We start from the raw sequence: 72,089 nt of genomic DNA on the forward strand, positions 1-72,089 counted from the left end.
AAATACAAGAACTTTTCGTGGTTTTGATGGTTTTCAGCAAATTAACATATTTCAGCGAGCTGGAAGTTTTTTCCTTAATAGAGTAAGATTTTATCTTAAAATACAAGAACTTTTCGTGGTTCTTGTCAATTTTTGTTGGTTTTCATCGAATGAACTTATTTCAGTCAGCGAGATCTTTCTTCTTCAAAGAAAAAAGATTTTATCTCCAAATACAAGAACTTTACGTGGTTTTGTTGGTTTTCAGCAAATGAACATATTTCAGCGAGCTGGGAGTTTTTTCTTTAATAGCGTAAGATTTTATCTTAAAATACAAGAACTTTTCGTGGTTCTTGTCAATTTTTGTTGGTTTTCATCTAATGAACTTATTTCAGTCAGCTAGATCTTTCTTCTTCAAAGCAAAAAGATTTTATCTTCAAATACAAGAACTTTTCGTGGTTTTGATGGTTTTCAGCAAATGAACATATTTCAGCGAGCTGGAAGTTTTTTCCTTAATAGAGTAGGATTTTATCTTAAAATACAAGAACTTTTCGTGGTTCTTGTCAATTTTTGTTGGTTTTCATTTAATGAACTTATTTCAGTCAGCTGGATCTTTCTTCTTCAAAGAAAAAAGATTTTATCTTCAAATACAAGAACTTTTCGTGGTTTTGTTGGTTTTCAGCAAATGAACATATTTCAGCGAGCTGGGAGTTTTTTCTTTAATAGCGTAAGATTTTATCTTAAAATACAAGAACTTTTCGTGGTTCTTGTCAATTTTTGTTGGTTTTCATCTAATGAACTTATTTCAGTCAGCTAGATCTTTCTTCTTCAAAGCAAAAAGATTTTATCTTCAAATACAAGAACTTTTCGTGGTTTTGATGGTTTTCAGCAAATGAACATATTTCAGCGAGCTGGAAGTTTTTTCCTGAATAGAGTAAGATTTTATCTTAAAATACAAGAACTTTTCGTGGTTCTTGTCAATTTTTGTTGGTTTTCATCCAATGAACTTATTTCAGTCAGCTAGATCTTTCATCTTCAAAGCAAAAAGATTTTATCTTCAAATACAAGAACTTTTCGTGGTTTTGATGGTTTTCAGCAAATGAACATATTTCAGCGAGCTGGAAGTTTTTTCCTGAATAGAGTAAGATTTTATCTTAAAATACAAGATCCTTTCGTGGTTTTTGTCAATTTTTGTTGGTTTTCATCCAATGAACTTATTTCAGTCAGCTAGATCTTTCTTCTTCAAAGCAAAAAGATTTTATCTTCAAATACAAGAACTTTTCGTGGTTTTGATGGTTTTCAGCAAATGAACATATTTCAGCGAGCTGGAAGTTTTTTCCTGAATAGAGTAAGATTTTATCTTAAAATACAAGAACTTTTCGTGGTTCTTGTCAATTTTTGTTGGTTTTCATCCAATGAACTTATTTCAGTCAGCTAGATCTTTCATCTTCAAAGCAAAAAGATTTTATCTTCAAATACAAGAACTTTTCGTGGTTTTGATGGTTTTCAGCAAATGAACATATTTCAGCGAGCTGGAAGTTTTTTCCTTAATAGAGTAAGATTTTATCTTAAAATACAAGAACTTTTCGTGGTTCTTGTCAATTTTTGTTGGTTTTCATCTAATGAACTTATTTCAGTCAGCGAGATCTTTCTTCTTCAAAGAAAAAAGATTTTATCTCCAAATACAAGAACTTTTCGTGGTTTTGTTGGTTTTCAGCAAATGAACATATTTCAGCGAGCTGGGAGTTTTTTCTTTAATAGCGTAAGATTTTATCTTAAAATACAAGAACTTTTCGTGGTTCTTGTCAATTTTTGTTGGTTTTCATCTAATGAACTTATTTCAGTCAGCTAGATCTTTCTTCTTCAAAGCAAAAAGATTTTATCTTCAAATACAAGAACTTTTCGTGGTTTTGATGGTTTTCAGCAAATGAACATATTTCAGCGAGCTGGAAGTTTTTTCCTGAATAGAGTAAGATTTTATCTTAAAATACAAGAACTTTTCGTGGTTCTTGTCAATTTTTGTTGGTTTTCATCCAATGAACTTATTTCAGTCAGCTAGATCTTTCATCTTCAAAGCAAAAAGATTTTATCTTCAAATACAAGAACTTTTCGTGGTTTTGATGGTTTTCAGCAAATGAACATATTTCAGCGAGCTGGAAGTTTTTTCCTGAATAGAGTAAGATTTTATCTTAAAATACAAGATCCTTTCGTGGTTTTTGTCAATTTTTGTTGGTTTTCATCCAATGAACTTATTTCAGTCAGCTAGATCTTTCTTCTTCAAAGCAAAAAGATTTTATCTTCAAATACAAGAACTTTTCGTGGTTTTGATGGTTTTCAGCAAATGAACATATTTCAGCGAGCTGGAAGTTTTTTCCTGAATAGAGTAAGATTTTATCTTAAAATACAAGAACTTTTCGTGGTTCTTGTCAATTTTTGTTGGTTTTCATCCAATGAACTTATTTCAGTCAGCTAGATCTTTCATCTTCAAAGCAAAAAGATTTTATCTGCAAATACAAGAACTTTTCGTGGTTTTGATGGTTTTCAGCAAATGAACATATTTCAGCGAGCTGGAAGTTTTTTCCTTAATAGAGTAAGATTTTATCTTAAAATACAAGAACTTTTCGTGGTTCTTGTCAATTTTTGTTGGTTTTCATCTAATGAACTTATTTCAGTCAGCGAGATCTTTCTTCTTCAAAGAAAAAAGATTTTATCTCCAAATACAAGAACTTTTCGTGGTTTTGTTGGTTTTCAGCAAATGAACATATTTCAGCGAGCTGGGAGTTTTTTCTTTAATAGCGTAAGATTTTATCTTAAAATACAAGAACTTTTCGTGGTTCTTGTCAATTTTTGTTGGTTTTCATCTAATGAACTTATTTCAGTCAGCTAGATCTTTCTTCTTCAAAGCAAAAAGATTTTATCTTCAAATACAAGAACTTTTCGTGGTTTTGATGGTTTTCAGCAAATGAACATATTTCAGCGAGCTGGAAGTTTTTTCCTGAATACAGTAAGACTTTATCTTAAAATACAAGAACTTTTCGTGGTTCTTGTCAATTTTTGTTGGTTTTCATCCAATGAACTTATTTCAGTCAGCTGGATCTTTCATCTTCAAAGCAAAAAGATTTTATCTTCAAATACAAGAACTTTTCGTGGTTTTGATGGTTTTCAGCAAATGAACATATTTCAGCGAGCTGGAAGTTTTTTCCTGAATAGAGTAAGATTTTATCTTAAAATACAAGATCCTTTCGTGGTTTTTGTCAATTTTTGTTGGTTTTCATCCAATGAACTTATTTCAGTCAGCTAGATCTTTGTTCTTCAAAGCAAAAAGATTTTATCTTCAAATACAAGAACTTTTCGTGGTTTTGATGGTTTTCAGCAAATGAACATATTTCAGCGAGCTGGAAGTTTTTTCCTGAATAGAGTAAGATTTTATCTTAAAATACAAGAACTTTTCGTGGTTCTTGTCAATTTTTGTTGGTTTTCATCCAATGAACTTATTTCAGTCAGCTGGATCTTTCATCTTCAAAGCAAAAAGATTTTATCTTCAAATACAAGAACTTTTCGTGGTTTTGATGGTTTTCAGCAAATGAACATATTTCAGCGAGCTGGAAGTTTTTTCCTTAATAGAGTAAGATTTTATCTTAAAATACAAGAACTTTTCGTGGTTCTTGTCAATTTTTGTTGGTTTTCATCTAATGAACTTATTTCAGTCAGCGAGATCTTTCTTCTTCAAAGAAAAAAGATTTTATCTCCAAATACAAGAACTTTTCGTGGTTTTGTTGGTTTTCAGCAAATGAACATATTTCAGCGAGCTGGGAGTTTTTTCTTTAATAGCGTAAGATTTTATCTTAAAATACAAGAACTTTTCGTGGTTCTTGTCAATTTTTGTTGGTTTTCATCTAATGAACTTATTTCAGTCAGCTAGATCTTTCTTCTTCAAAGCAAAAAGATTTTATCTTCAAATACAAGAACTTTTCGTGGTTTTGATGGTTTTCAGCAAATGAACATATTTCAGCGAGCTGGAAGTTTTTTCCTGAATAGAGTAAGATTTTATCTTAAAATACAAGAACTTTTCGTGGTTCTTGTCAATTTTTGTTGGTTTTCATCCAATGAACTTATTTCAGTCAGCTAGATCTTTCATCTTCAAAGCAAAAAGATTTTAACTTCAAATACAAGAACTTTTCGTGGTTTTGATGGTTTTCAGCAAATGAACATATTTCAGCGAGCTGGAAGTTTTTTCCTGAATAGAGTAAGATTTTATCTTAAAATACAAGATCCTTTCGTGGTTTTTGTCAATTTTTGTTGGTTTTCATCCAATGAACTTATTTCAGTCAGCTAGATCTTTCTTCTTCAAAGCAAAAAGATTTTATCTTCAAATACAAGAACTTTTCGTGGTTTTGATGGTTTTCAGCAAATGAACATATTTCAGCGAGCTGGAAGTTTTTTCCTGAATAGAGTAAGATTTTATCTTAAAATACAAGAACTTTTCGTGGTTCTTGTCAATTTTTGTTGGTTTTCATCCAATGAACTTATTTCAGTCAGCTAGATCTTTCATCTTCAAAGCAAAAAGATTTTATCTTCAAATACAAGAACTTTTCGTGGTTTTGATGGTTTTCAGCAAATGAACATATTTCAGCGAGCTGGAAGTTTTTTCCTGAATACAGTAAGATTTTATCTTAAAATACAAGAACTTTTCGTGGTTCTTGTCAATTTTTGTTGGTTTTCATCCAATGAACTTATTTCAGTCAGCTGGATCTTTCATCTTCAAAGCAAAAAGATTTTATCTTCAAATACAAGAACTTTTCGTGGTTTTGATGGTTTTCAGCAAATGAACATATTTCAGCGAGCTGGAAGTTTTTTCCTGAATAGAGTAAGATTTTATCTTAAAATACAAGATCCTTTCGTGGTTTTTGTCAATTTTTGTTGGTTTTCATCCAATGAACTTATTTCAGTCAGCTAGATCTTTGTTCTTCAAAGCAAAAAGATTTTATCTTCAAATACAAGAACTTTTCGTGGTTTTGATGGTTTTCAGCAAATGAACATATTTCAGCGAGCTGGAAGTTTTTTCCTGAATAGAGTAAGATTTTATCTTAAAATACAAGAACTTTTCGTGGTTCTTGTCAATTTTTGTTGGTTTTCATCCAATGAACTTATTTCAGTCAGCTGGATCTTTCATCTTCAAAGCAAAAAGATTTTATCTTCAAATACAAGAACTTTTCGTGGTTTTGATGGTTTTCAGCAAATGAACATATTTCAGCGAGCTGGAAGTTTTTTCCTTAATAGAGTAAGATTTTATCTTAAAATACAAGAACTTTTCGTGGTTCTTGTCAATTTTTGTTGGTTTTCATCTAATGAACTTATTTCAGTCAGCGAGATCTTTCTTCTTCAAAGAAAAAAGATTTTATCTCCAAATACAAGAACTTTTCGTGGTTTTGTTGGTTTTCAGCAAATGAACATATTTCAGCGAGCTGGGAGTTTTTTCTTTAATAGCGTAAGATTTTATCTTAAAATACAAGAACTTTTCGTGGTTCTTGTCAATTTTTGTTGGTTTTCATCTAATGAACTTATTTCAGTCAGCTAGATCTTTCTTCTTCAAAGCAAAAAGATTTTATCTTCAAATACAAGAACTTTTCGTGGTTTTGATGGTTTTCAGCAAATGAACATATTTCAGCGAGCTGGAAGTTTTTTCCTGAATAGAGTAAGATTTTATCTTAAAATACAAGAACTTTTCGTGGTTCTTGTCAATTTTTGTTGGTTTTCATCCAATGAACTTATTTCAGTCAGCTAGATCTTTCATCTTCAAAGCAAAAAGATTTTAACTTCAAATACAAGAACTTTTCGTGGTTTTGATGGTTTTCAGCAAATGAACATATTTCAGCGAGCTGGAAGTTTTTTCCTGAATAGAGTAAGATTTTATCTTAAAATACAAGATCCTTTCGTGGTTTTTGTCAATTTTTGTTGGTTTTCATCCAATGAACTTATTTCAGTCAGCTAGATCTTTCTTCTTCAAAGCAAAAAGATTTTATCTTCAAATACAAGAACTTTTCGTGGTTTTGATGGTTTTCAGCAAATGAACATATTTCAGCGAGCTGGAAGTTTTTTCCTGAATAGAGTAAGATTTTATCTTAAAATACAAGAACTTTTCGTGGTTCTTGTCAATTTTTGTTGGTTTTCATCCAATGAACTTATTTCAGTCAGCTAGATCTTTCATCTTCAAAGCAAAAAGATTTTATCTTCAAATACAAGAACTTTTCGTGGTTTTGATGGTTTTCAGCAAATGAACATATTTCAGCGAGCTGGAAGTTTTTTCCTTAATAGAGTAAGATTTTATCTTAAAATACAAGAACTTTTCGTGGTTCTTGTCAATTTTTGTTGGTTTTCATCTAATGAACTTATTTCAGTCAGCGAGATCTTTCTTCTTCAAAGAAAAAAGATTTTATCTCCAAATACAAGAACTTTTCGTGGTTTTGTTGGTTTTCAGCAAATGAACATATTTCAGCGAGCTGGGAGTTTTTTCTTTAATAGCGTAAGATTTTATCTTAAAATACAAGAACTTTTCGTGGTTCTTGTCAATTTTTGTTGGTTTTCATCTAATGAACTTATTTCAGTCAGCTAGATCTTTCTTCTTCAAAGCAAAAAGATTTTATCTTCAAATACAAGAACTTTTCGTGGTTTTGATGGTTTTCAGCAAATGAACATATTTCAGCGAGCTGGAAGTTTTTTCCTGAATAGAGTAAGATTTTATCTTAAAATACAAGAACTTTTCGTGGTTCTTGTCAATTTTTGTTGGTTTTCATCCAATGAACTTATTTCAGTCAGCTGGATCTTTCATCTTCAAAGCAAAAAAATTTTATCTTCAAATACAAGAACTTTTCGTGGTTTTGATGGTTTTCAGCAAATGAACATATTTCAGCGAGCTGGAAGTTTTTTCCTGAATAGAGTAAGATTTTATCTTAAAATACAAGATCCTTTCGTGGTTCTTGTCAATTTTTGTTGGTTTTCATCCAATGAACTTATTTCAGTCAGCTGGATCTTTCTTCCTCAAAGCAAAAAGATTTTATCTTCAAATACAAGAACTTTTCGTGGTTTTGATGGTTTTCAGCAAATGAACATATTTCAGCGAGCTGGAAGTTTTTTCCTGAATAGAGTAAGATTTTATCTTAAAATACAAGATCCTTTCGTGGTTTTTGTCAATTTTTGTTGGTTTTCATCCAATGAACTTATTTCAGTCAGCTAGATCTTTCTTCTTCAAAGCAAAAAGATTTTATCTTCAAATACAAGAACTTTTCGTGGTTTTGATGGTTTTCAGCAAATGAACATATTTCAGCGAGCTGGAAGTTTTTTCCTGAATAGAGTAAGATTTTATCTTAAAATACAAGAACTTTTCATGGTTCTTGTCAATTTTTGTTGGTTTTCATCCAAAGAACTTATTTCAGTCAGCTAGATCTTTCATCTTCAAAGCAAAAAGATTTTATCTTCAAATACAAGAACTTTTCGTGGTTTTGATGGTTTTCAGCAAATGAACATATTTCAGCGAGCTGGAAGTTTTTTCCTTAATAGAGTAAGATTTTATCTTAAAATACAAGAACTTTTCGTGGTTCTTGTCAATTTTTGTTGGTTTTCATCTAATGAACTTATTTCAGTCAGCCAGATCTTTCTTCTTCAAAGTAAAAAGATTTTATCTCCAAATACAAGAACTTTTCGTGGTTTTGTTGGTTTTCAGCAAATGAACATATTTCAGCGAGCTGGGAGTTTTTTCTTTAATAGCGTAAGATTTTATCTTAAAATACAAGAACTTTTCGTGGTTCTTGTCAATTTTTGTTGGTTTTCATCTAATGAACTTATTTCAGTCAGCTAGATCTTTCTTCTTCAAAGCAAAAAGATTTTATCTTCAAATACAAGAACTTTTCGTGGTTTTGATGGTTTTCAGCAAATGAACATATTTCAGCGAGCTGGAAGTTTTTTCCTGAATAGAGTAAGATTTTATCTTAAAATACAAGAACTTTTCGTGGTTCTTGTCAATTTTTGTTGGTTTTCATCCAATGAACTTATTTCAGTCAGCTAGATCTTTCTTCTTCCAAGCAAAAAGATTTTATCTTCAAATACAAGAACTTTTCGTGGTTTTGATGGTTTTCAGCAAATGAACATATTTCAGCGAGCTGGAAGTTTTTTCCTGAATAGAGTAAGATTTTATCTTAAAATACAAGAACTTTTCGTGGTTCTTGTCAATTTTTGTTGGTTTTCATCCAATGAACTTATTTCAGTCAGCTAGATCTTTCATCTTCAAAGCAAAAAGATTTTATCTTCAAATACAAGAACTTTTCGTGGTTTTGATGGTTTTCAGCAAATGAACATATTTCAGCGAGCTGGAAGTTTTTTCCTTAATAGAGTAAGATTTTATCTTAAAATACAAGAACTTTTCGTGGTTCTTGTCAATTTTTGTTGGTTTTCATCTAATGGACTTATTTCAGTCAGCGAGATCTTTCTTCTTCAAAGAAAAAAGATTTTATCTCCAAATACAAGAACTTTTCGTGGTTTTGTTGTTTTTCAGCAAATGAACATATTTCAGCGAGCTGGGAGTTTTTTCTTTAATAGCGTAAGATTTTATCTTAAAATACAAGAACTTTTCGTGGTTCTTGTCAATTTTTGTTGGTTTTCATCTAATGAACTTATTTCAGTCAGCTAGATCTTTCTTCTTCAAAGCAAAAAGATTTTATCTTCAAATACAAGAACTTTTCGTGGTTTTGATGGTTTTCAGCAAATGAACAGATTTCAGCGAGCTGGAAGTTTTTTCCTGAATAGAGTAAGATTTTATCTTAAAATACAAGAACTTTTCGTGGTTCTTGTCAATTTTTGTTGGTTTTCATCTAATGAACTTATTTCAGTCAGCTAGATCTTTCTTCTTCAAAGCAAAAAGATTTTATCTTCAAATACAAGAACTTTTCGTGGTTTTGATGGTTTTCAGCAAATGAACATATTTCAGCGAGCTGGAAGTTTTTTCCTGAATAGAGTAAGATTTTATCTTAAAATACAAGAACTTTTCGTGGTTCTTGTCAATTTTTGTTGGTTTTCATCCAATGAACTTATTTCAGTCAGCTGGATCTTTCATCTTCAAAGCAAAAAGATTTTATCTTCAAATACAAGAACTTTTCGTGGTTTTGATGGTTTTCAGCAAATGAACATATTTCAGCGAGCTGGAAGTTTTTTCCTGAATAGAGTAAGATTTTATCTTAAAATACAAGATCCTTTCGTGGTTCTTGTCAATTTTTGTTGGTTTTCATCCAATGAACTTATTTCAGTCAGCTAGATCTTTCTTCCTCAAAGCAAAAAGATTTTATCTTCAAATACAAGAACTTTTCGTGGTTTTGATGGTTTTCAGCAAATGAACATATTTCAGCGAGCTGGAAGTTTTTTCCTGAATAGAGTAAGATTTTATCTTAAAATACAAGATTCTTTCGTGGTTTTTGTCAATTTTTGTTGGTTTTCATCCAATGAACTTATTTCAGTCAGCTAGATCTTTCTTCTTCAAAGCAAAAAGATTTTATCTTCAAATACAAGAACTTTTCGTGGTTTTGATGGTTTTCAGCAAATGAACATATTTCAGCGAGCTGGAAGTTTTTTCCTGAATAGAGTAAGATTTTATCTTAAAATACAAGATCCTTTCGTGGTTCTTGTCAATTTTTGTTGGTTTTCATCCAATGAACTTATTTCAGTCAGCTAGATCTTTCTTCCTCAAAGCAAAAAGATTTTATCTTCAAATACAAGAACTTTTCGTGGTTTTGATGGTTTTCAGCAAATGAACATATTTCAGCGAGCTGGAAGTTTTTTCCTGAATAGAGTAAGATTTTATCTTAAAATACAAGATCCTTTCGTGGTTTTTGTCAATTTTTGTTGGTTTTCATCCAATGAACTTATTTCAGTCAGCTAGATCTTTCATCTTCAAAGCAAAAAGATTTTATCTTCAAATACAAGAACTTTTCGTGGTTTTGATGGTTTTCAGCAAATGAACATATTTCAGCGAGCTGGAAGTTTTTTCCTGAATAGAGTAAGATTTTATCTTAAAATACAAGAACTTTTCGTGGTTCTTGTCAATTTTTGTTGGTTTTCATCTAATGAACTTATTTCAGTCAGCCAGATCTTTCTTCTTCAAAGTAAAAAGATTTTATCTCCAAATACAAGAACTTTTCGTGGTTTTGTTGGTTTTCAGCAAATGAACATATTTCAGCGAGCTGGAAGTTTTTTCCTGAATAGAGTAAGATTTTATCTTAAAATACAAGAACTTTTCGTGGTTCTTGTCAATTTTTGTTGGTTTTCATCCAATGAACTTATTTCAGTCAGCTGGATCTTTCATCTTCAAAGCAAAAAGATTTTATCTTCAAATACAAGAACTTTTCGTGGTTTTGATGGTTTTCAGCAAATGAACATATTTCAGCGAGCTGGAAGTTTTTTCCTGAATAGAGTAAGATTTTATCTTAAAATACAAGATCCTTTCGTGGTTCTTGTCAATTTTTGTTGGTTTTCATCCAATGAACTTATTTCAGTCAGCTGGATCTTTCTTCCTCAAAGCAAAAAGATTTTATCTTCAAATACAAGAACTTTTCGTGGTTTTGATGGTTTTCAGCAAATGAACATATTTCAGCGAGCTGGAAGTTTTTTCCTGAATAGAGTAAGATTTTATCTTAAAATACAAGATCCTTTCGTGGTTTTTGTCAATTTTTGTTGGTTTTCATCCAATGAACTTATTTCAGTCAGCTAGATCTTTCTTCTTCAAAGCAAAAAGATTTTATCTTCAAATACAAGAACTTTTCGTGGTTTTGATGGTTTTCAGCAAATGAACATATTTCAGCGAGCTGGAAGTTTTTTCCTGAATAGAGTAAGATTTTATCTTAAAATACAAGAACTTTTCATGGTTCTTGTCAATTTTTGTTGGTTTTCATCCAAAGAACTTATTTCAGTCAGCTAGATCTTTCATCTTCAAAGCAAAAAGATTTTATCTTCAAATACAAGAACTTTTCGTGGTTTTGATGGTTTTCAGCAAATGAACATATTTCAGCGAGCTGGAAGTTTTTTCCTTAATAGAGTAAGATTTTATCTTAAAATACAAGAACTTTTCGTGGTTCTTGTCAATTTTTGTTGGTTTTCATCTAATGAACTTATTTCAGTCAGCCAGATCTTTCTTCTTCAAAGTAAAAAGATTTTATCTCCAAATACAAGAACTTTTCGTGGTTTTGTTGGTTTTCAGCAAATGAACATATTTCAGCGAGCTGGGAGTTTTTTCTTTAATAGCGTAAGATTTTATCTTAAAATACAAGAACTTTTCGTGGTTCTTGTCAATTTTTGTTGGTTTTCATCTAATGAACTTATTTCAGTCAGCTAGATCTTTCTTCTTCAAAGCAAAAAGATTTTATCTTCAAATACAAGAACTTTTCGTGGTTTTGATGGTTTTCAGCAAATGAACATATTTCAGCGAGCTGGAAGTTTTTTCCTGAATAGAGTAAGATTTTATCTTAAAATACAAGAACTTTTCGTGGTTCTTGTCAATTTTTGTTGGTTTTCATCCAATGAACTTATTTCAGTCAGCTAGATCTTTCTTCTTCCAAGCAAAAAGATTTTATCTTCAAATACAAGAACTTTTCGTGGTTTTGATGGTTTTCAGCAAATGAACATATTTCAGCGAGCTGGAAGTTTTTTCCTGAATAGAGTAAGATTTTATCTTAAAATACAAGAACTTTTCGTGGTTCTTGTCAATTTTTGTTGGTTTTCATCCAATGAACTTATTTCAGTCAGCTAGATCTTTCATCTTCAAAGCAAAAAGATTTTATCTTCAAATACAAGAACTTTTCGTGGTTTTGATGGTTTTCAGCAAATGAACATATTTCAGCGAGCTGGAAGTTTTTTCCTTAATAGAGTAAGATTTTATCTTAAAATACAAGAACTTTTCGTGGTTCTTGTCAATTTTTGTTGGTTTTCATCTAATGAACTTATTTCAGTCAGCGAGATCTTTCTTCTTCAAAGAAAAAAGATTTTATCTCCAAATACAAGAACTTTTCGTGGTTTTGTTGTTTTTCAGCAAATGAACATATTTCAGCGAGCTGGGAGTTTTTTCTTTAATAGCGTAAGATTTTATCTTAAAATACAAGAACTTTTCGTGGTTCTTGTCAATTTTTGTTGGTTTTCATCTAATGAACTTATTTCAGTCAGCTAGATCTTTCTTCTTCAAAGCAAAAAGATTTTATCTTCAAATACAAGAACTTTTCGTGGTTTTGATCGTTTTCAGCAAATGAACAGATTTCAGCGAGCTGGAAGTTTTTTCCTGAATAGAGTAAGATTTTATCTTAAAATACAAGAACTTTTCGTGGTTCTTGTCAATTTTTGTTGGTTTTCATCTAATGAACTTATTTCAGTCAGCTAGATCTTTCTTCTTCAAAGCAAAAAGATTTTATCTTCAAATACAAGAACTTTTCGTGGTTTTGATGGTTTTCAGCAAATGAACATATTTCAGCGAGCTGGAAGTTTTTTCCTGAATAGAGTAAGATTTTATCTTAAAATACAAGAACTTTTCGTGGTTCTTGTCAATTTTTGTTGGTTTTCATCCAATGAACTTATTTCAGTCAGCTGGATCTTTCATCTTCAAAGCAAAAAGATTTTATCTTCAAATACAAGAACTTTTCGTGGTTTTGATGGTTTTCAGCAAATGAACATATTTCAGCGAGCTGGAAGTTTTTTCCTGAATAGAGTAAGATTTTATCTTAAAATACAAGATCCTTTCGTGGTTCTTGTCAATTTTTGTTGGTTTTCATCCAATGAACTTATTTCAGTCAGCTAGATCTTTCTTCCTCAAAGCAAAAAGATTTTATCTTCAAATACAAGAACTTTTCGTGGTTTTGATGGTTTTCAGCAAATGAACATATTTCAGCGAGCTGGAAGTTTTTTCCTGAATAGAGTAAGATTTTATCTTAAAATACAAGATCCTTTCGTGGTTCTTGTCAATTTTTGTTGGTTTTCATCCAATGAACTTATTTCAGTCAGCTAGATCTTTCTTCCTCAAAGCAAAAAGATTTTATCTTCAAATACAAGAACTTTTCGTGGTTTTGATGGTTTTCAGCAAATGAACATATTTCAGCGAGCTGGAAGTTTTTTCCTGAATAGAGTAAGATTTTATCTTAAAATACAAGATCCTTTCGTGGTTTTTGTCAATTTTTGTTGGTTTTCATCCAATGAACTTATTTCAGTCAGCTCGATCTTTCTTCTTCAAAGCAAAAAGATTTTATCTTCAAATACAAGAACTTTTCGTGGTTTTGATGGTTTTCAGCAAATGAACATATTTCAGCGAGCTGGAAGTTTTTTCCTGAATAGAGTAAGATTTTATCTTAAAATACAAGAACTTTTCATGGTTCTTGTCAATTTTTGTTGGTTTTCATCCAAAGAACTTATTTCAGTCAGCGAGATCTTTCATCTTCAAAGCAAAAAGATTTTATCTTCAAATACAAGAACTTTTCGTGGTTTTGATGGTTTTCAGCAAATGAACATATTTCAGCGAGCTGGAAGTTTTTTCCTTAATAGAGTAAGATTTTATCTTAAAATACAAGAACTTTTCGTGGTTCTTGTCAATTTTTGTTGGTTTTCATCTAATGAACTTATTTCAGTCAGCCAGATCTTTCATCTTCAAAGTAAAAAGATTTTATCTCCAAATACAAGAACTTTTCGTGGTTTTGTTGGTTTTCAGCAAATGAACATATTTCAGCGAGCTGGGAGTTTTTTCTTTAATAGCGTAAGATTTTATCTTAAAATACAAGAACTTTTCGTGGTTCTTGTCAATTTTTGTTGGTTTTCATCTAATGAACTTATTTCAGTCAGCTAGATCTTTCTTCTTCAAAGCAAAAAGATTTTATCTTCAAATACAAGAACTTTTCGTGGTTTTGATGGTTTTCAGCAAATGAACATATTTCAGCGAGCTGGAAGTTTTTTCCTGAATAGAGTAAGATTTTATCTTAAAATACAAGAACTTTTCGTGGTTCTTGTCAATTTTTGTTGGTTTTCATCCAATGAACTTATTTCAGTCAGCTAGATCTTTCTTCTTCAAAGCAAAAAGATTTTATCTTCAAATACAAGAACTTTTCGTGGTTTTGATGGTTTTCAGCAAATGAACATATTTCAGCGAGCTGGAAGTTTTTTCCTGAATAGAGTAAGATTTTATCTTAAAATACAAGAACTTTTCGTGGTTCTTGTCAATTTTTGTTGGTTTTCATCCAATGAACTTATTTCAGTCAGCCAGATCTTTCATCTTCAAAGCAAAAAGATTTTATCTTCAAATACAAGAACTTTTCGTGGTTTTGATGGTTTTCAGCAAATGAACATATTTCAGCGAGCTGGAAGTTTTTTCCTTAATAGAGTAAGATTTTATCTTAAAATACAAGAACTTTTCGTGGTTCTTGTCAATTTTTGTTGGTTTTCATCTAATGAACTTATTTCAGTCAGCGAGATCTTTCTTCTTCAAAGAAAAAAGATTTTATCTCCAAATACAAGAACTTTTCGTGGTTTTGTTGTTTTTCAGCAAATGAACATATTTCAGCGAGCTGGGAGTTTTTTCTTTAATAGCGTAAGATTTTATCTTAAAATACAAGAACTTTTCGTGGTTCTTGTCAATTTTTGTTGGTTTTCATCTAATGAACTTATTTCAGTCAGCTAGATCTTTCTTCTTCAAAGCAAAAAGATTTTATCTTCAAATACAAGAACTTTTCGTGGTTTTGATGGTTTTCAGCAAATGAACATATTTCAGCGAGCTGGAAGTTTTTTCCTGAATAGAGTAAGATTTTATCTTAAAATACAAGAACTTTTCGTGGTTCTTGTCAATTTTTGTTGGTTTTCATCCAATGAACTTATTTCAGTCAGCTGGATCTTTCATCTTCAAAGCAAAAAGATTTTATCTTCAAATACAAGAACTTTTCGTGGTTTTGATGGTTTTCAGCAAATGAACATATTTCAGCGAGCTGGAAGTTTTTTCCTGAATAGAGTAAGATTTTATCTTAAAATACAAGATCCTTTCGTGGTTCTTGTCAATTTTTGTTGGTTTTCATCCAATGAACTTATTTCAGTCAGCTAGATCTTTCTTCCTCAAAGCAAAAAGATTTTATCTTCAAATACAAGAACTTTTCGTGGTTTTGATGGTTTTCAGCAAATGAACATATTTCAGCGAGCTGGAAGTTTTTTCCTGAATAGAGTAAGATTTTATCTTAAAATACAAGATCCTTTCGTGGTTTTTGTCAATTTTTGTTGGTTTTCATCCAATGAACTTATTTCAGTCAGCTAGATCTTTCTTCCTCAAAGCAAAAAGATTTTATCTTCAAATACAAGAACTTTTCGTGGTTTTGATGGTTTTCAGCAAATGAACATATTTCAGCGAGCTGGAAGTTTTTTCCTGAATAGAGTAAGATTTTATCTTAAAATACAAGAACTTTTCATGGTTCTTGTCAATTTTTGTTGGTTTTCATCCAATGAACTTATTTCAGTCAGCTAGATCTTTCATCTTCAAAGCAAAAAGATTTTATCTTCAAATACAAGAACTTTTCGTGGTTTTGATGGTTTTCAGCAAATGAACATATTTCAGCGAGCTGGAAGTTTTTTCCTTAATAGAGTAAGATTTTATCTTAAAATACAAGAACTTTTCGTGGTTCTTGTCAATTTTTGTTGGTTTTCATCCAATGAACTTATTTCAGTCAGCCAGATCTTTCTTCTTCAAAGAAAAAAGATTTTATCTCCAAATACAAGAACTTTTCGTGGTTTTGTTGGTTTTCAGCAAATGAACATATTTCAGCGAGCTGGGAGTTTTTTCTTTAATAGCGTAAGATTTTATCTTCAAATACAAGAACTTTTCGTGGTTCTTGTCAATTTTTGTTGGTTTTCATCTAATGAACTTATTTCAGTCAGCTAGATCTTTCTTCTTCAAAGCAAAAAGATTTTATCTTCAAATACAAGAACTTTTCGTGGTTTTGATGGTTTTCAGCAAATGAACATATTTCAGCGAGCTGGAAGTTTTTTCCTTAATAGAGTAAGATTTTATCTTAAAATACAAGAACTTTTCGTGGTTCTTGTCAATTTTTGTTGGTTTTCATCTAATGAACTTATTTCAGTCAGCCAGATCTTTCTTCTTCAAAGTAAAAAGATTTTATCTCCAAATACAAGAACTTTTCGTGGTTTTGTTGGTTTTCAGCAAATGAACATATTTCAGCGAGCTGGGAGTTTTTTCTTTAATAGCGTAAGATTTTATCTTAAAATACAAGAACTTTTCGTGGTTCTTGTCAATTTTTGTTGGTTTTCATCTAATGAACTTATTTCAGTCAGCTAGATCTTTCTTCTTCAAAGCAAAAAGATTTTATCTTCAAATACAAGAACTTTTCGTGGTTTTGATGGTTTTCAGCAAATGAACATATTTCAGCGAGCTGGAAGTTTTTTCCTGAATAGAGTAAGATTTTATCTTAAAATACAAGAACTTTTCGTGGTTCTTGTCAATTTTTGTTGGTTTTCATCCAATGAACTTATTTCAGTCAGCTAGATCTTTCTTCTTCAAAGCAAAAAGATTTTATCTTCAAATACAAGAACTTTTCGTGGTTTTGATGGTTTTCAGCAAATGAACATATTTCAGCGAGCTGGAAGTTTTTTCCTGAATAGAGTAAGATTTTATCTTAAAATACAAGAACTTTTCGTGGTTCTTGTCAATTTTTGTTGGTTTTCATCCAATGAACTTATTTCAGTCAGCTAGATCTTTCATCTTCAAAGCAAAAAGATTTTATCTTCAAATACAAGAACTTTTCGTGGTTTTGATGGTTTTCAGCAAATGAACATATTTCAGCGAGCTGGAAGTTTTTTCCTTAATAGAGTAAGATTTTATCTTAAAATACAAGAACTTTTCGTGGTTCTTGTCAATTTTTGTTGGTTTTCATCTAATGAACTTATTTCAGTCAGCGAGATCTTTCTTCTTCAAAGAAAAAAGATTTTATCTCCAAATACAAGAACTTTTCGTGGTTTTGTTGGTTTTCAGCAAATGAACATATTTCAGCGAGCTGGGAGTGTTTTCTTTAATAGCGTAAGATTTTATCTTAAAATACAAGAACTTTTCGTGGTTCTTGTCAATTTTTGTTGGTTTTCATCTAATGAACTTATTTCAGTCAGCTAGATCTTTCTTCTTCAAAGCAAAAAGATTTTATCTTCAAATACAAGAACTTTTCGTGGTTTTGATGGTTTTCAGCAAATGAACATATTTCAGCGAGCTGGAAGTTTTTTCCTGAATAGAGTAAGATTTTATCTTAAAATACAAGAACTTTTCGTGGTTCTTGTCAATTTTTGTTGGTTTTCATCCAATGAACTTATTTCAGTCAGCTGGATCTTTCATCTTCAAAGCAAAAAGATTTTATCTTCAAATACAAGAACTTTTCGTGGTTTTGATGGTTTTCAGCAAATGAACATATTTCAGCGAGCTGGAAGTTTTTTCCTGAATAGAGTAAGATTTTATCTTAAAATACAAGATCCTTTCGTGGTTCTTGTCAATTTTTGTTGGTTTTCATCCAATGAACTTATTTCAGTCAGCTAGATCTTTCTTCCTCAAAGCAAAAAGATTTTATCTTCAAATACAAGAACTTTTCGTGGTTTTGATGGTTTTCAGCAAATGAACATATTTCAGCGAGCTGGAAGTTTTTTCCTGAATAGAGTAAGATTTTATCTTAAAATACAAGATCCTTTCGTGGTTTTTGTCAATTTTTGTTGGTTTTCATCCAATGAACTTATTTCAGTCAGCTAGATCTTTCTTCTTCAAAGCAAAAAGATTTTATCTTCAAATACAAGAACTTTTCGTGGTTTTGATGGTTTTCAGCAAATGAACATATTTCAGCGAGCTGGAAGTTTTTTCCTGAATAGAGTAAGATTTTATCTTAAAATACAAGAACTTTTCATGGTTCTTGTCAATTTTTGTTGGTTTTCATCCAATGAACTTATTTCAGTCAGCTAGATCTTTCATCTTCAAAGCAAAAAGATTTTATCTTCAAATACAAGAACTTTTCGTGGTTTTGATGGTTTTCAGCAAATGAACATATTTCAGCGAGCTGGAAGTTTTTTCCTTAATAGAGTAAGATTTTATCTTAAAATACAAGAACTTTTCGTGGTTCTTGTCAATTTTTGTTGGTTTTCATCTAATGAACTTATTTCAGTCAGCCAGATCTTTCTTCTTCAAAGAAAAAAGATTTTATCTCCAAATACAAGAACTTTTCGTGGTTTTGTTGGTTTTCAGCAAATGAACATATTTCAGCGAGCTGGGAGTTTTTTCTTTAATAGCGTAAGATTTTATCTTCAAATACAAGAACTTTTCGTGGTTCTTGTCAATTTTTGTTGGTTTTCATCTAATGAACTTATTTCAGTCAGCTAGATCTTTCTTCTTCAAAGCAAAAAGATTTTATCTTCAAATACAAGAACTTTTCGTGGTTTTGATGGTTTTCAGCAAATGAACAGATTTCAGCGAGCTGGAAGTTTTTTCCTGAATAGAGTAAGATTTTATCTTAAAATACAAGAACTTTTCGTGGTTCTTGTCAATTTTTGTTGGTTTTCATCTAATGAACTTATTTCAGTCACCGAGATCTTTCTTCTTCAAAGCAAAAAGATTTTATCTTCAAATACAAGAACTTTTCGTGGTTTTGATGGTTTTCAGCAAATGAACATATTTCAGCGAGCTGGAAGTTTTTTCCTGAATAGAGTAAGATTTTATCTTAAAATACAAGAACTTTTCGTGGTTCTTGTCAATTTTTGTTGGTTTTCATCCAATGAACTTATTTCAGTCAGCTAGATCTTTCATCTTCAAAGCAAAAAGATTTTATCTTCAAATACAAGAACTTTTCGTGGTTTTGATGGTTTTCAGCAAATGAACATATTTCAGCGAGCTGGAAGTTTTTTCCTGAATAGAGTAAGATTTTATCTTAAAATACAAGATCCTTTCGTGGTTCTTGTCAATTTTTGTTGGTTTTCATCCAATGAACTTATTTCAGTCAGCTAGATCTTTCTTCTTCCAAGCAAAAAGATTTTATCTTCAAATACAAGAACTTTTCGTGGTTTTGTTGGTTTTCAGCAAATGAACATATTTCAGCGAGCTGGGAGTTTTTTCTTTAATAGCGTAAGATTTTATCTTAAAATACAAGAACTTTTCGTGGTTCTTGTCAATTTTTGTTGGTTTTCATCTAATGAACTTATTTCAGTCAGCTAGATCTTTCTTCTTCAAAGCAAAAAGATTTTATCTTCAAATACAAGAACTTTTCGTGGTTTTGATGGTTTTCAGCAAATGAACATATTTCAGCGAGCTGGAAGTTTTTTCCTGAATAGAGTAAGATTTTATCTTAAAATACAAGAACTTTTCGTGGTTCTTGTCAATTTTTGTTGGTTTTCATCCAATGAACTTATTTCAGTCAGCTAGATCTTTCTTCTTCCAAGCAAAAAGATTTTATCTTCAAATACAAGAACTTTTCGTGGTTTTGATGGTTTTCAGCAAATGAACATATTTCAGCGAGCTGGAAGTTTTTTCCTGAATAGAGTAAGATTTTATCTTAAAATACAAGAACTTTTCGTGGTTCTTGTCAATTTTTGTTGGTTTTCATCCAATGAACTTATTTCAGTCAGCTAGATCTTTCATCTTCAAAGCAAAAAGATTTTATCTTCAAATACAAGAACTTTTCGTGGTTTTGATGGTTTTCAGCAAATGAACATATTTCAGCGAGCTGGAAGTTTTTTCCTTAATAGAGTAAGATTTTATCTTAAAATACAAGAACTTTTCGTGGTTCTTGTCAATTTTTGTTGGTTTTCATCTAATGAACTTATTTCAGTCAGCGAGATCTTTCTTCTTCAAAGAAAAAAGATTTTATCTCCAAATACAAGAACTTTTCGTGGTTTTGTTGTTTTTCAGCAAATGAACATATTTCAGCGAGCTGGGAGTTTTTTCTTTAATAGCGTAAGATTTTATCTTAAAATACAAGAACTTTTCGTGGTTCTTGTCAATTTTTGTTGGTTTTCATCTAATGAACTTATTTCAGTCAGCTAGATCTTTCTTCTTCAAAGCAAAAAGATTTTATCTTCAAATACAAGAACTTTTCGTGGTTTTGATGGTTTTCAGCAAATGAACAGATTTCAGCGAGCTGGAAGTTTTTTCCTGAATAGAGTAAGATTTTATCTTAAAATACAAGAACTTTTCGTGGTTCTTGTCAATTTTTGTTGGTTTTCATCTAATGAACTTATTTCAGTCAGCTAGATCTTTCTTCTTCAAAGCAAAAAGATTTTATCTTCAAATACAAGAACTTTTCGTGGTTTTGATGGTTTTCAGCAAATGAACATATTTCAGCGAGCTGGAAGTTTTTTCCTGAATAGAGTAAGATTTTATCTTAAAATACAAGAACTTTTCGTGGTTCTTGTCAATTTTTGTTGGTTTTCATCCAATGAACTTATTTCAGTCAGCTGGATCTTTCATCTTCAAAGCAAAAAGATTTTATCTTCAAATACAAGAACTTTTCGTGGTTTTGATGGTTTTCAGCAAATGAACATATTTCAGCGAGCTGGAAGTTTTTTCCTGAATAGAGTAAGATTTTATCTTAAAATACAAGATCCTTTCGTGGTTCTTGTCAATTTTTGTTGGTTTTCATCCAATGAACTTATTTCAGTCAGCCAGATCTTTCTTCCTCAAAGCAAAAAGATTTTATCTTCAAATACAAGAACTTTTCGTGGTTTTGATGGTTTTCAGCAAATGAACATATTTCAGCGAGCTGGAAGTTTTTTCCTGAATAGAGTAAGATTTTATCTTAAAATACAAGATCCTTTCGTGGTTTTTGTCAATTTTTGTTGGTTTTCATCCAATGAACTTATTTCAGTCAGCTAGATCTTTCTTCTTCAAAGCAAAAAGATTTTATCTTCAAATACAAGAACTTTTCGTGGTTTTGATGGTTTTCAGCAAATGAACATATTTCAGCGAGCTGGAAGTTTTTTCCTGAATAGAGTAAGATTTTATCTTAAAATACAAGATCCTTTCGTGGTTCTTGTCAATTTTTGTTGGTTTTCATCCAATGAACTTATTTCAGTCAGCTAGATCTTTCTTCCTCAAAGCAAAAAGATTTTATCTTCAAATACAAGAACTTTTCGTGGTTTTGATGGTTTTCAGCAAATGAACATATTTCAGCGAGCTGGAAGTTTTTTCCTGAATAGAGTAAGATTTTATCTTAAAATACAAGATCCTTTCGTGGTTTTTGTCAATTTTTGTTGGTTTTCATCCAATGAACTTATTTCAGTCAGCTAGATCTTTCTTCTTCAAAGCAAAAAGATTTTATCTTCAAATACAAGAACTTTTCGTGGTTTTGATGGTTTTCAGCAAATGAACATATTTCAGCGAGCTGGAAGTTTTTTCCTGAATAGAGTAAGATTTTATCTTAAAATACAAGAACTTTTCATGGTTCTTGTCAATTTTTGTTGGTTTTCATCTAATGAACTTATTTCAGTCAGCTAGATCTTTCATCTTCAAAGCAAAAAGATTTTATCTTCAAATACAAGAACTTTTCGTGGTTTTGATGGTTTTCAGCAAATGAACATATTTCAGCGAGCTGGAAGTTTTTTCCTTAATAGAGTAAGATTTTATCTTAAAATACAAGAACTTTTCGTGGTTCTTGTCAATTTTTGTTGGTTTTCATCTAATGAACTTATTTCAGTCAGCCAGATCTTTCTTCTTCAAAGTAAAAAGATTTTATCTCCAAATACAAGAACTTTTCGTGGTTTTGTTGGTTTTCAGCAAATGAACATATTTCAGCGAGCTGGGAGTTTTTTCTTTAATAGCGTAAGATTTTATCTTAAAATACAAGAACTTTTCGTGGTTCTTGTCAATTTTTGTTGGTTTTCATCTAATGAACTTATTTCAGTCAGCTAGATCTTTCTTCTTCAAAGCAAAAAGATTTTATCTTCAAATACAAGAACTTTTCGTGGTTTTGATGGTTTTCAGCAAATGAACATATTTCAGCGAGCTGGAAGTTTTTTCCTGAATAGAGTAAGATTTTATCTTAAAATACAAGAACTTTTCGTGGTTCTTGTCAATTTTTGTTGGTTTTCATCCAATGAACTTATTTCAGTCAGCTAGATCTTTCATCTTCAAAGCAAAAAGATTTTATCTTCAAATACAAGAACTTTTCGTGGTTTTGATGGTTTTCAGCAAATGAACATATTTCAGCGAGCTGGAAGTTTTTTCCTTAATAGAGTAAGATTTTATCTTAAAATACAAGAACTTTTCGTGGTTCTTGTCAATTTTTGTTGGTTTTCATCTAATGAACTTATTTCAGTCAGCGAGATCTTTCTTCTTCAAAGAAAAAAGATTTTATCTCCAAATACAAGAACTTTTCGTGGTTTTGTTGTTTTTCAGCAAATGAACATATTTCAGCGAGCTGGGAGTTTTTTCTTTAATAGCGTAAGATTTTATCTTAAAATACAAGAACTTTTCGTGGTTCTTGTCAATTTTTGTTGGTTTTCATCTAATGAACTTATTTCAGTCAGCTAGATCTTTCTTCTTCAAAGCAAAAAGATTTTATCTTCAAATACAAGAACTTTTCGTGGTTTTGATGGTTTTCAGCAAATGAACATATTTCAGCGAGCTGGAAGTTTTTTCCTGAATAGAGTAAGATTTTATCTTAAAATACAAGAACTTTTCGTGGTTCTTGTCAATTTTTGTTGGTTTTCATCCAATGAACTTATTTCAGTCAGCTGGATCTTTCATCTTCAAAGCAAAAAGATTTTATCTTCAAATACAAGAACTTTTCGTGGTTTTGATGGTTTTCAGCAAATGAACATATTTCAGCGAGCTGGAAGTTTTTTCCTGAATAGAGTAAGATTTTATCTTAAAATACAAGATCCTTTCGTGGTTCTTGTCAATTTTTGTTGGTTTTCATCCAATGAACTTATTTCAGTCAGCTAGATCTTTCTTCCTCAAAGCAAAAAGATTTTATCTTCAAATACAAGAACTTTTCGTGGTTTTGATGGTTTTCAGCAAATGAACATATTTCAGCGAGCTGGAAGTTTTTTCCTGAATAGAGTAAGATTTTATCTTAAAATACAAGATCCTTTCGTGGTTTTTGTCAATTTTTGTTGGTTTTCATCCAATGAACTTATTTCAGTCAGCTAGATCTTTCTTCTTCAAAGCAAAAAGATTTTATCTTCAAATACAAGAACTTTTCGTGGTTTTGATGGTTTTCAGCAAATGAACATATTTCAGCGAGCTGGAAGTTTTTTCCTGAATAGAGTAAGATTTTATCTTAAAATACAAGAACTTTTCATGGTTCTTGTCAATTTTTGTTGGTTTTCATCCAATGAACTTATTTCAGTCAGCTAGATCTTTCATCTTCAAAGCAAAAAGATTTTATCTTCAAATACAAGAACTTTTCGTGGTTTTGATGGTTTTCAGCAAATGAACATATTTCAGCGAGCTGGAAGTTTTTTCCTTAATAGAGTAAGATTTTATCTTAAAATACAAGAACTTTTCGTGGTTCTTGTCAATTTTTGTTGGTTTTCATCTAATGAACTTATTTCAGTCAGCCAGATCTTTCTTCTTCAAAGAAAAAAGATTTTATCTCCAAATACAAGAACTTTTCGTGGTTTTGTTGGTTTTCAGCAAATGAACATATTTCAGCGAGCTGGGAGTTTTTTCTTTAATAGCGTAAGATTTTATCTTCAAATACAAGAACTTTTCGTGGTTCTTGTCAATTTTTGTTGGTTTTCATCTAATGAACTTATTTCAGTCAGCTAGATCTTTCTTCTTCAAAGCAAAAAGATTTTATCTTCAAATACAAGAACTTTTCGTGGTTTTGATGGTTTTCAGCAAATGAACAGATTTCAGCGAGCTGGAAGTTTTTTCCTGAATAGAGTAAGATTTTATCTTAAAATACAAGAACTTTTCGTGGTTCTTGTCAATTTTTGTTGGTTTTCATCTAATGAACTTATTTCAGTCACCGAGATCTTTCTTCTTCAAAGCAAAAAGATTTTATCTTCAAATACAAGAACTTTTCGTGGTTTTGATGGTTTTCAGCAAATGAACATATTTCAGCGAGCTGGAAGTTTTTTCCTGAATAGAGTAAGATTTTATCTTAAAATACAAGAACTTTTCGTGGTTCTTGTCAATTTTTGTTGGTTTTCATCCAATGAACTTATTTCAGTCAGCTAGATCTTTCATCTTCAAAGCAAAAAGATTTTATCTTCAAATACAAGAACTTTTCGTGGTTTTGACGGTTTTCAGCAAATGAACATATTTCAGCGAGCTGGAAGTTTTTTCCTGAATAGAGTAAGATTTTATCTTAAAATACAAGATCCTTTCGTGGTTCTTGTCAATTTTTGTTGGTTTTCATCCAATGAACTTATTTCAGTCAGCTAGATCTTTCTTCCTCAAAGCAAAAAGATTTTATCTTCAAATACAAGAACTTTTCGTGGTTTTGATGGTTTTCAGCAAATTAACATATTTCAGCGAGCTGGAAGTTTTTTCCTTAATAGAGTAAGATTTTATCTTAAAATACAAGAACTTTTCGTGGTTCTTGTCAATTTTTGTTGGTTTTCATCGAATGAACTTATTTCAGTCAGCGAGATCTTTCTTCTTCAAAGAAAAAAGATTTTATCTCCAAATACAAGAACTTTTCGTGGTTTTGTTGGTTTTCAGCAAATGAACATATTTCAGCGAGCTGGGAGTTTTTTCTTTAATAGCGTAAGATTTTATCTTAAAATACAAGAACTTTTCGTGGTTCTTGTCAATTTTTGTTGGTTTTCATCTAATGAACTTATTTCAGTCAGCTAGATCTTTCTTCTTCAAAGCAAAAAGATTTTTTCTTCAAATACAAGAACTTTTCGTGGTTTTGATGGTTTTCAGCAAATGAACATATTTCAGCGAGCTGGAAGTTTTTTCCTGAATAGAGTAAGATTTTATCTTAAAATACAAGAACTTTTCGTGGTTCTTGTCAATTTTTGTTGGTTTTCATCCAATGAACATATTTCAGTCAGCTAGATCTTTCATCTTCAAAGCAAAAAGATTTTATCTTCAAATACAAGAACTTTTCGTGGTTTTGATGGTTTTCAGCAAATGAACATATTTCAGCGAGCTGGAAGTTTTTTCCTGAATAGAGTAAGATTTTATCTTAAAATACAAGATCCTTTCGTGGTTTTTGTCAATTTTTGTTGGTTATCATCAAATGAACTTATTTCAGTCAGCTAGATCTTTCTTCTTCAAAGCAAAAAGATTTTATCTTCAAATACAAGAACTTTTCGTGGTTTTGATGGTTTTCAGCAAATGAACATATTTCAGCGAGCTGGAAGTTTTTTCCTGAATAGAGTAAGATTTTATCTTAAAATACAAGAACTTTTCGTGGTTCTTGTCAATTTTTGTTGGTTTTCATCCAATGAACTTATTTCAGTCAGCTAGATCTTTCATCTTCAAAGCAAAAAGATTTTATCTTCAAATACAAGAACTTTTCGTGGTTTTGATGGTTTTCAGCAAATGAACATATTTCAGCGAGCTGGAAGTTCTTTCCTTAATAGAGTAAGATTTTATCTTAAAATACAAGAACTTTTCGTGGTTCTTGTCAATTTTTGTTGGTTTTCATCTAATGAACTTATTTCAGTCAGCGAGATCTTTCTTCTTCAAAGAAAAAAGATTTTATCTCCAAATACAAGAACTTTTCGTGGTTTTGTTGGTTTTCAGCAAATTAACATATTTCAGCGAGCTGGGAGTTTTTTCTTTAATAGCGTAAGATTTTATCTTAAAATACAAGAACTTTTCGTGGTTCTTGTCAATTTTTGTTGGTTTTCATCTAATGAACTTATTTCAGTCAGCTAGATCTTTCTTCTTCAAAGCAAAAAGATTTTATCTTCAAATACAAGAACTTTTCGTGGTTTTGATGGTTTTCAGCAAATGAACATATTTCAGCGAGCTGGAAGTTTTTTCCTGAATAGAGTAAGATTTTATCTTAAAATACAAGAACTTTTCGTGGTTCTTGTCAATTTTTGTTGGTTTTCATCCAATGAACTTATTTCAGTCAGCTAGATCTTTCATCTTCAAAGCAAAAAGATTTTATCTTCAAATACAAGAACTTTTCGTGGTTTTGATGGTTTTCAGCAAATGAACATATTTCAGCGAGCTGGAAGTTTTTTCCTTAATAGAGTAAGATTTTATCTTAAAATACAAGAACTTTTCGTGGTTCTTGTCAATTTTTGTTGGTTTTCATCTAATGAACTTATTTCAGTCAGCGAGATCTTTCTTCTTCAAAGAAAAAAGATTTTATCTCCAAATACAAGAACTTTTCGTGGTTTTGTTGGTTTTCAGCAAATGAACATATTTCAGCGAGCTGGGAGTGTTTTCTTTAATAGCGTAAGATTTTATCTTAAAATACAAGAACTTTTCGTGGTTCTTGTCAATTTTTTGGTTTTCATCTAATGAACTTATTTCAGTCAGCTAGATCTTTCTTCTTCAAAGCAAAAAGATTTTATCTTCAAATACAAGAACTTTTCGTGGTTTTGATGGTTTTCAGCAAATGAACATATTTCAGCGAGCTGGAAGTTTTTTCCTGAATAGAGTAAGATTTTATCTTAAAATACAAGAACTTTTCGTGGTTCTTGTCAATTTTTGTTGGTTTTCATCCAATGAACTTATTTCAGTCAGCTAGATCTTTCATCTTCAAAGCAAAAAGATTTTAACTTCAAATACAAGAACTTTTCGTGGTTTTGATGGTTTTCAGCAAATGAACATATTTCAGCGAGCTGGAAGTTTTTTCCTGAATAGAGTAAGATTTTATCTTAAAATACAAGATCCTTTCGTGGTTTTTGTCAATTTTTGTTGGTTTTCATCGAATGAACTTATTTCAGTCAGCTAGATCTTTCTTCTTCAAAGCAAAAAGATTTTATCTTCAAATACAAGAACTTTTCGTGGTTTTGATGGTTTTCAGCAAATGAACATATTTCAGCGAGCTGGAAGTTTTTTCCTGAATAGAGTAAGATTTTATCTTAAAATACAAGAACTTTTCGTGGTTCTTGTCAATTTTTGTTGGTTTTCATCTAATGAACTTATTTCAGTCAGCTAGATCTTTCTTCTTCAAAGCAAAAAGATTTTATCTTCAAATACAAGAACTTTTCGTGGTTTTGATGGTTTTCAGCAAATGAACATATTTCAGCGAGCTGGAAGTTTTTTCCTGAATCGAGTAAGATTTTATCTTAAAATACAAGAACTTTTCGTGGTTCTTGTCAATTTTTGTTGGTTTTCATCCGATGAACTTATTTCAGTCAGCTAGATCTTTCATCTTCAAAGCAAAAAGATTTTATCTTCAAATACAAGAACTTTTCGTGGTTTTGATGGTTTTCAGCAAATGAACATATTTCAGCGAGCTGGAAGTTTTTTCCTGAATAGAGTAAGATTTTATCTTAAAATACAAGATCCTTTCGTGGTTTTTGTCAATTTTTGTTGGTTTTCATCCAATGAACTTATTTCAGTCAGCTAGATCTTTCTTCTTCAAAGCAAAAAGATTTTATCTTCAAATACAAGAACTTTTCGTGGTTTTGATGGTTTTCAGCAAATGAACATATTTCAGCGAGCTGGAAGTTTTTTCCTGAATAGAGTAAGATTTTATCTTAAAATACAAGAACTTTTCGTGGTTCTTGTCAATTTTTGTTGGTTTTCATCCAATGAACTTATTTCAGTCAGCTAGATCTTTCATCTTCAAAGCAAAAAGATTTTATCTTCAAATACAAGAACTTTTCGTGGTTTTGATGGTTTTCAGCAAATGAACATATTTCAGCGAGCTGGAAGTTTTTTCCTTAATAGAGTAAGATTTTATCTTAAAATACAAGAACTTTTCGTGGTTCTTGTCAATTTTTGTTGGTTTTCATCTAATGAACTTATTTCAGTCAGCGAGATCTTTCTTCTTCAAAGAAAAAAGATTTTATCTCCAAATACAAGAACTTTTCGTGGTTTTGTTGGTTTTCAGCAAATGAACATATTTCAGCGAGCTGGGAGTTTTTTCTTTAATAGCGTAAGATTTTATCTTAAAATACAAGAACTTTTCGTGGTTCTTGTCAATTTTTGTTGGTTTTCATCCAATGAACTTATTTCAGTCAGCTAGATCTTTCATCTTCAAAGCAAAAAGATTTTATCTTCAAATACAAGAACTTTTCGTGGTTTTGATGGTTTTCAGCAAATGAACATATTTCAGCGAGCTGGAAGTTTTTTCCTGAATAGAGTAAGATTTTATCTTAAAATACAAGATCCTTTCGTGGTTTTTGTCAATTTTTGTTGGTTTTCATCGAATGAACTTATTTCAGTCAGCTAGATCTTTCTTCTTCAAAGCAAAAAGATTTTATCTTCAAATACAAGAACTTTTCGTGGTTTTGATGGTTTTCAGCAAATGAACATATTTCAGCGAGCTGGAAGTTTTTTCCTGAATAGAGTAAGATTTTATCTTAAAATACAAGAACTTTTCGTGGTTCTTGTCAATTTTTGTTGGTTTTCATCCAATGAACTTATTTCAGTCAGCTAGATCTTTCATCTTCAAAGCAAAAAGATTTTATCTTCAAATACAAGAACTTTTCGTGGTTTTGATGGTTTTCAGCAAATGAACATATTTCAGCGAGCTGGAAGTTTTTTCCTTAATAGAGTAAGATTTTATCTTAAAATACAAGAACTTTTCGTGGTTCTTGTCAATTTTTGTTGGTTTTCATCTAATGAACTTATTTCAGTCAGCGAGATCATTCTTCTTCAAAGAAAAAAGATTTTATCTCCAAATACAAGAACTTTTCGTGGTTTTGTTGGTTTTCAGCAAATGAACATATTTCAGCGAGCTGGGAGTTTTTTCTTTAATAGCGTAAGATTTTATCTTAAAATACAAGAACTTTTCGTGGTTCTTGTCAATTTTTGTTGGTTTTCATCTAATGAACTTATTTCAGTCAGCTAGATCTTTCTTCTTCAAAGCAAAAAGATTTTATCTTCAAATACAAGAACTTTTCGTGGTTTTGATGGTTTTCAGCAAATGAACAGATTTCAGCGAGCTGGAAGTTTTTTCCTGAATAGAGTAAGATTTTATCTTAAAATACAAGAACTTTTCGTGGTTCTTGTCAATTTTTGTTGGTTTTCATCTAATGAACTTATTTCAGTCAGCTAGATCTTTCTTCTTCAAAGCAAAAAGATTTTATCTTCAAATACAAGAACTTTTCGTGGTTTTGATGGTTTTCAGCAAATGAACATATTTCAGCGAGCTGGAAGTTTTTTCCTGAATACAGTAAGATTTTATCTTAAAATACAAGAACTTTTCGTGGTTCTTGTCAATTTTTGTTGGTTTTCATCCAATGAACTTATTTCAGTCAGCTGGATCTTTCATCTTCAAAGCAAAAAGATTTTATCTTCAAATACAAGAACTTTTCGTGGTTTTGATGGTTTTCAGCAAATGAACATATTTCAGCGAGCTGGAAGTTTTTTCCTGAATAGAGTAAGATTTTATCTTAAAATACAAGATCCTTTCGTGGTTCTTGTCAATTTTTGTTGGTTTTCATCCAATGAACTTATTTCAGTCAGCTAGATCTTTCTTCCTCAAAGCAAAAAGATTTTATCTTCAAATACAAGAACTTTTCGTGGTTTTGATGGTTTTCAGCAAATGAACATATTTCAGCGAGCTGGAAGTTTTTTCCTGAATAGAGTAAGATTTTATCTTAAAATACAAGATCCTTTCGTGGTTCTTGTCAATTTTTGTTGGTTTTCATCCAATGAACTTATTTCAGTCAGCTAGATCTTTCATCTTCAAAGCAAAAAGATTTTATCTTCAAATACAAGAACTTTTCGTGGTTTTGATGGTTTTCAGCAAATGAACATATTTCAGCGAGCTGGAAGTTTTTTCCTTAATAGAGTAAGATTTTATCTTAAAATACAAGAACTTTTCGTGGTTCTTGTCAATTTTTGTTGGTTTTCATCTAATGAACTTATTTCAGTCAGCCAGATCTTTCTTCTTCAAAGAAAAAAGATTTTATCTCCAAATACAAGAACTTTTCGTGGTTTTGTTGGTTTTCAGCAAATGAACATATTTCAGCGAGCTGGAAGTTTTTTCCTGAATAGAGTAAGATTTTATCTTAAAATACAAGAACTTTTCGTGGTTCTTGTCAATTTTTGTTGGTTTTCATCCAATGAACTTATTTCAGTCAGCTAGATCTTTCTTCTTCAAAGCAAAAAGATTTTATCTTCAAATACAAGAACTTTTCGTGGTTTTGATGGTTTTCAGCAAATGAACATATTTCAGCGAGCTGGAAGTTTTTTCCTGAATAGAGTAAGATTTTATCTTAAAATACAAGAACTTTTCGTGGTTCTTGTCAATTTTTGTTGGTTTTCATCCAATGAACTTATTTCAGTCAGCTAGATCTTTCATCTTCAAAGCAAAAAGATTTTATCTTCAAATACAAGAACTTTTCGTGGTTTTGATGGTTTTCAGCAAATGAACATATTTCAGCGAGCTGGAAGTTTTTTCCTTAATAGAGTAAGATTTTATCTTAAAATACAAGAACTTTTCGTGGTTCTTGTCAATTTTTGTTGGTTTTCATCTAATGAACTTATTTCAGTCAGCGAGATCTTTCTTCTTCAAAGAAAAAAGATTTTATCTCCAAATACAAGAACTTTTCGTGGTTTTGTTGTTTTTCAGCAAATGAACATATTTCAGCGAGCTGGGAGTTTTTTCTTTAATAGCGTAAGATTTTATCTTAAAATACAAGAACTTTTCGTGGTTCTTGTCAATTTTTGTTGGTTTTCATCTAATGAACTTATTTCAGTCAGCTAGATCTTTCTTCTTCAAAGCAAAAAGATTTTATCTTCAAATACAAGAACTTTTCGTGGTTTTGATGGTTTTCAGCAAATGAACAGATTTCAGCGAGCTGGAAGTTTTTTCCTGAATAGAGTAAGATTTTATCTTAAAATACAAGAACTTTTCGTGGTTCTTGTCAATTTTTGTTGGTTTTCATCTAATGAACTTATTTCAGTCAGCTAGATCTTTCTTCTTCAAAGCAAAAAGATTTTATCTTCAAATACAAGAACTTTTCGTGGTTTTGATGGTTTTCAGCAAATGAACATATTTCAGCGAGCTGGAAGTTTTTTCCTGAATAGAGTAAGATTTTATCTTAAAATACAAGAACTTTTCGTGGTTCTTGTCAATTTTTGTTGGTTTTCATCCAATGAACTTATTTCAGTCAGCTAGATCTTTCATCTTCAAAGCAAAAAGATTTCATCTTCAAATACAAGAACTTTTCGTGGTTTTGATGGTTTTCAGCAAATGAACATATTTCAGCGAGCTGGAAGTTTTTTCCTGAATAGAGTAAGATTTTATCTTAAAATACAAGATCCTTTCGTGGTTCTTGTCAATTTTTGTTGGTTTTCATCCAATGAACTTATTTCAGTCAGCTAGATCTTTCTTCCTCAAAGCAAAAAGATTTTATCTTCAAATACAAGAACTTTTCGTGGTTTTGATGGTTTTCAGCAAATTAACATATTTCAGCGAGCTGGAAGTTTTTTCCTTAATAGAGTAAGATTTTATCTTAAAATACAAGAACTTTTCGTGGTTCTTGTCAATTTTTGTTGGTTTTCATCGAATGAACTTATTTCAGTCAGCGAGATCTTTCTTCTTCAAAGAAAAAAGATGTTATCTCCAAATACAAGAACTTTTCGTGGTTTTATTGGTTTTCAGCAAATGAACATATTTCAGCGAGCTGGGAGTTTTTTCTTTAATAGCGTAAGATTTTATCTTAAAATACAAGAACTTTTCGTGGTTCTTGTCAATTTTTGTTGGTTTTCATCTCATGAACTTATTTCAGTCAGCTCGATCTTTCATCTTCAAAGCAAAAATATTTTATCTTCAAATACAAGAACTTTTCGTGGTTTTGATGGTTTTCAGCAAATGAACATATTTCAGCGAGCTGGAAGTTTTTTCCTGAATAGAGTAAGATTTTATCTTAAAATACAAGATCCTTTCGTGGTTTTTGTCAATTTTTGTTGGTTTTCATCCAATGAACTTATTTCAGTCAGCTAGATCTTTCTTCTTCAAAGCAAAAAGATTTTATCTTCAAATACAAGAACTTTTCGTGGTTTTGATGGTTTTCAGCAAATGAACATATTTCAGCGAGCTGGAAGTTTTTTCCTGAATAGAGTAAGATTTTATCTTAAAATACAAGAACTTTTCGTGGTTCTTGTCAATTTTTGTTGGTTTTCATCCAATGAACTTATTTCAGTCAGCTAGATCTTTCATCTTCAAAGCAAAAAGATTTTATCTTCAAATACAAGAACTTTTCGTGGTTTTGATGGTTTTCAGCAAATGAACATATTTCAGCGAGCTGGAAGTTTTTTCCTTAATAGAGTAAGATTTTATCTTAAAATACAAGAACTTTTCGTGGTTCTTGTCAATTTTTGTTGGTTTTCATCGAATGAACTTATTTCAGTCAGCGAGATCTTTCTTCTTCAAAGAAAAAAGATTTTATCTCCAAATACAAGAACTTTTCGTGGTTTTGTTGGTTTTCAGCAAATTAACATATTTCAGCGAGCTGGAAGTTTTTTCCTTAATAGAGTAAGATTTTATCTTAAAATACAAGAACTTTTCGTGGTTCTTGTCAATTTTTGTTGGTTTTCATCTAATGAACTTATTTCAGTCAGCGAGATCTTTCTTCTTCAAAGAAAAAAGATTTTATCTCCAAATACAAGAACTTTTCGTGGTTTTGTTGGTTTTCAGCAAATGAACATATTTCAGCGAGCTGGGAGTTTTTTCTTTAATAGCGTAAGATTTTATCTTAAAATACAAGAACTTTTCGTGGTTCTTGTCAATTTTTGTTGGTTTTCATCGAATGAACTTATTTCAGTCAGCGAGATCTTTCTTCTTCAAAGAAAAAAGATTTTATCTCCAAATACAAGAACTTTTCGTGGTTTTGTTGGTTTTCAGCAAATGAACATATTTCAGCGAGCTGGGAGTTTTTTCTTTAATAGCGTAAGATTTTATCTTAAAATACAAGAACTTTTCGTGGTTCTTGTCAATTTTTGTTGGTTTTCATCTAATGAACTTATTTCAGTCAGCTCGATCTTTCTTCTTCAAAGCAAAAAGATTTTATCTTCAAATACAAGAACTTTTCGTGGTTTTGATGGTTTTCAGCAAATGAACATATTTCAGCGAGCTGGAAGTTTTTTCCTGAATAGAGTAAGATTTTATCTTAAAATACAAGAACTTTTCGTGGTTCTTGTCAATTTTTGTTGGTTTTCATCCAATGAACTTATTTCAGTCAGCTAGATCTTTCATCTTCAAAGCAAAAAGATTTTATCTTCAAATACAAGAACTTTTCGTGGTTTTGATGGTTTTCAGCAAATGAACATATTTCAGCGAGCTGGAAGTTTTTCCTGAATAGAGTAAGATTTTATCTTAAAATACAAGATCCTTTCGTGGTTTTTGTCAATTTTTGTTGGTTTTCATCCAATGAACTTATTTCAGTCAGCTAGATCTTTCTTCTTCAAAGCAAAAAGATTTTATCTTCAAATACAAGAACTTTTCGTGGTTTTGATGGTTTTCAGCAAATGAACATATTTCAGCGAGCTGGAAGTTTTTTCCTGAATAGAGTAAGATTTTATCTTAAAATACAAGAACTTTTCGTGGTTCTTGTCAATTTTTGTTGGTTTTCATCCAATGAACTTATTTCAGTCAGCTAGATCTTTCATCTTCAAAGCAAAAAGATTTTATCTTCAAATACAAGAACTTTTCGTGGTTTTGATGGTTTTCAACAAATGAACATATTTCAGCGAGCTGGAAGTTTTTTCCTTAATAGAGTAAGATTTTATCTTAAAATACAAGAACTTTTCGTGGTTCTTGTCAATTTTTGTTGGTTTTCATCTAATGAACTTATTTCAGTCAGCGAGATCTTTCTTCTTCAAAGAAAAAAGATTTTATCTCCAAATACAAGAACTTTTCGTGGTTTTGTTGGTTTTCAGCAAATGAACATATTTCAGCGAGCTGGGAGTTTTTTCTTTAATAGCGTAAGATTTTATCTTAAAATACAAGAACTTTTCGTGGTTCTTGTCAATTTTTGTTGGTTTTCATCTAATGAACTTATTTCAGTCAGCCAGATCTTTCTTCTTCAAAGCAAAAAGATTTTATCTTCAAATACAAGAACTTTTCGTGGTTTTGATGGTTTTCAGCAAATGAACAGATTTCAGCGAGCTGGAAGTTTTTTCCTGAATAGAGTAAGATTTTATCTTAAAATACAAGAACTTTTCGTGGTTCTTGTCAATTTTTGTTGGTTTTCATCTAATGAACTTATTTCAGTCAGCTAGATCTTTCTTCTTCAAAGCAAAAAGATTTTATCTTCAAATACAAGAACTTTTCATGGTTTTGATGGTTTTCAGCAAATGAACATATTTCAGCGAGCTGGAAGTTTTTTCCTGAATAGAGTAAGATTTTATCTTAAAATACAAGAACTTTTCGTGGTTCTTGTCAATTTTTGTTGGTTTTCATCCAATGAACTTATTTCAGTCAGCTAGATCTTTCATCTTCAAAGCAAAAAGATTTTATCTTCAAATACAAGAACTTTTCGTGGTTTTGATGGTTTTCAGCAAATGAACATATTTCAGCGAGCTGGAAGTTTTTTCCTGAATAGAGTAAGATTTTATCTTAAAATACAAGATCCTTTCGTGGTTCTTGTCAATTTTTGTTGGTTTTCATCCAATGAACTTATTTCAGTCAGCTAGATCTTTCTTCCTCAAAGCAAAAAGATTTTATCTTCAAATACAAGAACTTTTCGTGGTTTTGATGGTTTTCAGCAAATTAACATATTTCAGCGAGCTGGAAGTTTTTTCCTTAATAGAGTAAGATTTTATCTTAAAATACAAGAACTTTTCGTGGTTCTTGTCAATTTTTGTTGGTTTTCATCTAATGAACTTATTTCAGTCAGCAAGATCTTTCTTCTTCAAAGCAAAAAGATTTTATCTTCAAATACAAGAACTTTTCGTGGTTTTGATGGTTTTCAGCAAATGAACATATTTCAGCGAGCTGGAAGTTTTTTCCTGAATAGAGTAAGATTTTATCTTAAAATACAAGAACTTTTCGTGGTTCTTGTCAATTTTTGTTGGTTTTCATCCAATGAACTTATTTCAGTCAGCTAGATCTTTCATCTTCAAAGCAAAAAGATTTTATCTTCAAATACAAGAACTTTTCGTGGTTTTGATGGTTTTCAGCAAATGAACATATTTCAGCGAGCTGGAAGTTTTTTCCTTAATAGAGTAAGATTTTATCTTAAAATACAAGAACTTTTCGTGGTTCTTGTCAATTTTTGTTGGTTTTCATCGAATGAACTTATTTCAGTCAGCGAGATCTTTCTTCTTCAAAGAAAAAAGATTTTATCTCCAAATACAAGAACTTTTCGTGGTTTTGTTGGTTTTCAGCAAATTAACATATTTCAGCGAGCTGGAAGTTTTTTCCTTAATAGAGTAAGATTTTATCTTAAAATACAAGAACTTTTCGTGGTTCTTGTCAATTTTTGTTGGTTTTCATCTAATGAACTTATTTCAGTCAGCGAGATCTTTCTTCTTCAAAGAAAAAAGATTTTATCTCCAAATACAAGAACTTTTCGTGGTTTTGTTGGTTTTCAGCAAATGAACATATTTCAGCGAGCTGGGAGTTTTTTCTTTAATAGCGTAAGATTTTATCTTAAAATACAAGAACTTTTCGTGGTTCTTGTCAATTTTTGTTGGTTTTCATCTAATGAACTTATTTCAGTCAGCTAGATCTTTCTTCTTCAAAGCAAAAAGATTTTATCTTCAAATACAAGAACTTTTCGTGGTTTTGATGGTTTTCAGCAAATGAACATATTTCAGCGAGCTGGAAGTTTTTTCCTGAATAGAGTAAGATTTTATCTTAAAATACAAGAACTTTTCGTGGTTCTTGTCAATTTTTGTTGGTTTTCATCCAATGAACTTATTTCAGTCAGCTAGATCTTTCATCTTCAAAGCAAAAAGATTTTATCTTCAAATACAAGAACTTTTCGTGGTTTTGATGGTTTTCAGCAAATGAACATATTTCAGCGAGCTGGAAGTTTTTTCCTGAATAGAGTAAGATTTTATCTTAAAATACAAGATCCTTTCGTGGTTTTTGTCAATTTTTGTTGGTTTTCATCCAATGAACTTATTTCAGTCAGCTAGATCTTTCTTCTTCAAAGCAAAAAGATTTTATCTTCAAATACAAGAACTTTTCGTGGTTTTGATGGTTTTCAGCAAATGAACATATTTCAGCGAGCTGGAAGTTTTTTCCTGAATAGAGTAAGATTTTATCTTAAAATACAAGAACTTTTCGTGGTTCTTGTCAATTTTTGTTGGTTTTCATCCAATGAACTTATTTCAGTCAGCTAGATCTTTCATCTTCAAAGCAAAAAGATTTTATCTTCAAATACAAGAACTTTTCGTGGTTTTGATGGTTTTCAACAAATGAACATATTTCAGCGAGCTGGAAGTTTTTTCCTTAATAGAGTAAGATTTTATCTTAAAATACAAGAACTTTTCGTGGTTCTTGTCAATTTTTGTTGGTTTTCATCTAATGAACTTATTTCAGTCAGCGAGATCTTTCTTCTTCAAAGAAAAAAGATTTTATCTCCAAATACAAGAACTTTTCGTGGTTTTGTTGGTTTTCAGCAAATGAACATATTTCAGCGAGCTGGGAGTTTTTTCTTTAATAGCGTAAGATTTTATCTTAAAATACAAGAACTTTTCGTGGTTCTTGTCAATTTTTGTTGGTTTTCATCTAATGAACTTATTTCAGTCAGCCAGATCTTTCTTCTTCAAAGCAAAAAGATTTTATCTTCAAATACAAGAACTTTTCGTGGTTTTGATGGTTTTCAGCAAATGAACAGATTTCAGCGAGCTGGAAGTTTTTTCCTGAATAGAGTAAGATTTTATCTTAAAATACAAGAACTTTTCGTGGTTCTTGTCAATTTTTGTTGGTTTTCATCTAATGAACTTATTTCAGTCAGCTAGATCTTTCTTCTTCAAAGCAAAAAGATTTTATCTTCAAATACAAGAACTTTTCATGGTTTTGATGGTTTTCAGCAAATGAACATATTTCAGCGAGCTGGAAGTTTTTTCCTGAATAGAGTAAGATTTTATCTTAAAATACAAGAACTTTTCGTGGTTCTTGTCAATTTTTGTTGGTTTTCATCCAATGAACTTATTTCAGTCAGCTAGATCTTTCATCTTCAAAGCAAAAAGATTTTATCTTCAAATACAAGAACTTTTCGTGGTTTTGATGGTTTTCAGCAAATGAACATATTTCAGCGAGCTGGAAGTTTTTTCCTGAATAGAGTAAGATTTTATCTTAAAATACAAGAACTTTTCGTGGTTCTTGTCAATTTTTGTTGGTTTTCATCCAATGAACTTATTTCAGTCAGCGAGATCTTTCTTCTTCAAAGAAAAAAGATTTTATCTCCAAATACAAGAACTTTTCGTGGTTTTGTTGGTTTTCAGCAAATGAACATATTTCAGCGAGCTGGGAGTTTTTTCTTTAATAGCGTAAGATTTTATCTTAAAATACAAGAACTTTTCGTGGTTCTTGTCAATTTTTGTTGGTTTTCATCTAATGAACTTATTTCAGTCAGCTAGATCTTTCTTCTTCAAAGCAAAAAGATTTTATCTTCAAATACAAGAACTTTTCGTGGTTTTGATGGTTTTCAGCAAATGAACAGATTTCAGCGAGCTGGAAGTTTTTTCTTTAATAGCATAAGATTTTATCTTAAAATACAAGAACTTTTCGTGGTTGTTGTCAATTTTTGTTGGTTTTCATCTAATGAACTTATTTCAGTCAGCTCGATCTTTCTTCTTCAAAGCAAAAAGATTTTATCTTCAAATACAAGAACTTTTCGTGGTTTTGATGGTTTTCAGCAAATGAACAGATTTCAGCGAGCTGGAAGTTTTTTCCTGAATAGAGTAAGATTTTATCTTAAAATACAAGATCCTTTCGTGGTTCTTGTCAATTTTTGTTGGTTTTCATCCAATGAACTTATTTCAGTCAGCTAGATCTTTCTTCCTCAAAGCAAAAAGATTTTATCTTCAAATACAAGAACTTTTCGTGGTTTTGATGGTTTTCAGCAAATGAACAGATTTCAGCGAGCTGGAAGTTTTTTCCTTAATAGAGTAAGATTTTATCTTAAAATACAAGAACTTTTCGTGGTTCTTGTCAATTTTTGTTGGTTTTCATCTAATGAACTTATTTCAGTCAGCGAGATCTTTCTTCTTCAAAGAAAAAAGATTTTATCTCCAAATACAAGAACTTTTCGTGGTTTTGTTGGTTTTCAGCAAATGAACATATTTCAGCGAGCTGGGAGTTTTTTCTTTAATAGCGTAAGATTTTATCTTAAAATACAAGAACTTTTCGTGGTTCTTGTCAATTTTTGTTGGTTTTCATCTAATGAACTTATTTCAGTCAGCAAGATCTTTCTTCTTCAAAGCAAAAAGATTTTATCTTCAAATACAAGAACTTTTCGTGGTTTTGATGGTTTTCAGCAAATGAACAGATTTCAGCGAGCTGGAAGTTTTTTCCTGAATAGAGTAAGATTTTATCTTAAAATACAAGAACTTTTCGTGGTTGTTGTCAATTTTTGTTGGTTTTCATCTAATGAACTTATTTCAGTCAGCTCGATCTTTCTTCTTCAAAGCAAAAAGATTTTATCTTCAAATACAAGAACTTTTCGTGGTTTTGATGGTTTTCAGCAAATGAACAGATTTCAGCGAGCTGGAAGTTTTTTCCTTAATAGAGTAAGATTTTATCTTAATATACAAGAACTTTTCGTGGTTCTTGTCAATTTTTGTTGGTTTTCATCTAATGAACTTATTTCAGTCAGCTGGATCTTTCTTCTTCAAAGCAAAAAGATTTTATCTTCAAATACAAGAACTTTTCGTGGTTTTGTTGGTTTTCAGCAAATGAACATATTTCAGCGAGCCAGAAGTTTTTTCTTTAATAGCGTAAGATATTATCTTAAAATACAAGAAGTTTTCGTGGTTCTTGTCAATTTTTGTTGGTTTTCATCTAATGAACTTATTTCAGTCAGCTAGATCTTTCTTCTTCAAAGCAAAAAGATTTTATCTTCAAATACAAGAACTTTTCGTGGTTTTGATGGTTTTCAGCAAATGAACATATTTCAGCGAGCTGGGAGTTTTTTCTTTAATAGCGTAAGATTTTATCTTAAAATAGAAGAACTTTTCGTGGTTCTTGTCAATTTTTGTTGGTTTTCATTCAATGAACTTATTTCAGTCAGCAAGATCTTTCTTCTTCAAAGCAAAAAGATTTTATCTTCAAATACAAGAACTTTTCGCGGTTTTGTTGTTTTTCAGCAAATGAACATATTTCAGCGAGCTGGGAGTTTTTTCCTTAATAGAGTAAGATTTTATCTTAAAATACAAGAACTTTTCGTGGTTCTTGTCAATATTTGTTGGTTTTCATCTAATGAACTTATTTCAGTCAGCTAGATCTTTCTTCTTCAAAGCAAAAAGATTTTATCTTCAAATACAAGAACTTTTCGTGGTTTTGTTGGTTTTCAGCAAATGAACATATTTCAGCGAGCTGGAAGTTTTTTCCTTAATAGAGTAAGATTTTATCTTAAAATACAAGAACTTTTCGTGGTTCTTGTCAATTTTTGTTGGTTTTCATCTAATGAACTTATTTCAGTCAGCTAGATCTTTCTTCTTCAAAGCAAAAAGATTTTATCTTCAAATACAAGAACTTTTCGTGGTTTTGATGGTTTTCAGCAAATGAACAGATTTCAGCGAGCTGGAAGTTTTTTCTTTAATAGCCTAAGATTTTATCTTAAAATACAAGAACTTTTCGTGGTTCTTGTCAATTTTTGTTGGTTTTCATCTAATGAACTTATTTCAGTCAGCTAGATCTTTCTTCTTCAAAGCAAAAAGATTTTATCTTCAAATACAAGAACTTTTCGTGGTTTTGATGGTTTTCAGCAAATGAACATATTTCAGCGAGCTGGAAGTTTTTTCCTGAATTGAGTAAGAATTTATCTTAAAATACAAGAACTTTTCGTGGTTCTTGTCAATTTTTGTTGGTTTTCATCTAATGAACTTATTTCAGTCAGCCAGATCTTTCATCTTCAAAGCAAAAAGATTTTATCTTCAAATACAAGAACTTTTCGTGGTTTTGATGGTTTTCAGCAAATGAACATATTTCAGCGAGCTGGAAGTTTTTTCCTGAATAGAGTAAGATTTTATCTTAAAATACAAGAACTTTTCGTGGTTCTTGTCAATTTTTGTTGGTTTTCATCTAATGAACTTATTTCAGTCAGCTGGATCTTTCTTCTTCAAAGCAAACAGATTTTATCTTCAAATACAAGAACTTTTCGTGGTTTTGTTGTTTTTCAGCAAATGAACATATTTCAGCGAGCTGGGAGTTTTTTCTTTAATAGCGTAAGATTTTATCTTAAAATACAAGAACTTTTCGTGGTTCTTGTCAATTTTTGTTGGTTTTCATCTAATGAACTTATTTCAGTCAGCTAGATCTTTCTTCTTCAAAGCAAAAAGATTTTATCTTCAAATACAAGAACTTTTCGTGGTTTTGATGGTTTTCAGCAAATGAACATATTTCAGCGAGCTGGAAGTTTTTTCCTTAATAGAGTAAGATTTTATCTTAAAATACAAGAACTTTTCGTGGTTCTTGTCAATTTTTGTTGGTTTTCATCTAATGAACTTATTTCAGTCAGCTGGATCTTTCTTCTTCAAAGCAAAAAGATTTTATCTTCAAATACAAGAACTTTTTGTGGTTTTGATGGTTTTCACCAAATGAACATATTTCAGCGAGCTGGAAGTTTTTTCCTGAATAGAGTAAGATTTTATCTTAAAATACAAGAACTTTTCGTGGTTCTTGTCAATTTTTGTTGGTTTTCATCTAATGAACTTATTTCAGTCAGCTAGATCTTTCTTCTTCAAAGCAAAAAGATTTTATCTTCAAATACAAGAACTTTTCGTGGTTTTGATGGTTTTCAGCAAATGAACATATTTCAGCGAGCTGGGAGTTTTTTCTTTAATAGCGTAAGATGTTATCTTAAAATAGAAGAACTTTTCGTGGTTCTTGTCAATTTTTGTTGGTTTTCATCTAATGAACTTATTTCAGTCAGCGAGATCTTTCTTCTTCAAAGAAAAAAGATTTTATCTCCAAATACAAGAACTTTTCGTGGTTTTGTTGGTTTTCAGCAAATTAACATATTTCAGCGAGCTGGAAGTTTTTTCCTTAATAGAGTAAGATTTTATCTTAAAATACAAGAACTTTTCGTGGTTCTTGTCAATTTTTGTTGGTTTTCATCGAATGAACTTATTTCAGTCAGCGAGATCTTTCTTCTTCAAAGAAAAAAGATTTTATCTCCAAATACAAGAACTTTTCGTGGTTTTGTTGGTTTTCAGCAAATGAACATATTTCAGCGAGCTGGGAGTTTTTTCTTTAATAGCGTAAGATTTTATCTTAAAATACAAGAACTTTTCGTGGTTCTTGTCAATTTTTGTTGGTTTTCATCTAATGAACTTATTTCAGTCACCGAGATCTTTCTTCTTCAAAGCAAAAAGATTTTATCTTCAAATACAAGAACTTTTCGTGGTTTTGATGGTTTTCAGCAAATGAACATATTTCAGCGAGCTGGAAGTTTTTTCCTGAATAGAGTAAGATTTTATCTTAAAATACAAGAACTTTTCGTGGTTCTTGTCAATTTTTGTTGGTTTTCATCCAATGAACTTATTTCAGTCAGCTAGATCTTTCATCTTCAAAGCAAAAAGATTTTATCTTCAAATACAAGAACTTTTCGTGGTTTTGATGGTTTTCAGCAAATGAACATATTTCAGCGAGCTGGAAGTTTTTTCCTGAATAGAGTAAGATTTTATCTTAAAATACAAGATCCTTTCATGGTTTTTGTCAATTTTTGTTGGTTTTCATCCAATGAACTTATTTCAGTCAGCTAGATCTTTCTTCTTCAAAGCAAAAAGATTTTATCTTCAAATACAAGAACTTTTCGTGGTTTTGATGGTTTTCAGCAAATGAACATATTTCAGCGAGCTGGAAGTTTTTTCCTGAATAGAGTAAGATTTTATCTTAAAATACAAGAACTTTTCGTGGTTCTTGTCAATTTTTGTTGGTTTTCATCCAATGAACTTATTTCAGTCAGCTAGATCTTTCATCTTCAAAGCAAAAAGATTTTATCTTCAAATACAAGAACTTTTCGTGGTTTTGATGGTTTTCAGCAAATGAACATATTTCAGCGAGCTGGAAGTTTTTTCCTTAATAGAGTAAGATTTTATCTTAAAATACAAGAACTTTTCGTGGTTCTTGTCAATTTTTGTTGGTTTTCATCTAATGAACTTATTTCAGTCAGCGAGATCTTTCTTCTTCAAAGAAAAAAGATTTTATCTCCAAATACAAGAACTTTTCGTGGTTTTGTTGGTTTTCAGCAAATGAACATATTTCAGCGAGCTGGGAGTTTTTTCTTTAATAGCGTAAGATTTTATCTTAAAATACAAGAACTTTTCGTGGTTCTTGTCAATTTTTGTTGGTTTTCATCTAATGAACTTATTTCAGTCAGCCAGATCTTTCTTCTTCAAAGCAAAAAGATTTTATCTTCAAATACAAGAACTTTTCGTGGTTTTGATGGTTTTCAGCAAATGAACAGATTTCAGCGAGCTGGAAGTTTTTTCCTGAATAGAGTAAGATTTTATCTTAAAATACAAGAACTTTTCGTGGTTCTTGTCAATTTTTGTTGGTTTTCATCTAATGAACTTATTTCAGTCAGCTAGATCTTTCTTCTTCAAAGCAAAAAGATTTTATCTTCAAATACAAGAACTTTTTGTGGTTTTGATGGTTTTCAGCAAATGAACATATTTCAGCGAGCTGGAAGTTTTTTCCTGAATAGAGTAAGATTTTATCTTAAAATACAAGAACTTTTCGTGGTTCTTGTCAATTTTTGTTGGTTTTCATCCAATGAACTTATTTCAGTCAGCTAGATCTTTCATCTTCAAAGCAAAAAGATTTTATCTTCAAATACAAGAACTTTTCGTGGTTTTGATGGTTTTCAGCAAATGAACATATTTCAGCGAGCTGGAAGTTTTTTCCTGAATAGAGTAAGATTTTATCTTAAAATACAAGATCCTTTCGTGGTTCTTGTCAATTTTTGTTGGTTTTCATCCAATGAACTTATTTCAGTCAGCTAGATCTTTCTTCCTCAAAGCAAAAAGATTTTATCTTCAAATACAAGAACTTTTCGTGGTTTTGATGGTTTTCAGCAAATTAACATATTTCAGCGAGCTGGAAGTTTTTTCCTTAATAGAGTAAGATTTTATCTTAAAATACAAGAACTTTTCGTGGTTCTTGTCAATTTTTGTTGGTTTTCATCTAATGAACTTATTTCAGTCAGCAAGATCTTTCTTCTTCAAAGCAAAAAGATTTTATCTTCAAATACAAGAACTTTTCGTGGTTTTGATGGTTTTCAGCAAATGAACAGATTTCAGCGAGCTGGAAGTTTTTTCCTGAATAGAGTAAGATTTTATCTTAAAATACAAGAACTTTTCGTGGTTGTTGTCAATTTTTGTTGGTTTTCATCTAATGAACTTATTTCAGTCAGCTCGATCTTTCTTCTTCAAAGCAAAAAGATTTTATCTTCAAATACAAGAACTTTTCGTGGTTTTGATGGTTTTCAGCAAATGAACAGATTTCAGCGAGCTGGAAGTTTTTTCCTTAATAGAGTAAGATTTTATCTTAATATACAAGAACTTTTCGTGGTTCTTGTCAATTTTTGTTGGTTTTCATCTAATGAACTTATTTCAGTCAGCTGGATCTTTCTTCTTCAAAGCAAAAAGATTTTATCTTCAAATACAAGAACTTTTCGTGGTTTTGTTGGTTTTCAGCAAATGAACATATTTCAGCGAGCCAGAAGTTTTTTCTTTAATAGCGTAAGATATTATCTTAAAATAGAAGAACTTTTCGTGGTTCTTGTCAATTTTTGTTGGTTTTCATTCAATGAACTTATTTCAGTCAGCAAGATCTTTCTTCTTCAAAGCAAAAAGATTTTATCTTCAAATACAAGAACTTTTCGCGGTTTTGTTGTTTTTCAGCAAATGAACATATTTCAGCGAGCTGGGAGTTTTTTCCTTAATAGAGTAAGATTTTATCTTAAAATACAAGAACTTTTCGTGGTTCTTGTCAATATTTGTTGGTTTTCATCTAATGAACTTATTTCAGTCAGCTAGATCTTTCTTCTTCAAAGCAAAAAGATTTTATCTTCAAATACAAGAACTTTTCGTGGTTTTGTTGGTTTTCAGCAAATGAACATATTTCAGCGAGCTGGAAGTTTTTTCCTTAATAGAGTAAGATTTTATCTTAAAATACAAGAACTTTTCGTGGTTCTTGTCAATTTTTGTTGGTTTTCATCTAATGAACTTATTTCAGTCAGCTAGATCTTTCTTCTTCAAAGCAAAAAGATTTTATCTTCAAATACAAGAACTTTTCGTGGTTTTGATGGTTTTCAGCAAATGAACAGATTTCAGCGAGCTGGAAGTTTTTTCTTTAATAGCCTAAGATTTTATCTTAAAATACAAGAACTTTTCGTGGTTCTTGTCAATTTTTGTTGGTTTTCATCTAATGAACTTATTTCAGTCAGCTAGATCTTTCTTCTTCAAAGCAAAAAGATTTTATCTTCAAATACAAGAACTTTTCGTGGTTTTGATGGTTTTCAGCAAATGAACATATTTCAGCGAGCTGGAAGTTTTTTCCTGAATTGAGTAAGAATTTATCTTAAAATACAAGAACTTTTCGTGGTTCTTGTCAATTTTTGTTGGTTTTCATCTAATGAACTTATTTCAGTCAGCCAGATCTTTCTTCTTCAAAGCAAAAAGATTTTATCTTCAAATACAAGAACTTTTCGTGGTTTTGATGGTTTTCAGCAAATGAACAGATTTCAGCGAGCTGGAAGTTTTTTCCTGAATAGAGTAAGATTTTATCTTAAAATACAAGAACTTTTCGTGGTTCTTGTCAATTTTTGTTGGTTTTCATCTAATGAACTTATTTCAGTCAGCTAGATCTTTCTTCTTCAAAGCAAAAAGATTTTATCTTCAAATACAAGAACTTTTTGTGGTTTTGATGGTTTTCAGCAAATGAACATATTTCAGCGAGCTGGAAGTTTTTTCCTGAATAGAGTAAGATTTTATCTTAAAATACAAGAACTTTTCGTGGTTCTTGTCAATTTTTGTTGGTTTTCATCCAATGAACTTATTTCAGTCAGCTAGATCTTTCATCTTCAAAGCAAAAAGATTTTATCTTCAAATACAAGAACTTTTCGTGGTTTTGATGGTTTTCAGCAAATGAACATATTTCAGCGAGCTGGAAGTTTTTTCCTGAATAGAGTAAGATTTTATCTTAAAATACAAGATCCTTTCGTGGTTCTTGTCAATTTTTGTTGGTTTTCATCCAATGAACTTATTTCAGTCAGCTAGATCTTTCTTCCTCAAAGCAAAAAGATTTTATCTTCAAATACAAGAACTTTTCGTGGTTTTGATGGTTTTCAGCAAATTAACATATTTCAGCGAGCTGGAAGTTTTTTCCTTAATAGAGTAAGATTTTATCTTAAAATACAAGAACTTTTCGTGGTTCTTGTCAATTTTTGTTGGTTTTCATCTAATGAACTTATTTCAGTCAGCAAGATCTTTCTTCTTCAAAGCAAAAAGATTTTATCTTCAAATACAAGAACTTTTCGTGGTTTTGATGGTTTTCAGCAAATGAACAGATTTCAGCGAGCTGGAAGTTTTTTCCTGAATAGAGTAAGATTTTATCTTAAAATACAAGAACTTTTCGTGGTTGTTGTCAATTTTTGTTGGTTTTCATCTAATGAACTTATTTCAGTCAGCTCGATCTTTCTTCTTCAAAGCAAAAAGATTTTATCTTCAAATACAAGAACTTTTCGTGGTTTTGATGGTTTTCAGCAAATGAACAGATTTCAGCGAGCTGGAAGTTTTTTCCTTAATAGAGTAAGATTTTATCTTAATATACAAGAACTTTTCGTGGTTCTTGTCAATTTTTGTTGGTTTTCATCTAATGAACTTATTTCAGTCAGCTGGATCTTTCTTCTTCAAAGCAAAAAGATTTTATCTTCAAATACAAGAACTTTTCGTGGTTTTGTTGGTTTTCAGCAAATGAACATATTTCAGCGAGCCAGAAGTTTTTTCTTTAATAGCGTAAGATATTATCTTAAAATAGAAGAACTTTTCGTGGTTCTTGTCAATTTTTGTTGGTTTTCATTCAATGAACTTATTTCAGTCAGCAAGATCTTTCTTCTTCAAAGCAAAAAGATTTTATCTTCAAATACAAGAACTTTTCGCGGTTTTGTTGTTTTTCAGCAAATGAACATATTTCAGCGAGCTGGGAGTTTTTTCCTTAATAGAGTAAGATTTTATCTTAAAATACAAGAACTTTTCGTGGTTCTTGTCAATATTTGTTGGTTTTCATCTAATGAACTTATTTCAGTCAGCTAGATCTTTCTTCTTCAAAGCAAAAAGATTTTATCTTCAAATACAAGAACTTTTCGTGGTTTTGTTGGTTTTCAGCAAATGAACATATTTCAGCGAGCTGGAAGTTTTTTCCTTAATAGAGTAAGATTTTATCTTAAAATACAAGAACTTTTCGTGGTTCTTGTCAATTTTTGTTGGTTTTCATCTAATGAACTTATTTCAGTCAGCTAGATCTTTCTTCTTCAAAGCAAAAAGATTTTATCTTCAAATACAAGAACTTTTCGTGGTTTTGATGGTTTTCAGCAAATGAACAGATTTCAGCGAGCTGGAAGTTTTTTCTTTAATAGCCTAAGATTTTATCTTAAAATACAAGAACTTTTCGTGGTTCTTGTCAATTTTTGTTGGTTTTCATCTAATGAACTTATTTCAGTCAGCTAGATCTTTCTTCTTCAAAGCAAAAAGATTTTATCTTCAAATACAAGAACTTTTCGTGGTTTTGATGGTTTTCAGCAAATGAACATATTTCAGCGAGCTGGAAGTTTTTTCCTGAATTGAGTAAGAATTTATCTTAAAATACAAGAACTTTTCGTGGTTCTTGTCAATTTTTGTTGGTTTTCATCTAATGAACTTATTTCAGTCAGCCAGATCTTTCATCTTCAAAGCAAAAAGATTTTATCTTCAAATACAAGAACTTTTCGTGGTTTTGATGGTTTTCAGCAAATGAACATATTTCAGCGAGCTGGAAGTTTTTTCCTGAATAGAGTAAGATTTTATCTTAAAATACAAGAACTTTTCGTGGTTCTTGTCAATTTTTGTTGGTTTTCATCTAATGAACTTATTTCAGTCAGCTAGATCTTTCTTCTTCAAAGAAAAAAGATTTTATCTTCAAATACAAGAACTTTTCGTGGTTTTGTTGGTTTTCAGCAAATGAACATATTTCAGCGAGCTGGGAGTTTTTTCTTTAATAGCGTAAGATTTTATCTTAAAATACAAGAACTTTTCGTGGTTCTTGTCAATTTTTGTTGGTTTTCATCTAATGAACTTATTTCAGTCAGCTGGATCTTTCTTCTTCAAAGCAAACAGATTTTATCTTCAAATACAAGAACTTTTCGTGGTTTTGTTGTTTTTCAGCAAATGAACATATTTCAGCGAGCTGGGAGTTTTTTCTTTAATAGCGTAAGATTTTATCTTAAAATACAAGAACTTTTCGTGGTTCTTGTCAATTTTTGTTGGTTTTCATCTAATGAACTTATTTCAGTCAGCTAGATCTTTCTTCTTCAAAGCAAAAAGATTTTATCTTCAAATACAAGAACTTTTCGTGGTTTTGATGGTTTTCAGCAAATGAACATATTTCAGCGAGCTGGAAGTTTTTTCCTTAATAGAGTAAGATTTTATCTTAAAATACAAGAACTTTTCGTGGTTCTTGTCAATTTTTGTTGGTTTTCATCTAATGAACTTATTTCAGTCAGCTGGATCTTTCTTCTTCAAAGCAAAAAGATTTTATCTTCAAATACAAGAACTTTTTGTGGTTTTGATGGTTTTCACCAAATGAACATATTTCAGCGAGCTGGAAGTTTTTTCCTGAATAGAGTAAGATTTTATCTTAAAATACAAGAACTTTTCGTGGTTCTTGTCAATTTTTGTTGGTTTTCATCTAATGAACTTATTTCAGTCAGCTAGATCTTTCTTCTTCAAAGCAAAAAGATTTTATCTTCAAATACAAGAACTTTTCGTGGTTTTGATGGTTTTCAGCAAATGAACATATTTCAGCGAGCTGGGAGTTTTTTCTTTAATAGCGTAAGATGTTATCTTAAAATAGAAGAACTTTTCGTGGTTCTTGTCAATTTTTGTTGGTTTTCATCTAATGAACTTATTTCAGTCAGCGAGATCTTTCTTCTTCAAAGAAAAAAGATTTTATCTCCAAATACAAGAACTTTTCGTGGTTTTGTTGGTTTTCAGCAAATTAACATATTTCAGCGAGCTGGAAGTTTTTTCCTTAATAGAGTAAGATTTTATCTTAAAATACAAGAACTTTTCGTGGTTCTTGTCAATTTTTGTTGGTTTTCATCGAATGAACTTATTTCAGTCAGCGAGATCTTTCTTCTTCAAAGAAAAAAGATTTTATCTCCAAATACAAGAACTTTTCGTGGTTTTGTTGGTTTTCAGCAAATGAACATATTTCAGCGAGCTGGGAGTTTTTTCTTTCATAGCGTAAGATTTTATCTTAAAATACAAGAACTTTTCGTGGTTCTTGTCAATTTTTGTTGGTTTTCATCTAATGAACTTATTTCAGTCACCGAGATCTTTCTTCTTCAAAGCAAAAAGATTTTATCTTCAAATACAAGAACTTTTCGTGGTTTTGATGGTTTTCAGCAAATGAACATATTTCAGCGAGCTGGAAGTTTTTTCCTGAATAGAGTAAGATTTTATCTTAAAATACAAGAACTTTTCGTGGTTCTTGTCAATTTTTGTTGGTTTTCATCCAATGAACTTATTTCAGTCAGCTAGATCTTTCATCTTCAAAGCAAAAAGATTTTATCTTCAAATACAAGAACTTTTCGTGGTTTTGATGGTTTTCAGCAAATGAACATATTTCAGCGAGCTGGAAGTTTTTTCCTGAATAGAGTAAGATTTTATCTTAAAATACAAGATCCTTTCATGGTTTTTGTCAATTTTTGTTGGTTTTCATCCAATGAACTTATTTCAGTCAGCTAGATCTTTCTTCTTCAAAGCAAAAAGATTTTATCTTCAAATACAAGAACTTTTCGTGGTTTTGATGGTTTTCAGCAAATGAACATATTTCAGCGAGCTGGAAGTTTTTTCCTGAATAGAGTAAGATTTTATCTTAAAATACAAGAACTTTTCGTGGTTCTTGTCAATTTTTGTTGGTTTTCATCCAATGAACTTATTTCAGTCAGCTAGATCTTTCATCTTCAAAGCAAAAAGATTTTATCTTCAAATACAAGAACTTTTCGTGGTTTTGATGGTTTTCAGCAAATGAACATATTTCAGCGAGCTGGAAGTTTTTTCCTTAATAGAGTAAGATTTTATCTTAAAATACAAGAACTTTTCGTGGTTCTTGTCAATTTTTGTTGGTTTTCATCTAATGAACTTATTTCAGTCAGCGAGATCTTTCTTCTTCAAAGAAAAAAGATTTTATCTCCAAATACAAGAACTTTTCGTGGTTTTGTTGGTTTTCAGCAAATGAACATATTTCAGCGAGCTGGGAGTTTTTTCTTTAATAGCGTAAGATTTTATCTTAAAATACAAGAACTTTTCGTGGTTCTTGTCAATTTTTGTTGGTTTTCATCTAATGAACTTATTTCAGTCAGCCAGATCTTTCTTCTTCAAAGCAAAAAGATTTTATCTTCAAATACAAGAACTTTTCGTGGTTTTGATGGTTTTCAGCAAATGAACAGATTTCAGCGAGCTGGAAGTTTTTTCCTGAATAGAGTAAGATTTTATCTTAAAATACAAGAACTTTTCGTGGTTCTTGTCAATTTTTGTTGGTTTTCATCTAATGAACTTATTTCAGTCAGCTAGATCTTTCTTCTTCAAAGCAAAAAGATTTTATCTTCAAATACAAGAACTTTTTGTGGTTTTGATGGTTTTCAGCAAATGAACATATTTCAGCGAGCTGGAAGTTTTTTCCTGAATAGAGTAAGATTTTATCTTAAAATACAAGAACTTTTCGTGGTTCTTGTCAATTTTTGTTGGTTTTCATCCAATGAACTTATTTCAGTCAGCTAGATCTTTCATCTTCAAAGCAAAAAGATTTTATCTTCAAATACAAGAACTTTTCGTGGTTTTGATGGTTTTCAGCAAATGAACATATTTCAGCGAGCTGGAAGTTTTTTCCTGAATAGAGTAAGATTTTATCTTAAAATACAAGATCCTTTCGTGGTTCTTGTCAATTTTTGTTGGTTTTCATCCAATGAACTTATTTCAGTCAGCTAGATCTTTCTTCCTCAAAGCAAAAAGATTTTATCTTCAAATACAAGAACTTTTCGTGGTTTTGATGGTTTTCAGCAAATTAACATATTTCAGCGAGCTGGAAGTTTTTTCCTTAATAGAGTAAGATTTTATCTTAAAATACAAGAACTTTTCGTGGTTCTTGTCAATTTTTGTTGGTTTTCATCTAATGAACTTATTTCAGTCAGCAAGATCTTTCTTCTTCAAAGCAAAAAGATTTTATCTTCAAATACAAGAACTTTTCGTGGTTTTGATGGTTTTCAGCAAATGAACAGATTTCAGCGAGCTGGAAGTTTTTTCCTGAATAGAGTAAGATTTTATCTTAAAATACAAGAACTTTTCGTGGTTGTTGTCAATTTTTGTTGGTTTTCATCTAATGAACTTATTTCAGTCAGCTCGATCTTTCTTCTTCAAAGCAAAAAGATTTTATCTTCAAATACAAGAACTTTTCGTGGTTTTGATGGTTTTCAGCAAATGAACAGATTTCAGCGAGCTGGAAGTTTTTTCCTTAATAGAGTAAGATTTTATCTTAATATACAAGAACTTTTCGTGGTTCTTGTCAATTTTTGTTGGTTTTCATCTAATGAACTTATTTCAGTCAGCTGGATCTTTCTTCTTCAAAGCAAAAAGATTTTATCTTCAAATACAAGAACTTTTCGTGGTTTTGTTGGTTTTCAGCAAATGAACATATTTCAGCGAGCCAGAAGTTTTTTCTTTAATAGCGTAAGATATTATCTTAAAATAGAAGAACTTTTCGTGGTTCTTGTCAATTTTTGTTGGTTTTCATTCAATGAACTTATTTCAGTCAGCAAGATCTTTCTTCTTCAAAGCAAAAAGATTTTATCTTCAAATACAAGAACTTTTCGCGGTTTTGTTGTTTTTCAGCAAATGAACATATTTCAGCGAGCTGGGAGTTTTTTCCTTAATAGAGTAAGATTTTATCTTAAAATACAAGAACTTTTCGTGGTTCTTGTCAATATTTGTTGGTTTTCATCTAATGAACTTATTTCAGTCAGCTAGATCTTTCTTCTTCAAAGCAAAAAGATTTTATCTTCAAATACAAGAACTTTTCGTGGTTTTGTTGGTTTTCAGCAAATGAACATATTTCAGCGAGCTGGAAGTTTTTTCCTTAATAGAGTAAGATTTTATCTTAAAATACAAGAACTTTTCGTGGTTCTTGTCAATTTTTGTTGGTTTTCATCTAATGAACTTATTTCAGTCAGCTAGATCTTTCTTCTTCAAAGCAAAAAGATTTTATCTTCAAATACAAGAACTTTTCGTGGTTTTGATGGTTTTCAGCAAATGAACAGATTTCAGCGAGCTGGAAGTTTTTTCTTTAATAGCCTAAGATTTTATCTTAAAATACAAGAACTTTTCGTGGTTCTTGTCAATTTTTGTTGGTTTTCATCTAATGAACTTATTTCAGTCAGCTAGATCTTTCTTCTTCAAAGCAAAAAGATTTTATCTTCAAATACAAGAACTTTTCGTGGTTTTGATGGTTTTCAGCAAATGAACATATTTCAGCGAGCTGGAAGTTTTTTCCTGAATTGAGTAAGAATTTATCTTAAAATACAAGAACTTTTCGTGGTTCTTGTCAATTTTTGTTGGTTTTCATCTAATGAACTTATTTCAGTCAGCCAGATCTTTCTTCTTCAAAGCAAAAAGATTTTATCTTCAAATACAAGAACTTTTCGTGGTTTTGATGGTTTTCAGCAAATGAACAGATTTCAGCGAGCTGGAAGTTTTTTCCTGAATAGAGTAAGATTTTATCTTAAAATACAAGAACTTTTCGTGGTTCTTGTCAATTTTTGTTGGTTTTCATCTAATGAACTTATTTCAGTCAGCTAGATCTTTCTTCTTCAAAGCAAAAAGATTTTATCTTCAAATACAAGAACTTTTTGTGGTTTTGATGGTTTTCAGCAAATGAACATATTTCAGCGAGCTGGAAGTTTTTTCCTGAATAGAGTAAGATTTTATCTTAAAATACAAGAACTTTTCGTGGTTCTTGTCAATTTTTGTTGGTTTTCATCCAATGAACTTATTTCAGTCAGCTAGATCTTTCATCTTCAAAGCAAAAAGATTTTATCTTCAAATACAAGAACTTTTCGTGGTTTTGATGGTTTTCAGCAAATGAACATATTTCAGCGAGCTGGAAGTTTTTTCCTGAATAGAGTAAGATTTTATCTTAAAATACAAGATCCTTTCGTGGTTCTTGTCAATTTTTGTTGGTTTTCATCCAATGAACTTATTTCAGTCAGCTAGATCTTTCTTCCTCAAAGCAAAAAGATTTTATCTTCAAATACAAGAACTTTTCGTGGTTTTGATGGTTTTCAGCAAATTAACATATTTCAGCGAGCTGGAAGTTTTTTCCTTAATAGAGTAAGATTTTATCTTAAAATACAAGAACTTTTCGTGGTTCTTGTCAATTTTTGTTGGTTTTCATCTAATGAACTTATTTCAGTCAGCAAGATCTTTCTTCTTCAAAGCAAAAAGATTTTATCTTCAAATACAAGAACTTTTCGTGGTTTTGATGGTTTTCAGCAAATGAACAGATTTCAGCGAGCTGGAAGTTTTTTCCTGAATAGAGTAAGATTTTATCTTAAAATACAAGAACTTTTCGTGGTTGTTGTCAATTTTTGTTGGTTTTCATCTAATGAACTTATTTCAGTCAGCTCGATCTTTCTTCTTCAAAGCAAAAAGATTTTATCTTCAAATACAAGAACTTTTCGTGGTTTTGATGGTTTTCAGCAAATGAACAGATTTCAGCGAGCTGGAAGTTTTTTCCTTAATAGAGTAAGATTTTATCTTAATATACAAGAACTTTTCGTGGTTCTTGTCAATTTTTGTTGGTTTTCATCTAATGAACTTATTTCAGTCAGCTGGATCTTTCTTCTTCAAAGCAAAAAGATTTTATCTTCAAATACAAGAACTTTTCGTGGTTTTGTTGGTTTTCAGCAAATGAACATATTTCAGCGAGCCAGAAGTTTTTTCTTTAATAGCGTAAGATATTATCTTAAAATAGAAGAACTTTTCGTGGTTCTTGTCAATTTTTGTTGGTTTTCATTCAATGAACTTATTTCAGTCAGCAAGATCTTTCTTCTTCAAAGCAAAAAGATTTTATCTTCAAATACAAGAACTTTTCGCGGTTTTGTTGTTTTTCAGCAAATGAACATATTTCAGCGAGCTGGGAGTTTTTTCCTTAATAGAGTAAGATTTTATCTTAAAATACAAGAACTTTTCGTGGTTCTTGTCAATATTTGTTGGTTTTCATCTAATGAACTTATTTCAGTCAGCTAGATCTTTCTTCTTCAAAGCAAAAAGATTTTATCTTCAAATACAAGAACTTTTCGTGGTTTTGTTGGTTTTCAGCAAATGAACATATTTCAGCGAGCTGGAAGTTTTTTCCTTAATAGAGTAAGATTTTATCTTAAAATACAAGAACTTTTCGTGGTTCTTGTCAATTTTTGTTGGTTTTCATCTAATGAACTTATTTCAGTCAGCTAGATCTTTCTTCTTCAAAGCAAAAAGATTTTATCTTCAAATACAAGAACTTTTCGTGGTTTTGATGGTTTTCAGCAAATGAACAGATTTCAGCGAGCTGGAAGTTTTTTCTTTAATAGCCTAAGATTTTATCTTAAAATACAAGAACTTTTCGTGGTTCTTGTCAATTTTTGTTGGTTTTCATCTAATGAACTTATTTCAGTCAGCTAGATCTTTCTTCTTCAAAGCAAAAAGATTTTATCTTCAAATACAAGAACTTTTCGTGGTTTTGATGGTTTTCAGCAAATGAACATATTTCAGCGAGCTGGAAGTTTTTTCCTGAATTGAGTAAGAATTTATCTTAAAATACAAGAACTTTTCGTGGTTCTTGTCAATTTTTGTTGGTTTTCATCTAATGAACTTATTTCAGTCAGCCAGATCTTTCATCTTCAAAGCAAAAAGATTTTATCTTCAAATACAAGAACTTTTCGTGGTTTTGATGGTTTTCAGCAAATGAACATATTTCAGCGAGCTGGAAGTTTTTTCCTGAATAGAGTAAGATTTTATCTTAAAATACAAGAACTTTTCGTGGTTCTTGTCAATTTTTGTTGGTTTTCATCTAATGAACTTATTTCAGTCAGCTAGATCTTTCTTCTTCAAAGAAAAAAGATTTTATCTTCAAATACAAGAACTTTTCGTGGTTTTGTTGGTTTTCAGCAAATGAACATATTTCAGCGAGCTGGGAGTTTTTTCTTTAATAGCGTAAGATTTTATCTTAAAATACAAGAACTTTTCGTGGTTCTTGTCAATTTTTGTTGGTTTTCATCTAATGAACTTATTTCAGTCAGCTGGATCTTTCTTCTTCAAAGCAAACAGATTTTATCTTCAAATACAAGAACTTTTCGTGGTTTTGTTGTTTTTCAGCAAATGAACATATTTCAGCGAGCTGGGAGTTTTTTCTTTAATAGCGTAAGATTTTATCTTAAAATACAAGAACTTTTCGTGGTTCTTGTCAATTTTTGTTGGTTTTCATCTAATGAACTTATTTCAGTCAGCTAGATCTTTCTTCTTCAAAGCAAAAAGATTTTATCTTCAAATACAAGAACTTTTCGTGGTTTTGATGGTTTTCAGCAAATGAACATATTTCAGCGAGCTGGAAGTTTTTTCCTTAATAGAGTAAGATTTTATCTTAAAATACAAGAACTTTTCGTGGTTCTTGTCAATTTTTGTTGGTTTTCATCTAATGAACTTATTTCAGTCAGCTGGATCTTTCTTCTTCAAAGCAAAAAGATTTTATCTTCAAATACAAGAACTTTTTGTGGTTTTGATGGTTTTCACCAAATGAACATATTTCAGCGAGCTGGAAGTTTTTTCCTGAATAGAGTAAGATTTTATCTTAAAATACAAGAACTTTTCGTGGTTCTTGTCAATTTTTGTTGGTTTTCATCTAATGAACTTATTTCAGTCAGCTAGATCTTTCTTCTTCAAAGCAAAAAGATTTTATCTTCAAATACAAGAACTTTTCGTGGTTTTGATGGTTTTCAGCAAATGAACATATTTCAGCGAGCTGGGAGTTTTTTCTTTAATAGCGTAAGATTTTATCTTAAAATAGAAGAACTTTTCGTGGTTCTTGTCAATTTTTGTTGGTTTTCATCTAATGAACTTATTTCAGTCAGCGAGATCTTTCTTCTTCAAAGAAAAAAGATTTTATCTCCAAATACAAGAACTTTTCGTGGTTTTGTTGGTTTTCAGCAAATTAACATATTTCAGCGAGCTGGAAGTTTTTTCCTTAATAGAGTAAGATTTTATCTTAAAATACAAGAACTTTTCGTGGTTCTTGTCAATTTTTGTTGGTTTTCATCGAATGAACTTATTTCAGTCAGCGAGATCTTTCTTCTTCAAAGAAAAAAGATTTTATCTCCAAATACAAGAACTTTTCGTGGTTTTGTTGGTTTTCAGCAAATGAACATATTTCAGCGAGCTGGGAGTTTTTTCTTTAATAGCGTAAGATTTTATCTTAAAATACAAGAACTTTTCGTGGTTCTTGTCAATTTTTGTTGGTTTTCATCTAATGAACTTATTTCAGTCAGCTAGATCTTTCTTCTTCAAAGCAAAAAGATTTTATCTTCAAATACAAGAACTTTTCGTGGTTTTGATGGTTTTCAGCAAATGAACATATTTCAGCGAGCTGGAAGTTTTTTCCTGAATAGAGTAAGATTTTATCTTAAAATACAAGAACTTTTCGTGGTTCTTGTCAATTTTTGTTGGTTTTCATCCAATGAACTTATTTCAGTCAGCTAGATCTTTCATCTTCAAAGCAAAAAGATTTTATCTTCAAATACAAGAACTTTTCGTGGTTTTGATGGTTTTCAGCAAATGAACATATTTCAGCGAGCTGGAAGTTTTTTCCTGAATAGAGTAAGATTTTATCTTAAAATACAAGATCCTTTCGTGGTTTTTGTCAATTTTTGTTGGTTTTCATCCAATGAACTTATTTCAGTCAGCTAGATCTTTCTTCTTCAAAGCAAAAAGATTTTATCTTCAAATACAAGAACTTTTCGTGGTTTTGATGGTTTTCAGCAAATGAACATATTTCAGCGAGCTGGAAGTTTTTTCCTGAATAGAGTAAGATTTTATCTTAAAATACAAGAACTTTTCGTGGTTCTTGTCAATTTTTGTTGGTTTTCATCCAATGAACTTATTTCAGTCAGCTAGATCTTTCATCTTCAAAGCAAAAAGATTTTATCTTCAAATACAAGAACTTTTCGTGGTTTTGATGGTTTTCAGCAAATGAACATATTTCAGCGAGCTGGAAGTTTTTTCCTTAATAGAGTAAGATTTTATCTTAAAATACAAGAACTTTTCGTGGTTCTTGTCAATTTTTGTTGGTTTTCATCTAATGAACTTATTTCAGTCAGCGAGATCTTTCTTCTTCAAAGAAAAAAGATTTTATCTCCAAATACAAGAACTTTTCGTGGTTTTGTTGGTTTTCAGCAAATGAACATATTTCAGCGAGCTGGGAGTTTTTTCTTTAATAGCGTAAGATTTTATCTTAAAATACAAGAACTTTTCGTGGTTCTTGTCAATTTTTGTTGGTTTTCATCTAATGAACTTATTTCAGTCAGCCAGATCTTTCTTCTTCAAAGCAAAAAGATTTTATCTTCAAATACAAGAACTTTTCGTGGTTTTGATGGTTTTCAGCAAATGAACAGATTTCAGCGAGCTGGAAGTTTTTTCCTGAATAGAGTAAGATTTTATCTTAAAATACAAGAACTTTTCGTGGTTCTTGTCAATTTTTGTTGGTTTTCATCTAATGAACTTATTTCAGTCAGCTAGATCTTTCTTCTTCAAAGCAAAAAGATTTTATCTTCAAATACAAGAACTTTTTGTGGTTTTGATGGTTTTCAGCAAATGAACATATTTCAGCGAGCTGGAAGTTTTTTCCTGAATAGAGTAAGATTTTATCTTAAAATACAAGAACTTTTCGTGGTTCTTGTCAATTTTTGTTGGTTTTCATCCAATGAACTTATTTCAGTCAGCTAGATCTTTCATCTTCAAAGCAAAAAGATTTTATCTTCAAATACAAGAACTTTTCGTGGTTTTGATGGTTTTCAGCAAATGAACATATTTCAGCGAGCTGGAAGTTTTTTCCTGAATAGAGTAAGATTTTATCTTAAAATACAAGATCCTTTCGTGGTTCTTGTCAATTTTTGTTGGTTTTCATCCAATGAACTTATTTCAGTCAGCTAGATCTTTCTTCCTCAAAGCAAAAAGATTTTATCTTCAAATACAAGAACTTTTCGTGGTTTTGATGGTTTTCAGCAAATTAACATATTTCAGCGAGCTGGAAGTTTTTTCCTTAATAGAGTAAGATTTTATCTTAAAATACAAGAACTTTTCGTGGTTCTTGTCAATTTCTGTTGGTTTTCATCTAATGAACTTATTTCAGTCAGCGAGATCTTTCTTCTTCAAAGAAAAAAGATTTTATCTCCAAATACAAGAACTTTTCGTGGTTTTGTTGGTTTTCAGCAAATGAACATATTTCAGCGAGCTGGGAGTTTTTTCTTTAATAGCGTAAGATTTTATCTTAAAATACAAGAACTTTTCGTGGTTCTTGTCAATTTTTGTTGGTTTTCATCTAATGAACTTATTTCAGTCAGCTAGATCTTTCTTCTTCAAAGCAAAAAGATTTTATCTTCAAATACAAGAACTTTTCGTGGTTTTGATGGTTTTCAGCAAATGAACAGATTTCAGCGAGCTGGAAGTTTTTTCTTTAATAGCATAAGATTTTATCTTAAAATACAAGAACTTTTCGTGGTTGTTGTCAATTTTTGTTGGTTTTCATCTAATGAACTTATTTCAGTCAGCTCGATCTTTCTTCTTCAAAGCAAAAAGATTTTATCTTCAAATACAAGAACTTTTCGTGGTTTTGATGGTTTTCAGCAAATGAACAGATTTCAGCGAGCTGGAAGTTTTTTCCTGAATAGAGTAAGATTTTATCTTAAAATACAAGATCCTTTCGTGGTTCTTGTCAATTTTTGTTGGTTTTCATCCAATGAACTTATTTCAGTCAGCGAGATCTTTCTTCTTCAAAGAAAAAAGATTTTATCTCCAAATACAAGAACTTTTCGTGGTTTTGTTGGTTTTCAGCAAATGAACATATTTCAGCGAGCTGGGAGTTTTTTCTTTAATAGCGTAAGATTTTATCTTAAAATACAAGAACTTTTCGTGGTTCTTGTCAATTTTTGTTGGTTTTCATCTAATGAACTTATTTCAGTCAGCTAGATCTTTCTTCTTCAAAGCAAAAAGATTTTATCTTCAAATACAAGAACTTTTCGTGGTTTTGATGGTTTTCAGCAAATGAACAGATTTCAGCGAGCTGGAAGTTTTTTCCTGAATAGAGTAAGATTTTATCTTAAAATACAAGAACTTTTCGTGGTTGTTGTCAATTTTTGTTGGTTTTCATCTAATGAACTTATTTCAGTCAGCTCGATCTTTCTTCTTCAAAGCAAAAAGATTTTATCTTCAAATACAAGAACTTTTCGTGGTTTTGATGGTTTTCAGCAAATGAACAGATTTCAGCGAGCTGGAAGTTTTTTCCTTAATAGAGTAAGATTTTATCTTAATATACAAGAACTTTTCGTGGTTCTTGTCAATGTTTGTTGGTTTTCATCTAATGAACTTATTTCAGTCAGCTGGATCTTTCTTCTTCAAAGCAAAAAGATTTTATCTTCAAATACAAGAACTTTTCGTGGTTTTGTTGGTTTTCAGCAAATGAACATATTTCAGCGAGCCAGAAGTTTTTTCTTTAATAGCGTAAGATATTATCTTAAAATACAAGAAGTTTTCGTGGTTCTTGTCAATTTTTGTTGGTTTTCATCTAATGAACTTATTTCAGTCAGCTAGATCTTTCTTCTTCAAAGCAAAAAGATTTTATCTTCAAATACAAGAACTTTTCGTGGTTTTGATGGTTTTCAGCAAATGAACATATTTCAGCGAGCTGGGAGTTTTTTCTTTAATAGCGTAAGATTTTATCTTAAAATAGAAGAACTTTTCGTGGTTCTTGTCAATTTTTGTTGGTTTTCATTCAATGAACTTATTTCAGTCAGCAAGATCTTTCTTCTTCAAAGCAAAAAGATTTTATCTTCAAATACAAGAACTTTTCGCGGTTTTGTTGTTTTTCAGCAAATGAACATATTTCAGCGAGCTGGGAGTTTTTTCCTTAATAGAGTAAGATTTTATCTTAAAATACAAGAACTTTTCGTGGTTCTTGTCAATATTTGTTGGTTTTCATCTAATGAACTTATTTCAGTCAGCTAGATCTTTCTTCATCAAAGCAAAAAGATTTTATCTTCAAATACAAGAACTTTTCGTGGTTTTGTTGGTTTTCAGCAAATGAACATATTTCAGCGAGCTGGAAGTTTTTTCCTTAATAGAGTAAGATTTTATCTTAAAATACAAGAACTTTTCGTGGTTCTTGTCAATTTTTGTTGGTTTTCATCTAATGAACTTATTTCAGTCAGCTAGATCTTTCTTCTTCAAAGCAAAAAGATTTTATCTTCAAATACAAGAACTTTTCGTGGTTTTGATGGTTTTCAGCAAATGAACAGATTTCAGCGAGCTGGAAGTTTTTTCTTTAATAGCCTAAGATTTTATCTTAAAATACAAGAACTTTTCGTGGTTCTTGTCAATTTTTGTTGGTTTTCATCTAATGAACTTATTTCAGTCAGCTAGATCTTTCTTCTTCAAAGCAAAAAGATTTTATCTTCAAATACAAGAACTTTTCGTGGTTTTGATGGTTTTCAGCAAATGAACATATTTCAGCGAGCTGGAAGTTTTTTCCTGAATTGAGTAAGAATTTATCTTAAAATACAAGAACTTTTCGTGGTTCTTGTCAATTTTTGTTGGTTTTCATCTAATGAACTTATTTCAGTCAGCCAGATCTTTCATCTTCAAAGCAAAAAGATTTTATCTTCAAATACAAGAACTTTTCGTGGTTTTGATGGTTTTCACCAAATGAACATATTTCAGCGAGCTGGAAGTTTTTTCCTGAATAGAGTAAGATTTTATCTTAAAATACAAGAACTTTTCGTGGTTCTTGTCAATTTTTGTTGGTTTTCATCTAATGAACTTATTTCAGTCAGCTAGATCTTTCTTCTTCAAAGAAAAAAGATTTTATCTTCAAATACAAGAACTTTTCGTGGTTTTGTTGGTTTTCAGCAAATGAACATATTTCAGCGAGCTGGGAGTTTTTTCTTTAATAGCGTAAGATTTTATCTTAAAATACAAGAACTTTTCGTGGTTCTTGTCAATTTTTGTTGGTTTTCATCTAATGAACTTATTTCAGTCAGCTGGATCTTTCTTCTTCAAAGCAAACAGATTTTATCTTCAAATACAAGAACTTTTCGTGGTTTTGTTGTTTTTCAGCAAATGAACATATTTCAGCGAGCTGGGAGTTTTTTCTTTAATAGCGTAAGATTTTATCTTAAAATACAAGAACTTTTCGTGGTTCTTGTCAATTTTTGTTGGTTTTCATCTAATGAACTTATTTCAGTCAGCTAGATCTTTCTTCTTCAAAGCAAAAAGATTTTATCTTCAAATACAAGAACTTTTCGTGGTTTTGATGGTTTTCAGCAAATGAACATATTTCAGCGAGCTGGAAGTTTTTTCCTTAATAGAGTAAGATTTTATCTTAAAATACAAGAACTTTTCGTGGTTCTTGTAAATTTTTGTTGGTTTTCATCTAATGAACTTATTTCAGTCAGCTGGATCTTTCTTCTTCAAAGCAAAAAGATTTTATCTTCAAATACAAGAACTTTTCGTGGTTTTGATGGTTTTCACCAAATGAACATATTTCAGCGAGCTGGAAGTTTTTTCCTGAATAGAGTAAGATTTTATCTTAAAATACAAGAACTTTTCGTGGTTCTTGTCAATTTTTGTTGGTTTTCATCTAATGAACTTATTTCAGTCAGCTAGATCTTTCTTCTTCAAAGCAAAAAGATTTTATCTTCAAATACAAGAACTTTTCGTGGTTTTGATGGTTTTCAGCAAATGAACATATTTCAGCGAGCTGGGAGTTTTTTCCTTAATAGAGTAAGATTTTATCTTAAAATACAAGAACTTTTCGTGGTTCTTGTCAATTTTTGTTGGTTTTCATCTAATGAACTTATTTCAGTCAGCTAGATCTTTCTTCTTCAAAGCAAAAAGATTTTATCTTCAAATACAAGAACTTTTCGTGGTTTTGATGGTTTTCACCAAATGAACATATTTCAGCGAGCTGGAAGTTTTTTCCTGAATAGAGTAAGATTTTATCTTAAAATACAAGAACTTTTCGTGGTTCTTGTCAATTTTTGTTGGTTTTCATCTAATGAACTTATTTCAGTCAGCTAGATCTTTCTTCTTCAAAGCAAAAAGATTTTATCTTCAAATACAAGAACTTTTCGTGGTTTTGATGGTTTTCAGCAAATGAACAGATTTCAGCGAGCTGGAAGTTTTTTCTTTAATAGCGTAAGATTTTATCTTAAAATACAAGAACTTTTCGTGGTTCTTGTCAATTTTTGTTGGTTTTCATTCAATGAACTTATTTCAGTCAGCAAGATCTTTCTTCTTCAAAGCAAAAAGATTTTATCTTCAAATACAAGAACTTTTCGCGGTTTTGTTGTTTTTCAGCAAATGAACATATTTCAGCGAGCTGGGAGTTTTTTCCTTAATAGAGTAAGATTTTATCTTAAAATACAAGAACTTTTCGTGGTTCTTGTCAATATTTGTTGGTTTTCATCTAATGAACTTATTTCAGTCAGCTAGATCTTTCTTCTTCAAAGCAAAAAGATTTTATCTTCAAATACAAGAACTTTTCGTGGTTTTGTTGGTTTTCAGCAAATGAACATATTTCAGCGAGCTGGAAGTTTTTTCCTTAATAGAGTAAGATTTTATCTTAAAATACAAGAACTTTTCGTGGTTCTTGTCAATTTTTGTTGGTTTTCATCTAATGAACTTATTTCAGTCAGCTCGATCTTTCTTCTTCAAAGCAAAAAGATTTTATCTTCAAATACAAGAACTTTTCGTGGTTTTGATGGTTTTCAGCAAATGAACAGATTTCAGCGAGCTGGAAGTTTTTTCCTTAATAGAGTAAGATTTTATCTTAATATACAAGAACTTTTCGTGGTTCTTGTCAATGTTTGTTGGTTTTCATCTAATGAACTTATTTCAGTCAGCTGGATCTTTCTTCTTCAAAGCAAAAAGATTTTATCTTCAAATACAAGAACTTTTCGTGGTTTTGTTGGTTTTCAGCAAATGAACATATTTCAGCGAGCCAGAAGTTTTTTCTTTAATAGCGTAAGATATTATCTTAAAATACAAGAAGTTTTCGTGGTTCTTGTCAATTTTTGTTGGTTTTCATCTAATGAACTTATTTCAGTCAGCTAGATCTTTCTTCTTCAAAGCAAAAAGATTTTATCTTCAAATACAAGAACTTTTCGTGGTTTTGATGGTTTTCAGCAAATGAACATATTTCAGCGAGCTGGGAGTTTTTTCTTTAATAGCGTAAGATTTTATCTTAAAATAGAAGAACTTTTCGTGGTTCTTGTCAATTTTTGTTGGTTTTCATTCAATGAACTTATTTCAGTCAGCAAGATCTTTCTTCTTCAAAGCAAAAAGATTTTATCTTCAAATACAAGAACTTTTCGCGGTTTTGTTGTTTTTCAGCAAATGAACATATTTCAGCGAGCTGGGAGTTTTTTCCTTAATAGAGTAAGATTTTATCTTAAAATACAAGAACTTTTCGTGGTTCTTGTCAATATTTGTTGGTTTTCATCTAATGAACTTATTTCAGTCAGCTAGATCTTTCTTCATCAAAGCAAAAAGATTTTATCTTCAAATACAAGAACTTTTCGTGGTTTTGTTGGTTTTCAGCAAATGAACATATTTCAGCGAGCTGGAAGTTTTTTCCTTAATAGAGTAAGATTTTATCTTAAAATACAAGAACTTTTCGTGGTTCTTGTCAATTTTTGTTGGTTTTCATCTAATGAACTTATTTCAGTCAGCTAGATCTTTCTTCTTCAAAGCAAAAAGATTTTATCTTCAAATACAAGAACTTTTCGTGGTTTTGATGGTTTTCAGCAAATGAACAGATTTCAGCGAGCTGGAAGTTTTTTCTTTAATAGCCTAAGATTTTATCTTAAAATACAAGAACTTTTCGTGGTTCTTGTCAATTTTTGTTGGTTTTCATCTAATGAACTAATTTCAGTCAGCTAGATCTTTCTTCTTCAAAGCAAAAAGATTTTATCTTCAAATACAAGAACTTTTCGTGGTTTTGATGGTTTTCAGCAAATGAACATATTTCAGCGAGCTGGAAGTTTTTTCCTGAATTGAGTAAGAATTTATCTTAAAATACAAGAACTTTTCGTGGTTCTTGTCAATTTTTGTTGGTTTTCATCTAATGAACTTATTTCAGTCAGCCAGATCTTTCATCTTCAAAGCAAAAAGATTTTATCTTCAAATACAAGAACTTTTCGTGGTTTTGATGGTTTTCACCAAATGAACATATTTCAGCGAGCTGGAAGTTTTTTCCTGAATAGAGTAAGATTTTATCTTAAAATACAAGAACTTTTCGTGGTTCTTGTCAATTTTTGTTGGTTTTCATCTAATGAACTTATTTCAGTCAGCTAGATCTTTCTTCTTCAAAGAAAAAAGATTTTATCTTCAAATACAAGAACTTTTCGTGGTTTTGTTGGTTTTCAGCAAATGAACATATTTCAGCGAGCTGGGAGTTTTTTCTTTAATAGCGTAAGATTTTATCTTAAAATACAAGAACTTTTCGTGGTTCTTGTCAATTTTTGTTGGTTTTCATCTAATGAACTTATTTCAGTCAGCTGGATCTTTCTTCTTCAAAGCAAACAGATTTTATCTTCAAATACAAGAACTTTTCGTGGTTTTGTTGTTTTTCAGCAAATGAACATATTTCAGCGAGCTGGGAGTTTTTTCTTTAATAGCGTAAGATTTTATCTTAAAATACAAGAACTTTTCGTGGTTCTTGTCAATTTTTGTTGGTTTTCATCTAATGAACTTATTTCAGTCAGCTAGATCTTTCTTCTTCAAAGCAAAAAGATTTTATCTTCAAATACAAGAACTTTTCGTGGTTTTGATGGTTTTCAGCAAATGAACATATTTCAGCGAGCTGGAAGTTTTTTCCTTAATAGAGTAAGATTTTATCTTAAAATACAAGAACTTTTCGTGGTTCTTGTAAATTTTTGTTGGTTTTCATCTAATGAACTTATTTCAGTCAGCTGGATCTTTCTTCTTCAAAGCAAAAAGATTTTATCTTCAAATACAAGAACTTTTCGTGGTTTTGATGGTTTTCACCAAATGAACATATTTCAGCGAGCTGGAAGTTTTTTCCTGAATAGAGTAAGATTTTATCTTAAAATACAAGAACTTTTCGTGGTTCTTGTCAATTTTTGTTGGTTTTCATCTAATGAACTTATTTCAGTCAGCTAGATCTTTCTTCTTCAAAGCAAAAAGATTTTATCTTCAAATACAAGAACTTTTCGTGGTTTTGATGGTTTTCAGCAAATGAACATATTTCAGCGAGCTGGGAGTTTTTTCCTTAATAGAGTAAGATTTTATCTTAAAATACAAGAACTTTTCGTGGTTCTTGTCAATTTTTGTTGGTTTTCATCTAATGAACTTATTTCAGTCAGCTAGATCTTTCTTCTTCAAAGCAAAAAGATTTTATCTTCAAATACAAGAACTTTTCGTGGTTTTGATGGTTTTCACCAAATGAACATATTTCAGCGAGCTGGAAGTTTTTTCCTGAATAGAGTAAGATTTTATCTTAAAATACAAGAACTTTTCGTGGTTCTTGTCAATTTTTGTTGGTTTTCATCTAATGAACTTATTTCAGTCAGCTAGATCTTTCTTCTTCAAAGCAAAAAGATTTTATCTTCAAATACAAGAACTTTTCGTGGTTTTGATGGTTTTCAGCAAATGAACAGATTTCAGCGAGCTGGAAGTTTTTTCTTTAATAGCGTAAGATTTTATCTTAAAATACAAGAACTTTTCGTGGTTCTTGTCAATTTTTGTTGGTTTTCATTCAATGAACTTATTTCAGTCAGCAAGATCTTTCTTCTTCAAAGCAAAAAGATTTTATCTTCAAATACAAGAACTTTTCGCGGTTTTGTTGTTTTTCAGCAAATGAACATATTTCAGCGAGCTGGGAGTTTTTTCCTTAATAGAGTAAGATTTTATCTTAAAATACAAGAACTTTTCGTGGTTCTTGTCAATATTTGTTGGTTTTCATCTAATGAACTTATTTCAGTCAGCTAGATCTTTCTTCTTCAAAGCAAAAAGATTTTATCTTCAAATACAAGAACTTTTCGTGGTTTTGTTGGTTTTCAGCAAATGAACATATTTCAGCGAGCTGGAAGTTTTTTCCTTAATAGAGTAAGATTTTATCTTAAAATACAAGAACTTTTCGTGGTTCTTGTCAATTTTTGTTGGTTTTCATCTAATGAACTTATTTCAGTCAGCTAGATCTTTCTTCTTCAAAGCAAAAAGATTTTATCTTCAAATACAAGAACTTTTCGTGGTTTTGATGGTTTTCAGCAAATGAACAGATTTCAGCGAGCTGGAAGTTTTTTCTTTAATAGCCTAAGATTTTATCTTAAAATACAAGAACTTTTCGTGGTTCTTGTCAATTTTTGTTGGTTTTCATCTAATGAACTTATTTCAGTCAGCTAGATCTTTCTTCTTCAAAGCAAAAAGATTTTATCTTCAAATACAAGAACTTTTCGTGGTTTTGATGGTTTTCAGCAAATGAACAGATTTCAGCGAGCTGGAAGTTTTTTCTTTAATAGCCTAAGATTTTATCTTAAAATACAAGAACTTTTCGTGGTTCTTGTCAATTTTTGTTGGTTTTCATCTAATGAACTTATTTCAGTCAGCTAGATCTTTCTTCTTCAAAGCAAAAAGATTTTATCTTCAAATACAAGAACTTTTCGTGGTTTTGATGGTTTTCAGCAAATGAACATATTTCAGCGAGCTGGAAGTTTTTTCCTGAATTGAGTAAGAATTTATCTTAAAATACAAGAACTTTTCGTGGTTCTTGTCAATTTTTGTTGGTTTTCATCTAATGAACTTATTTCAGTCAGCCAGATCTTTCATCTTCAAAGCAAAAAGATTTTATCTTCAAATACAAGAACTTTTCGTGGTTTTGATGGTTTTCAGCAAATGAACATATTTCAGCGAGCTGGAAGTTTTTTCCTGAATAGAGTAAGATTTTATCTTAAAATACAAGAACTTTTCGTGGTTCTTGTCAATTTTTGTTGGTTTTCATCTAATGAACTTATTTCAGTCAGCTAGATCTTTCTTCTTCAAAGAAAAAAGATTTTATCTTCAAATACAAGAACTTTTCGTGGTTTTGTTGGTTTTCAGCAAATGAACATATTTCAGCGAGCTGGGAGTTTTTTCTTTAATAGCGTAAGATTTTATCTTAAAATACAAGAACTTTTCGTGGTTCTTGTCAATTTTTGTTGGTTTTCATCTAATGAACTTATTTCAGTCAGCTGGATCTTTCTTCTTCAAAGCAAACAGATTTTATCTTCAAATACAAGAACTTTTCGTGGTTTTGTTGTTTTTCAGCAAATGAACATATTTCAGCGAGCTGGGAGTTTTTTCTTTAATAGCGTAAGATTTTATCTTAAAATACAAGAACTTTTCGTGGTTCTTGTCAATTTTTGTTGGTTTTCATCTAATGAACTTATTTCAGTCAGCTAGATCTTTCTTCTTCAAAGCAAAAAGATTTTATCTTCAAATACAAGAACTTTTCGTGGTTTTGATGGTTTTCAGCAAATGAACATATTTCAGCGAGCTGGAAGTTTTTTCCTTAATAGAGTAAGATTTTATCTTAAAATACAAGAACTTTTCGTGGTTCTTGTCAATTTTTGTTGGTTTTCATCTAATGAACTTATTTCAGTCAGCTGGATCTTTCTTCTTCAAAGCAAAAAGATTTTATCTTCAAATACAAGAACTTTTCGTGGTTTTGATGGTTTTCACCAAATGAACATATTTCAGCGAGCTGGAAGTTTTTTCCTGAATAGAGTAAGATTTTATCTTAAAATACAAGAACTTTTCGTGGTTCTTGTCAATTTTTGTTGGTTTTCATCTAATGAACTTATTTCAGTCAGCTAGATCTTTCTTCTTCAAAGCAAAAAGATTTTATCTTCAAATACAAGAACTTTTCGTGGTTTTGATGGTTTTCAGCAAATGAACATATTTCAGCGAGCTGGGAGTTTTTTCCTTAATAGAGTAAGATTTTATCTTAAAATACAAGAACTTTTCGTGGTTCTTGTCAATTTTTGTTGGTTTTCATCTAATGAACTTATTTCAGTCAGCTAGATCTTTCTTCTTCAAAGCAAAAAGATTTTATCTTCAAATACAAGAACTTTTCGTGGTTTTGATGGTTTTCACCAAATGAACAAATTTCAGCGAGCTGGAAGTTTTTTCCTGAATAGAGTAAGATTTTATCTTAAAATACAAGAACTTTTCGTGGTTCTTGTCAATTTTTGTTGGTTTTCATCTAATGAACTTATTTCAGTCAGCTAGATCTTTCTTCTTCAAAGCAAAAAGATTTTATCTTCAAATACAAGAACTTTTCGTGGTTTTGATGGTTTTCAGCAAATGAACAGATTTCAGCGAGCTGGAAGTTTTTTCTTTAATAGCGTAAGATTTTATCTTAAAATACAAGAACTTTTCGTGGTTCTTGTCAATTTTTGTTGGTTTTCATTCAATGAACTTATTTCAGTCAGCAAGATCTTTCTTCTTCAAAGCAAAAAGATTTTATCTTCAAATACAAGAACTTTTCGTGGTTTTGTTGGTTTTCAGCAAATGAACATATTTCAGCGAGCTGGAAGTTTTTTCCTTAATAGAGTAAGATTTTATCTTAAAATACAAGAACTTTTCGTGGTTCTTGTCAATTTTTGTTGGTTTTCATCTAATGAACTTATTTCAGTCAGCTAGATCTTTCTTCTTCAAAGCAAAAAGATTTTATCTTCAAATACAAGAACTTTTCGTGGTTTTGATGGTTTTCAGCAAATGAACAGATTTCAGCGAGCTGGAAGTTTTTTCTTTAATAGCCTAAGATTTTATCTTAAAATACAAGAACTTTTCGTGGTTCTTGTCAATTTTTGTTGGTTTTCATCTAATGAACTTATTTCAGTCAGCTAGATCTTTCTTCTTCAAAGCAAAAAGATTTTATCTTCAAATACAAGAACTTTTCGTGGTTTTGATGGTTTTCAGCAAATGAACATATTTCAGCGAGCTGGAAGTTTTTTCCTGAATTGAGTAAGAATTTATCTTAAAATACAAGAACTTTTCGTGGTTCTTGTCAATTTTTGTTGGTTTTCATCTAATGAACTTATTTCAGTCAGCCAGATCTTTCATCTTCAAAGCAAAAAGATTTTATCTTCAAATACAAGAACTTTTCGTGGTTTTGATGGTTTTCAGCAAATGAACATATTTCAGCGAGCTGGAAGTTTTTTCCTGAATAGAGTAAGATTTTATCTTAAAATACAAGAACTTTTCGTGGTTCTTGTCAATTTTTGTTGGTTTTCATCTAATGAACTTATTTCAGTCAGCTAGATCTTTCTTCTTCAAAGAAAAAAGATTTTATCTTCAAATACAAGAACTTTTCGTGGTTTTGTTGGTTTTCAGCAAATGAACATATTTCAGCGAGCTGGGAGTTTTTTCTTTAATAGCGTAAGATTTTATCTTAAAATACAAGAACTTTTCGTGGTTCTTGTCAATTTTTGTTGGTTTTCATCTAATGAACTTATTTCAGTCAGCTGGATCTTTCTTCTTCAAAGCAAACAGATTTTATCTTCAAATACAAGAACTTTTCGTGGTTTTGTTGTTTTTCAGCAAATGAACATATTTCAGCGAGCTGGGAGTTTTTTCTTTAATAGCGTAAGATTTTATCTTAAAATACAAGAACTTTTCGTGGTTCTTGTCAATTTTTGTTGGTTTTCATCTAATGAACTTATTTCAGTCAGCTAGATCTTTCTTCTTCAAAGCAAAAAGATTTTATCTTCAAATACAAGAACTTTTCGTGGTTTTGATGGTTTTCAGCAAATGAACATATTTCAGCGAGCTGGGAGTTTTTTCCTTAATAGAGTAAGATTTTATCTTAAAATACAAGAACTTTTCGTGGTTCTTGTCAATTTTTGTTGGTTTTCATGTAATGAACTTATTTCAGTCAGCTAGATCTTTCTTCTTCAAAGCAAAAAGATTTTATCTTCAAATACAAGAACTTTTCGTGGTTTTGATGGTTTTCACCAAATGAACATATTTCAGCGAGCTGGAAGTTTTTTCCTGAATAGAGTAAGATTTTATCTTAAAATACAAGAACTTTTCGTGGTTCTTGTCAATTTTTGTTGGTTTTCATCTAATGAACTTATTTCAGTCAGCTAGATCTTTCTTCTTCAAAGCAAAAAGATTTTATCTTCAAATACAAGAACTTTTCGTGGTTTTGATGGTTTTCAGCAAATGAACAGATTTCAGCGAGCTGGAAGTTTTTTCTTTAATAGCGTAAGATTTTATCTTAAAATACAAGAACTTTTCGTGGTTCTTGTCAATTTTTGTTGGTTTTCATCTAATGAACTTATTTCAGTCAGCTGGATCTTTCCTCTTCAAAGCAAAAAGATTTTATCTTCAAATACAAGAACTTTTCGTGGTTTTGATGGTTTTCACCAAATGAACATATTTCAGCGAGCTGGAAGTTTTTTCTTTAATAGCCTAAGATTTTATCTTAAAATACAAGAACTTTTCGTGGTTCTTGTCAATTTTTGTTGGTTTTCATCGAATGAACTTATTTCAGTCAGCTCGATCTTTCTTCTTCAAAGCAAAAAGATTTTATCTTCAAATACAAGAACTTTTCGTGGTTTTGATGGTTTTCAGCAAATGAACAGATTTCAGCGAGCTGGAAGTTTTTTCCTGAATAGAGTAAGATTTTATCTTAAAATACAAGATCCTTTCGTGGTTCTTGTCAATTTTTGTTGGTTTTCATCCAATGAACTTATTTCAGTCAGCTAGATCTTTCTTCCTCAAAGCAAAAAGATTTTATCTTCAAATACAAGAACTTTTCGTGGTTTTGATGGTTTTCAGCAAATGAACAGATTTCAGCGAGCTGGAAGTTTTTTCCTTAATAGAGTAAGATTTTATCTTAAAATACAAGAACTTTTCGTGGTTCTTGTCAATTTTTGTTGGTTTTCATCTAATGAACTTATTTCAGTCAGCGAGATCTTTCTTCTTCAAAGAAAAAAGATTTTATCTCCAAATACAAGAACTTTTCGTGGTTTTGTTGGTTTTCAGCAAATGAACATATTTCAGCGAGCTGGGAGTTTTTTCTTTAATAGCGTAAGATTTTATCTTAAAATACAAGAACTTTTCGTGGTTCTTGTCAATTTTTGTTGGTTTTCATCTAATGAACTTATTTCAGTCAGCTAGAACTTTCTTCTTCAAAGCAAAAAGATTTTATCTTCAAATACAAGAACTTTTCGTGGTTTTGATGGTTTTCAGCAAATGAACAGATTTCAGCGAGCTGGAAGTTTTTTCCTGAATAGAGTAAGATTTTATCTTAAAATACAAGAACTTTTCGTGGTTGTTGTCAATTTTTGTTGGTTTTCATCTAATGAACTTATTTCAGTCAGCTCGATCTTTCTTCTTCAAAGCAAAAAGATTTTATCTTCAAATACAAGAACTTTTCGTGGTTTTGATGGTTTTCAGCAAATGAACAGATTTCAGCGAGCTGGAAGTTTTTTCCTTAATAGAGTAAGATTTTATCTTAATATACAAGAACTTTTCGTGGTTCTTGTCAATTTTTGTTGGTTTTCATCTAATGAACTTATTTCAGTCAGCTGGATCTTTCTTCTTCAAAGCAAAAAGATTTTATCTTCAAATACAAGAACTTTTCGTGGTTTTGTTGGTTTTCAGCAAATGAACATATTTCAGCGAGCCAGAAGTTTTTTCTTTAATAGCGTAAGATATTATCTTAAAATACAAGAAGTTTTCGTGGTTCTTGTCAATTTTTGTTGGTTTTCATCTAATGAACTTATTTCAGTCAGCTAGATCTTTCTTCTTCAAAGCAAAAAGATTTTATCTTCAAATACAAGAACTTTTCGTGGTTTTGATGGTTTTCAGCAAATGAACATATTTCAGCGAGCTGGGAGTTTTTTCTTTAATAGCGTAAGATTTTATCTTAAAATAGAAGAACTTTTCGTGGTTCTTGTCAATTTTTGTTGGTTTTCATTCAATGAACTTATTTCAGTCAGCAAGATCTTTCTTCTTCAAAGCAAAAAGATTTTATCTTCAAATACAAGAACTTTTCGCGGTTTTGTTGTTTTTCAGCAAATGAACATATTTCAGCGAGCTGGGAGTTTTTTCCTTAATAGAGTAAGATTTTATCTTAAAATACAAGAACTTTTCGTGGTTCTTGTCAATATTTGTTGGTTTTCATCTAATGAACTTATTTCAGTCAGCTAGATCTTTCTTCTTCAAAGCAAAAAGATTTTATCTTCAAATACAAGAACTTTTCGTGGTTTTGTTGGTTTTCAGCAAATGAACATATTTCAGC

Source organism: Heptranchias perlo, unplaced genomic scaffold (assembly GCF_035084215.1).
Source record: "Heptranchias perlo isolate sHepPer1 unplaced genomic scaffold, sHepPer1.hap1 HAP1_SCAFFOLD_66, whole genome shotgun sequence".
NCBI lineage: Eukaryota > Metazoa > Chordata > Chondrichthyes > Hexanchiformes > Hexanchidae > Heptranchias > Heptranchias perlo.